Below are 71,256 nucleotides of genomic sequence, written 5' to 3'. Positions count from 1 at the left end.
TGATCAATTGACCTTTCACATGTTCTGATGTGCTTAGGCCCAAGCATAAATTCTTGTTGCCCCCCTTCCTGAGCTCCCAGGTGGCAGTAGCGCAGCTTTGTCAGTAAAATGCTTTGGGTCTGATACAGTGTTTTTACATGCAGAGGCTATTCTGTCCCCTGTCACTTGAATGAAGTGACTGTCTGCTGAAATACAGTAAGACAGAGTGAGGATGGCTTCCTGCCAGTTTGCTGGAGTTTGCACTCAGGTCTGTGGCAGGTGGCAGAGCAGCTGCCCAGACTCTGTCAGCAGTTCTTGCTACCAAGGGTTGTTCACTGCTGGAATCCAGAACAGTCTGAAAGGATCCTTGAGTCTCTGTCCCCAATGTTTTTCTGCAGTGCACCTTTTCCGTTTTCAATGACTACTGTGCTGGCGGAAGTCCAGTTTTCTAGTGGTAGTGCAGGGGCCCAGGTGTTGCAGCCCGTTGCTTTCTTTTTTTGGTAGAATTTGCCAGATTTAGCCAAATTGTAAGAGAAATATGTGTGGTGCTTGCTATTGGAACAAGAAAACTGCTCAGAAAGATAAATACGGTATTTCTCCTTTGCACTGTTGTTACTTTTATCTGAAAAGGAGCAGAAAGGTCAATGGAAACAAGCACAGGGGTCTCAAGATATTTTGGATCTTCGCATCATCCTGAGAAAGGTTTACGGACTGGCCTGTTATCTTCCTTTACCTTTTCAACTCCTCTTAAATTCTTAGTATATATATATTACTTACAATTTAGATATAAGTATATATTCTTAGTTCACAATGCAGCAAAATTGCAGGGCATACTCTCTTGGTTCACTTGTACCTGTTTTTTGGCTGGAAAGAAGACTATCAAAATGGAGCTAAGTTACGTGTCTATGAAACGGGTAAAAAGCTACACCTTTGGATTTCAAAAACTAATCCTTTACACTCTGTGTACTCAGTTGTTTGCTTACAATCAACTCATTTACATTAATTTCTAAATTTGAAAACTTCGGCATATTTCAGCATCTTTGGTCCATCTTGTCCACCACCCATTTTCTTTTTAAGACCCACCTGCCAACACGTGTAGCTGCGTATTGTTCTTAGTAGTTTTTGTCTTGCATAGCATGTATGGAGTTCTTTGAGTCATCACTGGGGTTTTTTGCAGTGTTACATGGCTGCAGCTTCACCATTTGAAGGGTTATCTCTACTTTGTAGTCAGAGTAGTCTTCTAGTTAAGTTCTGACAGTTGATGGAGTACTGAAATTACGTTTGTTTGTTTGCTTTCATGGAACCTTAGTTGCATTGGATTTTTTCATACTGCAAAATATATTCAAAGCTAATCTTATACTTAGTCCTGTATTAAAAAATATTAGTGTATTTGTTCTGTTAACGTACCAAAGAGCCAGAATGAGTGGTGCTCTCCTGTAACAAATGTTAATTCATCATCCAGCCCATTTAGAAAGTAACATTCTGGCATGTGTCATAGTTACCATGCACTGTGTTGGGTGTTATTACCTAAATATTCTGAGTGTGAATGAAAATAATACTGGAACTGCAAGCTCTTAAATTTTGAAGATGCTTATTGCCTGTGTCAGCAACAGTTTCTGGGCCAAGCAGCCACGCTGCACTGCTGAGGTTCGTCTCTATACAGTAACAACGCTGTCTGAATGAGTAAGATTGTGAAAAAAACAATCGTTTTGCATGAGTAGAGCCTGTTGCAATTTTTTTCCCTGCTGAATTTAAGGTGGAATTGCAGGCATTAATAGGAATTTTATATGCCTGTTCTGTCTCTTTGAAAACTTAGGCAGCCTTCAAGCACCTTGCTTATCTGGGCCTTTGGTAGGATATTACTGCCTTTCACAGCTGCTAGTCTGTGGTGCTGATAGATTTTTTTTTTTTAACAGGCTTCCTTTTTTCTGAAAATTGTCAAGATCTTCTCTGTTACACACAGGGGAGTGTATGCCTGACTGGTTAATAAACACTTTGCAGGCTTTAGACAGAAGTTATAGTCACTGCTGTGGTTATAGTAACTTGCTTGAAACATTTCCTTTATTTTCAAGGCGAACTGCTGCTTGGAGAATAACTAGTGAAGAAAAGAAAGCACTAGACCAAGCCAGCGAGGAAATCTGGAATGATTTTCGGGAGGCTGCAGAGGCACACAGACAAGTGAGGAAATACGTTATGAGCTGGATAAAACCTGGAATGACAATGATAGAAATCTGGTGAGGACACACATCTTCTGGAAAACCTCTGCTGTAGATTTTTCTTCATTTTCCAGAGTGGGAGAGATTTAGTCTCAGTTTCGTGTGCTTAATTCACTGTGTAATGAGTGTTGGGGAGATTTGTGTTTGAAGTACACAACCAGTGTTGCCAATTATTTCCTTTAAGTTTCCTCTTGTATTTTTAGCTTATGCAGCTTTACAGGGCCTAGGATTATACTGAATTTTAAACTAAGCATTCTATTATGTTCGCTTACTTTGATTTTATGCTTCATTTAGATTTCAGTGCCTTTGCTGCTCTGCAGTGGTGCTGGGAGAAGCAGCAATAGCAGTAGCACTGCTGCCGCTTGCCAGAATTGTCATGAAATGCCATGTGGACAGTGCAGGTGCAATCTGTGGCTGGGACTGGGCAAAGAGGCATAAAAGCAGCATGCCTGTGTATTCAGTCCAGGGCAGGAAGGTTTGGACTATGTTAAGTCTTCATGGACTGGCTGATGTTTCTGGTGGAAACACAGTGGGGTTTTTTATTATTCTCAGCTAGTAAGAAATAACTGAGCAAATGGATTAAGATGAATGTGAATTTGATGAAGTTTAAAGAAATAATTAGCCTGGACTGATTTTTGTGACTCTTCCAACTATTACTTTTTCTGTCCTTCAGTTTATCTAGAGTGAATGTCTACTGTCCAAGTACTGCACTGATCCAGAACAGTTTAGCTTCCAAAATCAGGTGCTTTCAGCCTGGTGTGACTGAGGACTGTGCTGACAAGAGTAGGATAGTAAGAAAGCTAATGAGAACTGATCCCCAAGGTAACTGTGCAAGGATAACAGACATAATATACCATGAGGGAAAATAAAAGAAAGGCAGCTCACTAGTCTGGGTGAAACAAATCTGTCATAGCAAATTATGCAGTTTGACTGTTCTAAGCAGTCATTTTCTCTAAACATGACTATTTTTCTTAAAGTACCTCAGGCTATGGGGTCTTGCTGATTAAAATACACTCTCTTTTTTCATGTTTCTCTGGCTTTCTTAAAATCACAGTATGGTGCACTGCAGAGAGCTGCAGTTTACCTCATTCACTGACGCTAAAGGAGAATGCACTGGTGGACACATCTATTTGTGGATTTGCAGTAGCTAACATCTTGAGATTAGACAAAACCCCAAAACAAATGCTAGTCTCACAAAGTTTTATTTTATCACAGTTATCACTCAAAGTTTTTAAGAAAGGTCCTTTTATAATCAAACTTTTTTTAATAAATAAGAGGCTTTATCTCCTTTTTCTCACCTCCTTTTAAATCACAGTTATTGTAAAGAATGCATTTAATTTGCCTAAACTTTGGTTGTATAACCTATGCTGCTCCGGAAGAATGGGTTAAATGTAGCTTGTAAAGGATAAATATTTTAAACTTAGATTAAAAACACTAGAGAAGTACTCATTTTTGCCCAAGAAAGGATAGAGGAAACAACAGAAAGAACTGAAGGTTGTGTTGTGCTTATGTTTTTCAGCCTAGGGTTGTCTGTCTACGTAGCATTCAAATAGTTTGATTTGCCATGAAAACATTTGCTTTAATATTTTTCTGAGTTTTTGTTCTTGCATTGATTTATTTGAAGTCATCATAAGAAATACTAATGACAACTGTTCTATTTTTTTTTTGTTTTCTTCTCCCTCCCCTCTGCCTTTAGTGAAAAACTAGAAGACTGCTCACGTAAGCTGATAAAGGAAGATGGTTTAAATGCAGGTCTTGCATTTCCTACGGGGTGTTCTCTGAATAATTGTGCTGCCCACTACACTCCCAATGCTGGCGATCCAACAGTCCTGCAATACAATGATATTTGCAAAATAGATTTTGGAACACATATTAGTGGTTAGTTTTCATTTATCAATTAAAACGTTGAGAACATTCTTCAGTGCAAAGAGTGTGAAGCTAACTAACTTCTGCTGATTTCAGGTCGTATTATTGACTGTGCTTTTACAGTCACATTCAATCCAAAATATGACAGATTATTACAAGCTGTAAAGGATGCCACAAATACTGGAATAAAGGTATGATCATTATATAAGTAATTCACAAAGTCTTTTTTAGTAAGTGTTGTGATTATTTTCCATTTATATTTGCACTTTATTTTCAGTGTGCTGGGATAGATGTTCGTCTCTGTGATGTGGGAGAGGCCATACAGGAAGTTATGGAGTCTTACGAAGTTGAAATTGATGGCAAAACATACCAAGGCAAGTTCTTTTCTTTATATATGGGTAGTTGTTTTAGAAGTGTGTAGATGTATATAGATTTGTTCAAATATTGATTTTGACGTATGATATTGAAAAGACTTTTCTGCTAGAAGTATGGTATAAGTCTTGCATAAATGCATGCTTATGGCTGGCTTGCCTTTCCTCTGGAGAAATGTTCTTGGCTTGTCCTTCCAAGTATTGTATGTTTAACAGATAAGATGAATGCTAAACAGCAGTTTTGAACTGTACAGATAGTTTTATACTTGCTGTTGGCTTTATTACTAAGTTTTTGTTACTGTTGGAGTTGCTGCTCTTTAATAATGAAGCTTTGCTAAAGCATACAAAACTGACTTGTGTCTTGGCTGGTGTTTGTACAAGATGCATGGATAGTTCTGTGTTTAGTTCCTCTGCAATATGATGAGTCTCTACTGTACTTTTAATATGGGCTAACAAACCAAATTGCCTTAAAGGATTTACCATTTGTTAGGAAACTGCCTGTAATATGAATGTTTTCTTCCAAAGTGAAGCCAATTCGCAATTTGAATGGACACTCCATTGGGCCATATAGGATACATGCTGGAAAGACAGTACCCATTGTGAAAGGAGGAGAAGCCACAAGAATGGAGGTAAGTTGAGTTCCTTAATCTTTCTCTTGAATTTCCCCAGGGTGACTGCAGGAATAGTATTTCCTGTGCACTTTCAATTTGTAGTTTTTGTGATCCTGGTGAATAATTGCAGCGGAATAACTGCTGTACTGTGTAGTGCTCCTGTAAAGGAGTAGTTTTATCTCAGTGGCTTCTTCATTTTACACCTGGAGTGTTCAGGTATCTAACACTTTCTGAAATTGAAGCCTTGGAACCCTGCTATTAAAACAACAAACGACCAAACAAAAATCCCGAAAGAAACACACAACTGTTGAAATCTGAATGGCTGTAATGATGCGTACTGAAACTCTTGCTTAATTATTTCTCAGTGTGCATACACTGTTTAAATGGAGCGTCGGAATGTTGTATTTAGGAGCATGGAAAAGGACAGAAATTCATATTTAGGGGTGAACTGGAATTCAGGAAATCAGTTTTTGTGAAAGGTGTTTGGAATTGTAGGTCATTCATACTCCTTGTTTGTTTATTCTGTAATGAAATCTTCTCTTGCTCAGGTAATTCTTGATAAATATATCTGTAGTGTAGTTTTGGCTAACTTTTTGTGAGTACTGTTAGATATAGTATCTTGAAAAGCTTCCAGTGCAGTTTTTCTCTGCAGATACAAAATAATTAAGTGTATTTGGAGTTAATATGAGAGGGCAGTTGAAAGATGTTTGGATAGCGTTCGGGAGCAGGGGAAGGGCAATGGCTGTACATGATGTGACGAACTACCAACTGGGGAGGCAGTATTCAAACATGGAACCTGAGATTTAGCCACCAATTTCACAGAAGCTTGTGTTCTAATGAGGTAAGAAGGCTTATTTAAAAGATGGGTGATGAGATAAGATGCTTTTAATTTCATTCTAAGCCTCATCACTAATGATCCACCTGTAAGTCTGAGGGGGTAAATAAGACTTGTAAAAGCTGAATAGGCACAGGTGTGGTTGGGACAGGATGGTTTGCTGAGGTAGGCTCACTTTCATCACCCAAAACTTGTATCATAGTTGTTGACCTATGATGCACACAAAAAGACAAAGTTTTAACTATCATCTTACCTATAGGACTGTGCAAAGAGATTAAGAGTATTGGAAAAGGAAGATAGAAAACTTGGCTGGATCTTAGTTTGACTTAGTTAATGGCTTGGTTTTGGGGAGAAGACATTTTTTAATTTCTTCAGTTTCTATAGGTTACTTAGGACACAACCCTACATCATTAAACACAGTGAGTTTTGCCAGTGAAAAATGTGAAGCATAGCCAAGGTCCTACTGTACTGTGCTAATTATAGTATCAAACTGCAATTTAGTGAGTTTTTTGTGACTAATAGAGCCTCTGATGATCCTTATTCAGAAAAAGTGTGTGTTAAGTGAATCTTGTGGCAGCATTGTGTGGGGGTTTTTGAAGGTTTGTGGGTTTTTTAATGAGTCAGTTGAATATTCAGGGACATCTTCAAGAGTTTATCTTGGATATGAAGCCTGTGTAACTGCTTTTCATATGGCTTCTTATTTTGGGCTTGTGACTTTTAAAGTAGCTTAATAAAATGAACAGTGCAACTCATGGTGTCCATCAGCGTTTGATGCCCTGGCTTGTTAAGTCCCTGTCACAGTCCTGCTGTTAAGGATATGTGAATGCACTCAGCAGAAATGAGTTTGTATAATGGCATTTCAGTATGTTCTTGGCTAGAATTTTGATAATGCCCTTGCAGATATGTATCACCTTCATTTCTTGAAGAAATTCATCTTGTGGAATGGAAATGAGCAGGTTAAGGGTATATACTAACACCTGTTGCCAGAAAATTCTTGCAGAAATTGGGCAGAAAGTTCATCAGTGCAGTAAGTGTCTGTAATCAACATCTATTTGCTGTGTCTAAACTATACATTTCCTAGGACTTTTGTCTGAATAGCACAGGAGAAGCACTTCCAGTTAGCAAATGTAGTTTCTTAGCTGTGTTAGATGTATGCCTTGACAATGTTTTAACAGCAATGACTTTGAGAAATTGTGACTACAAACACGCTGATACTTCTGGCTTGAAATAAAACGGTAGTAATGTAAATAGTTGATGATTTGGAGATATCTGTAACTCTAACATGTGAAATCTCCATGCTGAATTTTTTTCTACATTGATTTGGCAATTGAATCTTAATTACTTGTATTCAGAAGTTATTCAATACTGAGATGTTGTACCACAATGACACAGTGTCACATTTTCATATTGCAACATGTTCCTTTTTTCTCTCCTTAGGAAGGTGAAGTGTATGCTATCGAAACCTTTGGTAGCACAGGAAAAGGCGTTGTTCATGATGATATGGAGTGTTCTCATTATATGAAGAACTTTGATGTTGGGCATGTGCCAATAAGGTTGGATTTTGTTGGTGTATTTTGTAGAGCTACCACCCCCTTAGATTTGCTACAGTGTATGTTCTTCACTAATTAATAAGGCTGTCAGGATTCAAAGGGCAGTACTAGCAATATTCTTGTTAAAAAATACACTCTGATTGTAAATCTGTAACAATACAGAAGTATTTCAAAGAAACTGAAAATGGAGAAAATATGTTTTCAGAATTTTATATTGGTTTTTTAATAATCTCCCTACCATTATTTTTTTATGATTAGTAATATATAGATTATATTTGTGTCTTCATCTGTATAGTAAGTATATAGTGGGTTTTTTTAGTCAATGTCTGTACTTTGGTTGTGTGCCACAATCTTTGTCTTAACTGCTGTTCCCAGAATGTATTCAAGGTATTTGTGCCATCTGCTTTATTTTATGGATATTTTGAGAGTTTCGAGTCTTTGTTTTAGTGCATTGCTGTAAAATGAAGAAATCACTCATTTTTAGTTTCACTGGGTTTGCATTTTGGCATTGCAGCATATTTTCTGAAGCAAAGGCTACTCTGGTTGTAAACAGAGCAGGCAGGCATGCTTTTCCATAGCATATACTAGGAATGTGAGATAGGCTAATTCTTCCCATCCTAAGGATCGCAGAGGAACTTCTTGACTGCAAATAAGCTTAGTTCTTAGTAGATCTATGAATATATATTTTTTATGCCTATATATTGTAAGATGCATGAATAAAAAGCTTACCGAGCATTTGACTTCAGAAGTGAAAACTCAGCATTTTAAACCACCAAGCTTCTGCCAAAATTAGTTCAATTACTGATTGCTCTGGAGCAGGAAGAATTCTGTTTTTCTTTATAAAATGCAATGTCCTTTTATTTTTTAAGAGAATGATTCCTGTTCCTATGTTTAGTTTAGCTTGCAGATAGGTTCACAGCCTGTTTTGAAGGCTATCTGTTTGCAGGAGGAGAATGCACTTTATTTTCTGAGGAGAGATCTGATTGATATAGAAAGACATCCCAAGTCTAGGCGGTCTCAAAAGACCTTGCAATCTAACCTTACTCTTAACTGGTGTGTTTTATTTCTGTAGTGAATGCTTGCTGATGATACCTCTTTCTTCTCAAACACATTCTTGTTTGGTTTTTTTCTTCAAGGCTTCCAAGAGCGAAACACTTACTAAATGTTATCAATGAAAACTTTGGTACTCTTGCCTTCTGCCGCCGGTGGCTGGATCGCCTGGGGGAGAGCAAATACCTGATGGCGCTGAAGAACCTGTGCGACCTGGGCATCGTGGATCCGTACCCACCCCTGTGCGACATCAAGGGCTCGTACACGGCGCAGTTCGAGCACACCATCCTGCTGCGCCCCACCTGCAAGGAGGTCGTCAGCAGGGGAGACGACTACTAACTCAGAGCCACCTCAGCACCTTTATACTCTAGGCTTTCTTGGAACATACTATACCAGAATTAATTTGCAACACATTGTCTGTTTTAACAGTGGACTGATGTTAATACTTTCCATATTTGGAAAGGAAGGAATTTAATCTAAGGCAAGTCTTCTAATTGTAACTAACCATGGAAAAAGCTGTCAGGCCTTTAGAAATATTTCAAAAGTTACTTATTTTTTCTGTTCAGGGAAATATGTGCTATAAAGCTCAATTTTTAGTTTGGAATGAGTTATACATTTTGTTCTGAACATTTATGATAAAAGATGCTTTTCAAATATTTATATGACCATATTCCTACTTGAATGCTTTGAATGACTACACCTGATTTCTGCGCCCCAGTCCTCTATGATATTGCCTTTTAAACTTCCTGGAATCCATTTTGTAAAAAATAAAGACAAATTTTCAAATCTGAAAATATATATACTTTTTAGAAGTCTGGTTATGATTCTGGTCAGGAGTCCACTGGGAAACTGCTCTATTAAATATTTTACAAACTTGATTTGCCATTTCTTGTCTTGAAACTGGACCTTGTCTTACCCTTCATGTGAAACTTGGCCTTTCATTCTTGTTTAAGTAGTCTTGTCAGTGCTGGGATACAGGGCAAGAAGTCATCAACACTTTACAGGACAAAATGTGACAACTACAGTGAAGGTGTGTGGTAAAGGTTTTGAGAGTGCCAGTCTTCAGTTTAGACTTCAGCTGTATTAGAACATGTCAAATGCAGTTGGTAGTCTCTGCTACTGGTGGCATCACTGTGCAGCTTTGGGCTGAAGTCAACTCAGTTTTAGCATATGTCCGTACATAATCTTTACCATTGGCATGACCTCTTTGACACAGTCAAATTTCATGTGATTTCCTGTCTCTAACGTTCACATTTGATTGCACAAGATGTGGGGAACAAGGAAAACAATTTATTTTAGGGTGCTAAAAGTTACTTAGTGCAGGCACAATAATCTGGAGTATTTGATGTTTTCTTGACATAAAAAGTCATTATTTGTCCCCCTGCTGCAGTGAAATCTGACTGTTGAATCTCATTTGTAAAGGTAAACTAAATCATGTGGCTCTTCAGGCCTATATGCAATGTCTTCCAGTGCTGTACCTTTACCTTATTAGTTGCATATTAAAATTTTCAGTAGTTACTGGTGATAAAAGTGACATCTCTGTTAATAGGTTGATAACAGTGCCTTAAATGTAAGTGCTTAGGAAACAGAGACACTTCACCTACTCCTTTATAGTCACAGCCTGTCATTCTATAGAATTCTTATTAAAAGTATCAGTTCCTTTCTCCTCTGTCTTTGGGTAAAAGCTGTATTTTTGTCCTTTAAAACCTGAGCATGTGAGCTGCAATTTAGAGGGGAGCAGTGTCATGTACTGCCTGCAGTTTAAAAATAATAGGCATGGGTGGGGTTTTTTCCTCAATTACAAGTATTGTTTAAACTCAGTGCTGTTTAAACTTGCAGAAATGGATGGAATGGGATTGGAATACTGAAATGTGTATTTCTGCTGTTGCTGTTTGGGAATTTTGGCATCCCAGCAATGAATTTTAATTTATGCAGCTGTTATGTGTGGTTATGTGTGTCTCAGCTTCCCAAGAAACAGTAGCTAGTGTAGGTGCTTGTGCATTGCGAAGTAAAAGCTGGCACTTGAAAGAATCTCTGGTGAGTGGGGTTGCTGGGTACATTGCTGCTGCTATTTTTATTTATGCTAACAAGACCATACTCTTCTGCACTTCTTGACGTGATCCGAGCAGGTTCCTGGAGTCTGGCTGGCTTCCAGCTCACCTATTTTTGTACAAAGTCTGCTAGAAACAAGACAAATGTGTTTCAGTTCTTGCCTGCTTTATCTGCAATTTCCAGACTTTTCTCTCTAGAAAGCTCAGTAGGACTTGGGATTGTTTCTATAGCTTAAGGCTTTCTTAACTTCACTGATGGTTACTTTAAAAACATTTGGTTTTACAGATGAATTATGTGTTTTCTTCCCTGTGTCTTTTTTTCTTTACTGGAATATAACAGACCCAGACTAGCACAGCTAGTTGGAACTATGGCCTCTTAACTTTTTAACTTGCTGCCTGTTTGTTAGTTCACAGGTGGAGGCTGATAATCATGTGTAACAAGTTGTAGTGGAAATGACTGAAAAACACTTGCAGAGCGTGATGATTATTGCCTATAAATTTAACTGAGTGTATCTGGATACAAAGGTTCTGTGCTGCTGGCGCTCCTGCAGCCTCTCACCCTCCTACCCAGCAATATAAAAGGCAAGCCCTATTTCTATCTCCTTAAAATAAATTAATTTCTTACTGCTTTCATGCTCTTCAGGCTGCCTATTCCTGTTGTTGTGTTAAAAGTCTTGGGCATGCTGTCTGGTAAGTGAACCATGCTCTCTTGTCACTTGACAAAATTAAAAGTTTACCAAAGATTTTTGAGCCAGATGTTGAAATCTGTTTTCAAATACCCAGAAGCTGGGGTCATCTTGTTTCTTGTACGTGCACCAGAATGGTGATAATTTTTGTGGAGATTATTAGGTACCAGAGTTCAGAAGCTACATGGCAGGGTTTTTCTTTCACACAGACCTTGTGAGACACATCATTAGAGCGTCTACAGCTTGACGTTGAGTGACGTGTCCTTTTGATGAAGGTACGGACTAAGATTTTCCTAATTCTAGACAACTAACATGCTTCTCCTCTTAGATGTGGCTAAGACGGGGCTGGCGGGTGCAACAAACGTGGCCGGCCAAGAAGTACAAGTTTTGCACGGAGGGATGGGTTTGGTCATCTTATGTTTCTGAAAGCTGCTGTAGCTTGGGTACTTTCTGGAAAATAAAAACTTAAAATACAGGGGCTTTTCACCTAAAAGCCAGATTCTGCTGCTTTTGCTGAAGAGGCAATAGTGTTCAGAGTCACAGTTTCCTTTTTAAACTCTTTTCTGCTTTTGCATTGATGGTAGATTGTGTTGGGAGTTTATAGCACTTCACATTTTGGCTAAGACTTGCCACTGTACAAGAGAGACCAGGGTTTTCCTTTTTAGTGGCAGATTTCATTAAAAAATGGAAATAAACTTGGTGCTAAGTAGTGTTTCTAAGGACTATCCCCATGAATGTACTCTCCTACTCCAGACTCTAGCTTGTGAAATAACAAACCAGTTCTAGCACTATCTTTGTGGAAGCTGCTGTGTAGCCACCTGGCTTGCAAGGGAGATGGTATTTTAAGGGTGAGTGTAACCATAACATTTCAGAGAGGAGGCTGAAATACGGCATGTGGGGAAGCAAGTGAAGTTCCTGTTCTAGCAAGAAAACTGCTGCATCTTTCGACGTGATTGCATCATGTTCACTTCAGTGTATCAAAATACTACTTGTATTTCAGACCAGTACAAAACTGTAGTAGGATGGTATGGAAACTTAATGATGGCATGTGTAAACATAACTGGAATTGGTTAATTTGCTTTTTACAGCTGGTGTTTGTAGAGATGGAGGAATTTTACCAAATCCTACTTTCTTCAAAAAAAGTCTTTTCACTGCTATTAATTTTCCAGGATTATGCACTGTTGGTACTCAGCCTCCTGTGGAGCATCAGTCAACTGTCCAGAATGGGAGGTGGGCAGTATATTTTCCCCAGTCATTGACAGAATAATGCTTTTGCCAAACACTTTCACGAAGGTGTGTTTAGAGATAAAGACCATGTAACTTGAGAAAAGCATGGCATGCTTTGAAGCAGGTTATCATTTTTTAAGACATATGCTTAGTAATTTTTTTTTACCAGGATTCAAGAGACTTTTCTGGTTTTATAGGTTTGAACGTTTCAATATTTTTACAGTAAAAGAAAAAACAAACAGCTCTGCTGTGACTCTTTTATCATCTTTGATGTTTTTGCCGTGACAGGTGCCCAACTCTTTTAATTCAAAGTCATACTCATTTGAGCTTTGCTTTGCATTTCTACTGATACTTAACACCTCCCTTCTATAGGAAGGGCTTTAGGAAAAAACCCAAAAGCTGTGTAGGCTAGTCAGCAGTTCAGATGAACAGTAAATTTTTTGCCTAGCTGTTTTTGAAGTGTCTGTGTCCCTAGTTTTTGAAACTACATTTTTTTTTTCTTTCAGTAAGGCTAAATCTCTGAATCCCTTAAATGGCAGAGGGCTCTATGGAAGCCTTTATTACTACTAGAGAAAAGTGAAGGCATGGGGTCTTAAGATGCATTAATCAATTACCACCTGGGACTGGAAACAGTTACAATTTTTCAGTTTAAGGCGATGCTACTTTAGCCTGTATGCTGCATCCCTGTGATCTCTCAGCAAGTTTGCAGATGACACAAAGCAGGAGGAGTGGCTGGTAGGCCAGTTGGGGGCACTGCCACACAAGGGGAGCAGGACAGGCCCAGGAAATGAGACAAGAGGAACCTCATGCAGCTCTGCAAAGGGAATCACCACTCCTGCTCCTGGGCAGGAATCACCCCAGGCACCAGTACAGGCTGGGTGGGAAGCAGCTGCCCAGAGAAGGACCTGAGGGACAAGCTGTCCATGCGCCAGTAATGTGCCCTTATGGCAAAGGAGGCCAACAGCCTTATGCCTTAATCTGGTTAAAGGGTGCAGAGCTACTACATGAACTAGTTAAGTATTAAGAACTGAAGCAGAAGCTGTGGAGAAGAGCACCTGAATTAGCTCGTCTGTGTGGTGGACTGCACTAATCATCTCTACCCTCCCCCCTCTCTCAATTCGGAGGACTAGAACTCTCTCTTTGTCCTTCCCTTCTCTTGTTCTACCCAAGAGCAGCAATGGGAAGAAAACTGGATTTGCTTTTGCTGAGATAACGATGTCTTTCAGAGAAAGTCTTGAGACTCAGCAATCGTTGCTGCAATGCAGGGGAATAGCTGTAAGTACAGCCTAGGCAATCTTCTAGTAAAGATGGCAGGGTAAGATTCCTTCTAATGGACTTGAGTATGTGCTTAATAGCAGTGATTGAGACTAATGAACTCTTACACCCAAGTTGTTCTCTACACATCCAAAGACAGACCCTTCCATTAATGCTTGAGTCTCTGGAGACCCCTATGATCTCCTAAGAGATGTGCTTGGAAGTAAAAAAAGTATCAGAAGCCTGAAAGGCAAATTTTCTGAGCTATCTGTAAGCAGAGAAAAGGGTTTAAATTACATTCATTTCCTCACCAGCAAGAAGAGCAGAGGAAAGTATTTGAAAGACTCAATAGCCATAACAAGTACATTTGTCAGATCACTCACTTGAGCAGGTGGCTTTTGGCAAAAAAAAAAACCAAACCCACAAACACAAAAAAACCAAGCAACCAAAAATAAAAACCCCAAACCAACACCTGAACTGTTTTGCATACTTAATTAGGATGAGCACAAGACCAAGAAGTTTGAGATCTGAGGTTGCTATGTGCTTGCTATATGCAAGCTATGTGCTATATGCTATATGGCATCTTTCAGAAACAGAAATGATAACAAAAGTCATTTATAAAACCAGCTGTTAAATCACTGACAGATGGCCAAAGCAGTTGTATAGTTAATGTTAGAAAAAATCTAAAAATTTTTTTTAAAAATGTAATGATAATGTAGGAATTAATTCCAGTCCACACATGCTCTTCTGTCCACATCAAGGCATTTTATTGAGGTAAAACTTTGCAGAAGATGAGGTAACAATTTGCATAGGACTTACGCAAAATAACTTCACAATTAAAATTTAATTGGCATTAACTACTGTATGTGGAGGAGTGATGATTCCAGCTTGTTAAATTCTCCTCACTGCACAGTTCTGTTAACGCTAGTGGTAGGACCATGTAGTACAAGGTACAGCAGTTGCAGGTGATGAAACCAGACTGAGAATGCTTTCATGCAAACATTGCAGCTGCTTTTCATCAGCTGTTTGTTAATGGGATGACTGAGACAGACAATGCTTGCCACAGCTTAAAGTAAGCTGGTCCAATTCAAGAGAACGGATGCTAATGTTCTTGTAGCAATGATAGTGGGAGGAGTGAGTGTGGTTTTGTTGTTGGGGTGTTACTGAGTTTTTTGCTTCTTTAAGAAAGCTTTTAAATTTTTGGAATAAAAAAGCCCTTGGTTGTTAAATTACTTTGAATTTGGCACTTGAGTTTTAAGTTGTCAGGTTTGTTAAGGCTAAAACATGCAAGTCTTGGTAAAGATACATTCTTGTGTTATTAAACACTCCCCTTACCACACTTACATGAAAATAACTTCATGCTCTATTTCCTCAAGTCCAGATTTTAAGAAATTCTATCCATGTATCTTTAGTATAGCCATTCAAGCTTGCAAAATAATTTCACAGAAAGTTGCCTTGGAAAAATTCATTTTCTATCTGACATGTTTTAACATTCCTTGCTGGTGAATGTCAATATTCTAAGACCTAGTAGCAATTCCTGCAAGACAGTAAGAATCACGGTATCATTAGAACTATACTATAAAATGTACACAAGCATATACAGAAAATTAACCAGAAAAATATCAGTTGCCCTTTGAAGTAAGTTTTCTAGACCAATTCAAAAATATTATCAAAATACAAAACCAGCTTAAAAAAATAGCCTGAGGTAAAAGTTAAATGCACATAGCAATCTCTTCCTTAAAAAAATAGCTGTATTGAAATTCTAGGTACTTAGTTACTTATTGTCAATAAAAACTTTTACTAACCATTGTAAAGAGTACTTCAACTAATACAAAACTATATAAACATTGAAAAAGTACAATACTGTACTTCCTTTTAAAAATACATAGTTATGACAATTTAAATCTTTACCATACACACAGTTAACTGGCTTTGGATTAGCTGCTACTGTTGTCCATGGAACAGCCAGCTAATTCTGTATGCTGCTGACTTTGAGCTGTGCTGGGACAGGGGACTCTACCATGTCCATTTGCCTGAGTAAGTCGTTGGCTGTAAAACAAAATGTAGGCTTGAGCCTTGCATACTTCTTCCATAGTGCACATGTTGAGTTTCGAATCATTGCAGTGTACCCAAAATCCTACAAAAGGGAAATATACCAGAAAAGAAAGTCATCAGGACACTGATTTTAAGTAACTGCATCATATTTAATAATTAATTAGTGTTTGGTCCCATTTAATGAGTTGTGTACAAATAGTAAACTGTTCCAGTTGGGCTGGTTTATTTGCCTCAATGTTTTAAAAGCCCAGCTTAGCTTCCTCAGATTTACAAGAGAGTTTATAGCTTGAACACATTTAACAAGGCAATACAAAAACTGAACTATTGGTCTACAGAGCTGCACTTCTCGTTCCAGGCAGTTCAGCTACAAGTGATTCCCTCTTGCTTTTGAGAAAAGACAGTCATTGTATGAGTTTAGAATTACGACCCCCCCTTTTCTCCCTCACTGCTCATTTCCCAGCAGGTTCCTACCTCCTTCGGAATTGTAGCAGTAGGCAGTGTAGTGCCCTGAGCCAAATCCTTTCCCATGATGCATTACCACAGCAGACAGGTCGTAGATGAAGCAGTCAGGCAGGAGAGACTTGAGGGATTCCCTGCAGCAATAAGGCTCCATGTTTAGCATTTGATCAAAACTAACATGTACACCAATCTTCTCACGGTGATTGCGTCCTGACCACCTGGAAAGGTAAATCAAATGAAAACTTAAGGTTTTTTTTAAGGAAAGAGCACAGCATTCTGAATTATGTTTTAACACAACATGGTATTTTCACTATTATCCTATGCACAAAATAAATGCTAGGCATTTTTTTCTAGGCTTCCTCTTTCACTTCTTTATTTCAAGGCCTTTTAAATGTGTCTATGGTACCTACTGTTTTCATCTTCTGAAACATCCATCTTAGGATCTGTGTAATGGTGAGTGGGAAGTATTTCCCACCTATTACACCTCTTTGGTATTTCTCATTTATTCTATCTCACTTTCAGTTTCCTTTGTACAAGGGACAGACAGTACTGATAGGCGGGCTAAGAGTTCACAGAGATGCCATGTCCACTTCTGAGGCTAAATGCATTTATGTATTTGGAAGGTTATCTGAGACTTCCACCAAATACAGTCCAGGTTTGTGTATTAGTGATTATGAGCATCCTACTCTACCTCAGGATATCCCAAGATTAATTTTTATCAATAAAGTTCAGAGCAAGGTTAGTAAGTTTTGACCGAAAACAAGAATGAAGTAATTTTGGTACTAAAGTAGCAAGTATCTGAAATCCAAAAAGTTAATTCCCTACTTACAACGTATCTTACTGATGTTTCAATTGAACAAGAAAAATAAGTTTCCAGTAACTATTTCTCACCACACCAGTAAAGGGAAATGAAACTGATGCTGAAAAACATTGATCCTAAGCAGTGGTAGAGCAAGACTGAATCTGTCTGTTTGCAACACTTTTTTTTGTGGTACTACTTACCTAAACCGTTTAAGGTGTAATCTGAGAACCTGAGGTAGTCGACACACCATAAGCTGCTTCTGAGCTTCTGTGAGTATAACTGGTTTAGAAGAAAACTTCCTTCGTTTTGCTGAGGTCAAACACACAGTTACACAATACAAATCTTGGTAACAGCCTTGTATTTCAGCCTAAGATTTATCCACAGAATTTGTGTGGACCTAAATATCTATGGTATGTGCCTCCTTAAAAAGGATACACTCTGAGAGCCATTTTGCAAGGATTATTCTATGATGCAAGTAAAAAATACTTGTGGTCACTTACATTAGTCACCTTAATTTAAAAAGGTGATGGCTTCTTCAGCTGGGAGTATTAGAAACCCCATTAGTGTGTCATGAGGCTGTATCTAAAAGAAGCACCACACTTCAAAACATCTTTTGAACAATTTAATCTTCTAGGGGGCAAGTAACAGCTGTCAAGTGACCACACCAGGACATAACAAGAAGGTCTTTGTTTGCAACACACTTTTAAGACTTCTATTCTTGTACTGTCAGTTTATATTTTACACAGAGAACGTATGCATGAGTACATACTGCCTTTACTCACTGTTGCACTGATCACACGCATATATCTTTCCTTCCAAAGCTTCAGTTTCTGTAAACTTGGCCAGCATTTCTGTCAGCAGACATGGATACTGAGACGACATCTCCTTGCCATTGCAGTGATACCTCTCGGGAAACTCCAGGGACAGGTCCCAGAAAGGTTCTATGGTATTTGATTTATTGTCACAGGTAAGACATGTAACCTGTAAAAAAGATATTTAACCAGCTTCTTACACTCAAAAATTTACTTTGCTAAAAGTGTACCATAACATAGCTCTAAAAAAAGATTCTTTTTCCTAGAGATAACCAAGGGTAACCAAAGACAAGACAAAGTCATTTAACAACAGAAATGATACACCTAATTTCTTTTCTCTGAAGCAGCATGTCCAAAACTGTTATCACAAACAAGTAAGTGTTCTTATGTTTTACTGAGAAACAAAAACAGTGTCAAAATGTTCTGTCTGGGACTGTCCAAAAGAAAGCAGCTGGTGAAGTCTCAGGAGTCTTTTCTCCAAAAGGAAAATTTACATGAGAAATTATAATATAGGGTAATTTAAAAATAAATACAAATAAATCAAAAACATATACACACAAAAAAGAAAAACGAAAATTAAAAAAAAAAGGAACAGCTGGGGATTTTAAAGTCATATCCTTCTTACTTTGTAAGTCTTCCAGGGAAGCCTGGATTAGGAAGCACACTTCTTCAAAGAAAAATTAACAGGTAAAAATAATTTATTTCTTCTTTCAGTAAGTGGATCCATCGTCACACTAGGGAAAGGACAAGCAGTAAGACAACATAAATAAAATGTAAAGAAGTGAAGTGAGTCAACCTGGAAAATGCAGATACTACAGCAGGGGACAATTAATTTATTATAACATTCAATACTTAGGAAAATAAGTTAAAAGCAGTAGCTCTTCTAAGCTGGAAAGACAACACATTAGGTGTTGCACGCTTCCTATTTAGGAAAACAGCACAAGTTGTTTGGAACAACTAACATAAAGACACAGCAATAAAGGAATGAAAATTCATGTGACATCCAAAGATTGTTATTTCCTTTATGCTGCTGCTGTTCTACATAAATTCAGTGTAGTTCCCTTCAATTTGGTTAGTAAGCCTACACAAGTGTGAAAATACACTCAGTTTTGTTCAGAAGCTCCTTTGTTTTCCTCTGAGGGTTTGCTGTTAGGTCATTGTTCAGCCTGCTTTGGTATTTCATGATCATTTATATAAGGACCGATCCATCACCTCATGGTATCTTCCTCCTAGGTGTTCTTGTAAGTGCACTCATTAGCTGCAACAGCTTGTACTCGATCTCTGCATCAGCCACCTAGGGCAGATGTGGATTTGTGTCCCAGCACAAACTTTTAGCAGTGCAGTTAGAAAGCTGTTAACTGCTTTAAGTTCTAAGATGAAAATGCCACTGCCTTGTTCTTAGAAAACAAAACGTCAAACTTACATGGCAGAGAAGAGGAGATTCTTCTGTTTTAATTTACCCTGTCAGGAACATCTTTTGTAAGTGCTAACATCTGGCAACGTTTCTAAGCCACAAATTATTAGTAATTCAGAGCAGAAATCTAGACATGGAAGACAAAAAGGTATGTTTGGCTGTAGTTCAACCACACTCTAGCTTAAACCCAGAATGACTAATGAATTTCTGCTGTACAAATGGGTAATTTTGTTGGGCCAAAAGTTTATTTAATTGATGAATTACTTAAGAATTTGTTGCACAGGAATGCACACTTAAGATTAAGGAGCTCAGAATGAAGAACACACATGACCTCAACACAGATAATTTTAACATGTTCTGAAGTTTTAGTGTATTATATTAATAATCTAGGTTAAGATCTTCTTTCCCAACTAGCTAATAACTACTATCCCAGAGAAAAAGAAACTAATAGACCCAGCTTCCAATTTTTGCCAGTCAAAAAACTGAAGATAAGCAGATGCAAAAAAGCTGCTTCTCATCTCATCATGCAACTGTGAGCAAAGCCGATTTGTGGGGACAAAACCCTGTACTGATATACAGCTGCACTTATTTCCTCAAATCCAAGCCAGTCCTCACTGCAGCAGAGTTAAACTCTGGGATTTATGTAGTTGCCCACAGCCCATTAACCCGACACACCCGGGCAAGTGCGGCCAATCCCATCAGCCCCTGTGCCCTCACTGCTCCTGGACACAGAGGGAAAGGACAGCCAAGCACGGCTGCAACAAGGGTAGAAGTGTTTTTCTCAGCCAGGCCTGCGCTTACCAACTGAATTACCCAAAAAGCAGGAGGATTCCTAGCCTTCTGTGCAGTCCATCTGCACTGCCCTGTCCATTGGCACTGGCTTCACAACATTGCCATCACTCTTCTTTCTGGGACTCCTTTATCTCACACCCCATTATCATTCACACAGCACAACGCAATTTTCTTTTTTCACAAGAGGGACAGAAATTGTAAAAACTGTTCAAAAGTTGGTTGAATGAGATGAGATTTTATAAAATCCAAAACAAAAAGAACCCCAAACGTGAACTCAAAGGGCAAAAACTTTATGCACTTGTCCAGTGTAACTTTGTATAGCATAAGTATGTACCACAGTAATAGGGAATTGAGTCTACTCTAGCAATCTGGTTAGTGATGTCTATCTTTATGACTAAACTTCACAAACTCAGGGTTTGATTCCACCTTCCCATTATAATTCAGAATTGCTACTATAGGAAGCTTTAGTGCTGTCATTTATAGCAAAGCAAATGAGAAGTTTACATTAGAGCAAAGTAAATTACAGATTTTAGCTAGTCTGAAATCTCTACCTTATGTTCTGCCCTGATCACCCTCTCATGCCTTGAAACATGGGTATTAAATACAATTGTTTGGTTAAAGCTTAGTATTCAATCATGGGCCAAAGGCCAGACTGAAAAGAGCTGGATCAAATTGCTTGATTCAAGCTAAGCACGGAGACTACTCAGACAAGCATCATTGTGGCCACAATAACTTGATGGACAGCCACTGCCCTGGATGGCATTCAGTGTAAATGCAGCCAAAGAAAATAGTTAACATATTGCTGCAGAAAAAGCTAACTTCATCATCAACTGTTTTGCCTATATTCCCTGCACTTGCATGGAAGAAAGAAAACTCTTAACCACCTCTGCCCCAACTTTTTCTTTGTTGGTCTTAAGAAGAGTAAAGCAGCCAGTCCCATTTTTGTGCTTTCACTAGATGAGACATATATATAATGACTAGTAACTCAATTTTTGCACAGGAAAGTAACTGAATTTGAAGGGGTTCTCTGGAACCCTAAGCAGAATTCATATGACAGTCAGCATAAAAAACCCCAACTGAACTTGCAGTGATAAGCATACAGCATCATCAAAATGATCTTTATTTAGCAGAATAACATAAAGCATAACCATAGCTAACTGTGGTCTGTGATTCAATGGCCTCTTATAGATTAATTTAAAATGTTACTTTCACCTATTTGGAAAACAACTTGATAATCATTTTGTGACTCAGACTAAACATAAAAGCACAAAGACTAACACCAAAATATAGAAATCAGTATACATGACATCAACTGGTTTAAGTGCAAATCCTCCCATTACCTACCTGAAGTTCTCATCTTTTTAACAGTCTGTTCAGTGGGAGACTTAATACCCAGGACTACACGGATCACCCTCAGCATTCTCGCCCGAACTCTAACCCACAGAATACTACCCAAAACTGAAGGCTTTCAAACAACTCAAAAATTGCACACTTCCCCTTTTCTCAGACAATCTGTCCTGAAATACACTTCAAGAATAGTTTACATACTACACTGGTTAGAACCTACTTCACTCTCTGGGATTTGGCATAGTCATTTCTCTGACCACTGCATGCTCTTAATTCTGCCATGCTGAGCAGGAGCAGAGCAGATGCTCAGATTCCACCTTAAAAACGATCAGGAAGTAATCAAACTGCTTAGGATGTTTTAAGCATGCCTAGAGTATCAAAAGCTAGTTCTTACTAGGCACTGCTGTAAAAAAATATTGGAGCCAATTTTTCTGAACTCTGAGAAGCTTGCAGATGACACAAAGCAGGAGGAGTGGCTGGTAGGCCGGCTGGGGGCACTGCTACACAAGGGGGAGTGGGACAGGGCCGGGAAACGGGACAACGGGAACCTCATGCAGCTCTACAAAAGGAAACATCGTTCTGCTCCTGGGCAGGAATCACCCAGGCACCAGTACAGGCTGGGTGGGAAGAGAATGACCTGGGGGACAAGCTGTCCATGAGCCAGTAACATGCCCTTATGGCAAAAAAGGGCAAGAGCCTCTGCAGCTGCAGTTGGCAGAGCATCACCAGCAGGTCCAGGCAGGTGATCCCTCCCCTCTCCTCAGCCCCCACACAGCTGAAGTGCTGGGCCCAGTGCTCAGAAAAAAGGGAGACGTGGATATGCTGGCCTGAGTCCACCAAAGGGCCAGGAAGATGATGAAAGGCCTTGGACATACCTGACCTATGAGGAAAGGCTGAGAGAGCTGGGACTGTGCAGCCTGGAGAAGGGAGCTCAAGATGGTTCCTTGTACGAGAATTTCTGCTTGCATGATTTCTGAGTGCATGTGGCACAAAATAACATCTGCTATTTCAATTTCTGGATTTTTAGAAATACACCTGTCCCCTTCCTTGCTTAATATAGACAGAGTTTGAAATAAACATACTTTAAAAACTGGCACGTACTGTGCTATTTAGTTGGTACCATTTAAAAAAACACAAGCCAAAAAACTCTTGAGAGAGACAACAGCTAACATACTTGAGCTCTTGAAGTGTACTTTAAAGATCTGTGAGCCAGTGTCAGTCAGTTTACCACTGCCACATGAGTTCACAGCACAGTAGTTTCTCCTTTCCCATTGAAGAACTGAGGACAGAAGAGAGTAAGGACCTCCCACAAGAGTACAAGCACTGAGGGATTGAAAACAACTAGTATTTTAATAGACACATTGGCATCTGCTCAGAGTCCGAATGGGTTTGAGAGGTATGAGCCACTCTCTCCAGACAATGGCTGCAGGAAGACTAGCATGTGAGAAGACAACAGAGGGGGAAGGGTTTTGCAACTATAATGCAGATCTTTACTTCTCTTAGATGTACCAGGTATTGAAGTTTCACAGTCAGTACTGCAAAGTAAAAAGCTGAAATCCTATAAGAGGTATTAGAATAAACGTAAAATAAAAACCAGAGGCAATTTGCTCATGCTGTTTCTGGAGTTACCCACTACCTAGTCTAGTACTCCATAAAATAGTAAAATATTTCAAGCAGTAGATGAAGAAAACTTACTTTAAATTAGCTGAGAACATAGCAAAACAAAAACAACTACCTCATATAAAACGTGCAATTGTTTTGACATCACCCAAAACTTCTAGTTATCAAAAAGTAGCCTGCATAAGATTCTCAAACACTCAGTTCTCTGCTTTCTTTATTTTATATCCTAAATTCAGTTAGTGCTGAAGCAGGCAGCACTTCAATAGCAACAGACTGATGGCAAACTCAGGATTATTACTTCCCTTCAAGTTAAATTAGAACTAGAAGGGAGAAAATGTTTAGCTGCACATGTGAAAGTAATGCGATACCTAAATAAACACACAGCTTATCAGCACTGTAAGGGATCCTCTGCATACTTTATCAAGAGTAGTTCATAGTACTCCTGAAGTTTGAAGGTCAGGAAGACTGACTTCACGGTACGTGAGTATCTCACAGAATCACGTAACTTGAACTTATATTTTCTATACAAAAGGCCAGTAAACATACCAACATTTTAGGGGTTCTAAAATGGAAGGCAACTGCACACAGAAACATGCTTCTCAAGTCTCCTTCTTCAATGAAGTAGGATGTAAAAGTGCAGCTGGGAACGGCTCCAACTATCTTCTAGAGAGAAATTGTAATACTGTCACAGTATTACATAGTACTTTATTTTTATTACTATATTTATCACAGTATTACTTTATCTTATAGGTAGATAAAGTTAGGCCTAGAAGGACTAAACATGCACTCCTTGTTTTTAAGAGCTAACACTGTCAAAGATGTGATGACACAGCAAGAAGTTTGGGGGTTTTTTTCAGCCCTGAATAGGCGTTCTCTTGCTTTTTTTGTTAATTTCGTTAAAGCAGTTCTGACAAATGCCTAGTGAAATCATGATGTAGGAATCTTACTGAGGAAAGGAAAATAATTGCCTAACAGAGTTTATAAAGTTCATGTTTCCATGTGCAAACACCAGGGACTAAATCATTAAGATGACCTGAATATATTTTACAAAGAAGAAATGTAAATCTTCAGGGCTTACTTTTTCCTTATAATATTTATGATGTTCAAAACCACAAGAGAAGACTAAACTAAAACAAAGGAGTGGCAGAAGACAAAGGGAACACTGGGAGTGTAAAGTGTTGGACAGTCTGTGGGAACTGCCTAATGAGCCGGGGAGAAATTACTACAGATAACAGCCTCAATACTCTCTTCCTTGTTCCTCTCACTTCAGGCATTCTTGAGATCATCAAGGCTGTATTTTGCACATAGACATCGAGAAGCTGCAGTTAGAGCTGTATAGCCACAGAAGTCACAGGATACCTCAAAACTGTTTAATTCCCTTTCCATTTTACTCAATAGTGTGGAAGTGAGGGGTGTTTGTTTTGTTTTGTATTGCTTTGGGGTTTGTTTGTTTAGTTTACTCAATAGTGAATTCTCACTACTCCCCTCCTGGTCTCAGGAAGGTGGGAGGGTTTCTAGTCACAAACCTCTTCACGGAAAGCTAAAAATATGTGAAAGAAGTAGTTATTACTGAAATGATGCTGTGTCTTTATAGCCTTGAAAATCCTTACCAAAGCAATGAATCCTGTAAGGAGGTTTGGAACACAAGCAAACCTTGTCAGTATTCCTAAAAAATTACCTAATTTGCTAACAAAATTGTTATTTTTGGAGAGGAATGGGATTTTCAAACAAAAAAGCACTTTAATGACATAAAATACTAAACACTTCCAGTTGTGCAACACTGATACACGATATGTACTACTGAAGGAAAGGAAGCATGCCAACAGAAGTGCTCGTACACTGGGCCAGATGGAAGGTAGCTGGTGATCTGGTTTTATTGCTAGATCTAACAGTTTCCAGTAGTTTCACAAAACCTAGGATGACTGAAGGCTATATGCTGCTAACAACCCTGTTACCTTACTATGAAGTTTACAGGTATCGTAGCAGTAAACGATCCTTAGTCAAACACCACTTGGATTTCTAGCTTTACATATTAAAACATTAAACCATCAATCAAATAGTCAGAACAGGCATTTTTGTGTTAAACCTTTTCTTTACACACAGTATTCATCAAATGCTTCTGCACTCCCTCAGTAACATATTCATGTATACTACAGATCCATTCCAGGAACCAGGAATTTCCCAACTTCTGTTCCTCCTGCAATGTGGTTAGTTTTTAGATTAATTCAACAGAAACAAGCATTTGTTTGTTCAGTCACTACTCAGACATTTGTACACACATACTGTTGGGATATGCATAACAGTAAATGAGCACACTGAAATACTTAATGGGGAGCTGAGAAGTAGAAAATAAAAAAAAGAGAGTAGTCATGCAGAAAGAAGGAAAACCACCATTGCCTCCCCACACAAATTTGGTTCCTGTGTTGACAGAGCCTTCTGTATCTTTGTGTTGTAACAGAAAAGAAGTATTAGTATTTCTGTACATAGAATCATGACATGCAATTACTCACTGGTAATCAATCTCAAATTCAAGCTATTTAGTGAAATAATATCCTGTTTGACATCCATTACCTAATCAGTTTCCACTTACACGAGATTAACACATTCCTTAACACCTCTTGTCTAGTATCACTATAGTGATAAGCCACATACTTAAAATTGTAAATTCTTTATTCCTCCAAATGAGTTGGTGCTTAACAGCAAACACAAATATTTCTCAGTAGGTGGAAAGGTGCATTTTAAAATGACAAATTTAAGACTTTTATGAGTCTTTGGGTATTGGGTTTGCACGGCCTGTTTTTTCATAGCGGTAGGGGCTACAGGGTGGCTTCTGTTGAAAATGTGTAATGTTTCTTCTGAAACTGTGTAATATATCCTCACCATCCCCCTTCAATAGTTATAAATGTACAAACCTTTGAAGTATGTCCATTCCTGACTGACTAGTGTAAATGCAGAACTACAAATCATTAAACACCTTTTAAAAAGTAATCATAAAACATACCTGACTTAATAGCTGTCCATGAAAAATGTTGTTAACCACATTCAAAACCTGCTTTATAAGTTTTCTTTGAGAAGCAGGGATGAGAGCTGGGTATCTGGTCCCTGTAGTCTCCAGTTCCTGCTGTACTTTATCCAAAAGTTCACAGAGAAATTCCTGAGCATCTTGTTGGGCATACCCTCTGAAGGCTGGAATTAGTCTCCACACAGAATGAAGCATGGCAAAAGGAGACACCAGTGCCCATTTGCCAGACCACATAACCTGGAATAGAGTATGCAACTCATGACAGAGAGAAATATGCTTTGAACTGGGCTCCCTGGGCTGAATGAGTTCCATACTTTTTGATGCTCCTCCACTTAATCCAGAGGATAAACTAGGCCGCCTCACAGCATAAGATCCCTTTACTTTCTCTTGGGTCTCATTCACGTGTAATGTTGAGGCAGCTATTGACAGGTGTTTGGACGAAGATCTTGTTTTACCATTGGTTGCTGTTGCCAGCAGTTCCTGAGTTTGGTTGAGATCAAGCTTTAAAAAGCATTCTCGAAAAATAAGTAAGTGACTTAATACCTGCAGGACAGAATTCATATAGCATGTGTTTCCCAGGTTTCTCAGTCCTGTTACTCCAGGAGTCACTGTGGGCCTTCGTTTAATTGGAGAGTCACTTATTTTTCTCAGTCTCAGTTCATCGGAGGTATATGTTTCTTTCAACTCTGCCACAGATTCCATGTTCTGTGGTGTTTTCTGAGGGCAGAGTTCTGTTTTTAAGGACATTCTAATCTGATTTTGTAAACGACTGCTCTTTCTTGGAGGCATCTTTTCCATCTCTGCTTTCAACTCACGTTTTCGTTCTTGTCTTCTCTTCCTAGCTTTGTCCTTTTTCAGCTCTGCTTCCTCTCGATGTCTTTCTTCTTCCAAAATCCTTTTTCCAGTAGGTGTCAACTCAAGCCACGATCTGAATACTTTGCCAAGGACTGCACGCCGTCGGTGCCAGAGAGCTGTGAACATTCGATCTTCATTCCGAAGCATGGCTTGGGCACCACCATGGGAAAGGTAGGAATCATCACTTGTACCCATAGAACGCAAAGTCCTCCCACTTCGAGTAGTGCACTCATAGTTCTGACTCTTGATTGCACTTAATGTACTCCGCAAGAGTTTTAGATCACCGGTTGCGTTATCATTGAGAACGTAATCGTCGCAGAGATAACAGAAAACATACAGCTCGTTTACTTCCAATGCCACTGGGTGGCTGCTCTCCTGAAAGTGCTTTAGTGCATGTTCCTCGATGTATCTTCCACACGCCACATGCGAGCAGCTGAGGCACGCCCACACAGATTCCGTAGTATTACAATCCATGCAATGCCATTTCTGAGGATTGAGAATGGAGTGATCTTGGGCCAGTCGCAGACGTCCTACATGCTTACACTTATCCATTGTTAGAACTGAAATTGCAGAGATATGCTGGCAAAACACATCATCCAAACTATTTTCTGTCCATGATATTTCAATCTGCAACTAAAAAAAAGAAAGTTATAGTTCATAAATACCCAATTGTATCTCTTTTACAGGAGCCAGTGTACCAAATTCATGTTGAGGTTAAGATCACAATCATCATCCAACTGAGTCCCACCAAACACATGAAAGCAATCAGTCATGTGGAGCCACACTCACACACTCAACACCTTCAACAGCAGTACGACATTCACACTAAATTGCCTCCATACCACCGTTTATATTCCCAGCGCTTTGTGGCCCAGGACTGAAGCATACTAAATGCTACACTTTAGACCCAGTTTGTTCTTTTTTATTAAGGGGCACTGATTCTGTTAAAAGATACTGTTACAGAGTTCAGACACAAACACAACTTAAAGTGAGAAAGGTTGCTCAGAGCAGCTGAGGAAGCCCCCAAGCCTAGAAGTGTTCAGGGCCAGGTGGGATTGGACTTTAAGCAACTTGGTCTAATTGGAGGCGTCCCTGCACACAGCAGGGGATTGGGGGACAGGATCTTTATGGTCCCTTCCAACTCAAACTATTCTGTGATGCCAAAATTCTCCTATTAATTCTATCCCTAAGCATACAGGTGCAGAAGTGCAAAGTTCACTTAAATTTATTATGTTTACACAGTGCCAACAGTTCAGACAAACGAGGCTTTATACAACTCAAGCCCTTAATTAACCCATTCCTTTAATTAACTCACTGCCCCTCTGTGCTCAGTAAACCTCATTATACCATTTCTACAATAATGTATCTTAAGTCTCTACATTTTAACACATCATCCTAACACCTCTGAAAGAGTAACTTGGCAAAGCAGAACTTGATTTCTTGAGACAGAAACACCAGGAGTAACACCAGTTACTACAAACTTTATAAAAACTTTCTAATCCAGGTCTTCAGAAGATCATTTAAAAATCTGGCTGGCACTGGCTCATATCCTTTATTAAGTTTGTATGGTTGCATTTATTTATTCGAAGCTGCTGGTTTTGCTTCCTCTTATAAGGTGCATTTACCCAGAGAGTGTCTGATTTGCAAAAAAATTAAAGAGAACAGTGTTTTTCTCTTTCTTGTTTTTACCATTTTCTTTGACTATCTCGTTTAGCTATAACATCTAGAGAAAAATTATAATGGTGCTATAATGCATCAGGAAGTGATTACATGTGATCTGGGACATTTGTGCCTACCACATCACTGAACAGAAGGGCCAAAGAGCACACAGCACCAGTACCATTATGCACAGTGCTTGCCAGATGAAACAATTAATTCACCTGAGGAGTTCAAGGCTTTGTCAAATATTCAGCCTATGCCAAGTGAGATGAGTTTGCCATTACAAATGCATGCTCTGGACCTGGCCTAGGCTGTCCAATAGCAAGGTCTTGGATTCTTTCCAGGTAAATAAACTATACTACAAAAGTACTGAGTGCTTTACACAACTCTGGACAGAGCCAAAAAAAACCTATATTCCAGCTATTAGCCTTAAACATGCTAATATTTATCAATTTCTACAGTCCTGAAACACACAAGAACAGGTTACTCAATATAGAGCAGAGGTTTAGTGTAAGCTAAGCTTTAGATAGAGGGAATCCTAACGTACAATGACATGACACTGCTAAGGAAGGGAAACAGGTTGGTTCTAGCCAGCTAGAACAGAAACTCTAATCTTCATCTGAACTTTGAGAAAAGCTGTCCTTAAAAGACTCAACAAAAAATGGCTTTGTTTGGTTAACTGGCCCATGACTAGTGCCTTTTAAAATGTTACAATAGAGATATCAACATAAGAGCTGTAATAAGTCTCTAAGCACATAATCTGCATCCAGCATTGCATGCGTTGTATAGAATTTATTCTGTAATGAAGAAAAGCTTGAACCAGTTGTAGAGAAACTAAAGAAGTGTACACAGTTTTACATGCACACATTAATCTCTCATTCATTCTGGCTAAGAGTTGTCTCCAGTCCATACCCACTGCACTAAAAAATTTCAGGCAGCATGAACTCTGGGGAGCAATTCAGCAACTCCCAGATCAAGTACCAGCCACAGTGTATTAGGGGAGGTTGAGATCCCTTGTGTGCTGTGGTCACAAAAGTAATGGCTTGCTTAACTTTTCCATCTTGCTTGCACCCATAACGTTCATTCCTTCTAAAAGGCAATCTATCTGTAGGCTGCCAATTAGATTCTTTTACAAATAGCTGTGCAGAGTAAGTTTGCTTTTCATATTGTCTTCATAAATAAGACCATCAGCATTATCTCGTGTCTTCTAGTCTGATAACCTCTTTTCCCCAACGAAGTGGAACTTTTATAACACTGATAAAATTCAGGATAGTAGTATGTATGTAAAGTGTGCTGCAATAATTCAACACGGTATTTTAAGAGAATTCTAAGTGTCAAGACTCATCTTTGTGGTTTTGGGCTAACATAAATAGATTCTACTGCATAACATATTAGTAACGGTCCTTTCCAGCAGACCAGAAAAGAACACTAAACCCTGCCTTCCCACAGGGCTGTCACACACAGCAATGCTGTCAGTCAGAGGAATCTGACAGGTCAACTCTTTCTGGATTTGTTAAAGTCACCGTGTAAAACCTGTGGCGTATTTTTCCTTCCTTTTAATATTATATGGTCAGATTATTTTTTTTTGCACTTTTAAAAACATTCTCAAGACTAAAACTGCTTACATGCCTCAGTGTGAGCAGATACTGGACTGAGAACAAAAGTAATCCACTGATCTCAGGACGACGACTGTGTAAATCAGGACTGCACATTCAAGCTCTTCATGCAAAAGCAGCACAATTCTACGAAAGCGCAAGATCAGCACCTTGAAGGGAAAAGCCTAAAAGCCCCAGCTCCCCCACCAGCAACCAAGCCAGCATGACATTTTCCCACCTACGTCGATGTGTGGAGAAAAGAGACAGGGTGGAAGGGGGAGGGGGAGGAAACATCTTAGCACGGGAGAGAGAAGTCTTTCTTTGACAAAAAACGTGAAGAAATCAAAATGCAGTTTGGTCAAAAAGACAGAAATATCTGAAAAGACTGCAAAAAAGCTTAGAGTACAAAACTGAAACCAAGAAAACTTCAGATGAATGTCAAGCAGCACACTGACATCATGAATGTTTGAAGTACTGAGACTGCATCAACTCACATTTAAAAACTGTACCTTAGAACCAAAACTTGGCAAAAAATCTCAGGGTGAAAACAGGAGTGAAGTGACAGATAATGGTGAAAGAAACAGGAAAAATACTGCATACTCATTCCCACACTTACTAGAACACTGCAGCTAGAATAAAATAGTACAAGCTAATGCTCCAATGTTAAAATTCCCTAAAGGAAGTTATTCAGCACTAGTTTCTGCATTCTTCTCTCCTGAGGTTCAGTTCTGTGCACACACACAAAGAAACTTTGAATTAGTTGACCAGCACTTCAGAGATCAAGCCCCCCTGCCCCCGCCCCCCCCATGTTCTTACCACAGACCTGAGCTGAAGTACTAAGCAAAATAACAACTACTAGCATATAGAATAGTACTGTTGAAAGCATTAAGTTGTCTGGAAACAGAGAGATACACAGAAGTTTTTTCTTGCACCAAAGTTTCACAAGCTAAAAACAAAGATATATAGAAAAGGATTTTTTTGTTGTACCAGATCTCAGCCTTACTGACATGCTCGTTCCTTTTGTTCCACTCAAGAATGGCTGGCAAAATGTACATTTTTGGGTAATTCATGAGCTGAAAAAGTAGTTGATGCCAAAATCAACTTAGAAGTCACTAAAATTGATTATTTTCTTCCATTTCTGTTCCATGCAAACAAGAATTCAAGATTTTAAGACTTTAAGGTTCATTTTCACAGCTGATTAATTTATAAAATGTAACTATAAATATAAACAAAAGGATGTATTTTTCCCTTAGTCACTACCTGTGTAATTAATTGCCTGGCACATAAATGAGAAGTCTCAAGCATTAGACTAGAAATGCAGTACATAGTTTTACAATTAGATATACACGTGTGTATGCTCTTGTGCCCCATTTATATTCTGGTTTTTAAATCAGATGACCGTTTACCAACTGATTTTCATCAGGTTCAGAATACCTGTTGAATATCTGAAAACACAGGAATCATGGGTACTTAAACAACTCAAAGTTTTAGATAACAAGTACACTAACTAGAAGGCAGTACTAGAAAGTACTGCTTTAATGCTTTTTCAAACGAGTTTTCTTTAACAAAACAACTCAACGAAACACTGATGTGCGTAACTTCCAGCTGCAGTACAGTCCTGCAGGAGTAACAGTTTAGACTTGAAATCAAAGCAGCACTTCAAAAAGAAATTCTATGAATTATTTCCGATTTCTAACAGAAGAGCCTTTGACAAGAAATCCCCCAGTCTCCTTCCCCTGGAGCCGTGCAGATCGCCATTTAACTTTTTTTTCTCTATTTTTTTTTTTTTTTTTTTTTTTACCAGCTAAAGAATGTATATCCAATGTGCTGCCTAGAAGTGGTCGTTTACCCCAGGACACCACAGACAGCGGTACAGCTTTACATTCGATGCCTACTACTGCAAAGAACCGCGCGTTTCCTGCAGTGGAGACTTCACGATAAACAATACAGACCGAAGCACTTTCACACAAGCACGAAAAACACTGCATTTCTTACTGGTCTGAAGTTACACTTGACAGTTCTCTCCGTTTAGAAAAACGAGCACCTCTGACTGCCCTGACAGCTCCTGTTCTGACAGCCCCTGCAAGCAGACACCCCGGCTACGCTGGCCCGGGGCTCGGTGCCTTTCCCGCAGAAGGTCCGGCGCTTGCCGGCGCACCGCGACATGGCGCGACTTCGTCTCTGGCCACCACAGCCAGGAGCCGAGAGCGGCGGGCCCCGCTCACCGCCACCCTCCGCTCCTCCCCAAGCTCTCCCTCACCTCGACGTCCTCCCGGCCCCTCAGGGACGTGGAAGGGAGCGGGCCCCAAGCAGGGGTTGCCCGCCACACACCGAGCGCGGCAGGAAGGCGGCAGAACCCCTGCCGGTCCCAGGGTCTCGCTCCCCCGACCTCATGCCTTGCCCGGCTCGCCCCCGCGACAACGAGCGCCTCCTCCTCAGGTGCCCCTCCGCAGGCACCGCGCCGCCGCTACCGTCCCTCCCCGGGGAAAAGGCGCCGCTGTCTCCCGCCCCGCGCTCCCCTCCGCAGGGCACCTGCTCCCCGCAGGCCGGCCCCGGGCGGGCTGGCAGCGCCGCCGCGCCACTGCCGCGCCCGCCCCCGCCCGCCGGTCCCACACGCACCCTTCACCCGCCGCCATCTTGGGCGCCCCGAGCCGCCGCCGCCGCCTCAGAGCGGCCCCTCCACGACGTCAGTGCCGCGCGGGGCCGCCCCCACCCGCCCCACACCCCCGCCCGGGCGGGGAGCGCAGCGGGCGGCGGGGGGGGCGCGGGGAAACGCGCGGCGGGGAAGCGCCGCGAACATCCCCGCACTCGCCCACCACCCGCACCCCCGCGGCCGCTCCGCGCCCTGCCGCCGCCCCGCGCCCACCTGCCCATCGCCATGTGCCGGCGGCGGCTCTGTCACCAGATTTGTAGTGGCAACCGAAGTCCTTCCCACGTCTCCTCCCACCTCCCCCGGCCTCCCCCGCCCGCCGGGCCGAGCGGGCCGGTCCCGCGGGGCCGGACGCGGAAAGCCTGGCGGGGAGCGGCGGGCGGGTGTCGGGAGCCGGTTCCCGAGGAGCTGAGGAGCTGCCACTGCCCCGGCCCGTGCCCGCGGGGCACCTGCTTGCCCTGGGGTGGGTCTGTACCCAGCCGGGAAGAAGCGAGGTCTTGGACCCCCCCAGGAGTGGGTGTCCAGATTTCCTTCCTACATTTTCACCCGTGATTTGTCATCGGTGGCGTCGTCCTCATCCCAGCACAGCGGGAGCTCTGTGGGCTGTGTGAGCTGAGCGCTGCCCTGCGAGACCCGCCCGGTGGCTCCCCGGGCTCGCCGGTGCCGCCAGGAGCCATCTCTGGCCTGGCCGCTGCCCGGATGTGACAGTCACACACCGTACCGGGGATCTCAGCCCATGAAACTCCTTCATATCATATCTCCGTGCATGTTGTTTGTGGAAACTTCTGCAAGGCAGCTCACGTGATAAAAAACCCCAATCTCTTATCAGGTCCCTGTTACCCATCTATTGAGTACTTTTTCACTCTCAGGTTTCATTACAGAAACTTAAATAGGCAAAAGACTTGCAAACTAACATCCTGCAGATGTCCTGTTTGGTAAATTTGATGCGTCTTTACACTGATACTTTTAGAACTAAAGTTTCTGAAGTGCAGCCAGCTGTTTCTAGCTGCTTTCCAGTTCTGCCAGCGCTGAATTAATTTACACTTGTGTGTGGCTTCTGCTCTGCCCTGTGTAGGGCAGGCTGTGTTTGGGACAAGAAGAATCTTGTGAAAACCCCCTCCTGACTGGGCAGCATCACTTTTTGCTGGAGAAGGTTGGCTTGTGGTTTATGTGAACCTGCTCATAAAGTCAGTGTGGGGTGCTGCTGGCCATTGCAGAATGTGGTTGTGATGTGTGTGATGCTGCTTAGCCACCATAAACGAGTAGTGGTTTGATGCAGAGTGTGAGCATTTCAGATCCCCCGCTCTTGTTTTGGATCCATTATGCCCTAGGATATTTTCATGACAGCATCAAAATCTCTCACATCTGTTTCTGTGTTTCTAGTTGTGTCATCATAGAAAATGTGTTTCCGTTTAAAAGTTGAAATCTATAGGCCCTGGCTGCCTCAATTCTGCTCCAGTAGTGCATTCCCATTCTTTCTGTTTCTAATGAGACTGCTGAGACGGTGTTAGCAGGATGTGGCCAAGAGGCACAATTCCATTTGTCTGCAGGGTCGCTTTATCACGGTGCTTTCAGAAGGTCATAAAAAATGTATACAGATGAAGTCACAAGGCTTCAGATGTATTTCAGATTTCTAACTTTAAAGTGAAATACTGTTGCTTAATCAAAATATTTATGGAAATTGTTCATGCTTAGTGATTCCACATGTTTGCATTTCCCCATTAGATGTTTTAAAACAACTTTAACAATTTTCACATAACTATTTTGTCAAGTTCCTATCTCCGTCTTTAACAGTAGCAGTTTCTTCTTGATTCATAGTTGGCAAACTAATCCTTCCATGCTTTTTCTTGCTAGAATCCTATTACACTGTTCTCATACTCATGATCTCAGTCCAGTTCTGTGTGTGTCTGTGCGTTGGCTAAGTGGATGTTGGATCTGCTCTCAAGACCAGACTGACTCACCATCCCTTCTGAGACCTCTTCACCTGCCTTTGCAGGCTGCTCTCACCAGGGCTCTGCAGCCCCGGGAGCCTCTAGAGGGGGAGTCCAAGCTCCGGATGCCTCCGCACACATTGGAGGTCTTGTCCACGTTGTCTGGGTAAATGAAGTACAGGTGAGACTCATGCTATTACCATCCAGGGCACTGAGAAATAATCCCAAACCCTGTTTTTCCTAAGCATCCAGAGGAGACTTTGATCTTGGGCTGCTCACAGGAAGGCTAAGGCCAGCAATGCAAATGGGAAATGGTGGCTCTCAGCCATGCACATAACTTAACTCTAGTCGAAGCTGTTGGCTCACTCAGACACAGCCTGAGGCCTTGTCACCAGCTCCCTTTATATCGTAAATGGCGACTTTAATTAGCTATTCACAAAGTGATTACGATCCTGAAAAATTCGTTTTTATTTATGCCAATTTTAAATGTTGGTAGTCTATCATCTCTCTAACACCCCTCTCTCTTTCATCAAATAGCACCTATATTTTGAAACCCTGTTCAAGTGATAACAGAGATTTGCCATGTCTCTGCTATCTCTGCAGTATCTGATTTAAAGCAGAATAAAGTTAGTATTTTTTTTATTTTCTTGTTTGTGTGTGATTTCCCTGTGTTAATGGACAACATTTCAGCTGATACTGACTAAGCACATTTCATACCCTTATTGGGTTAAGGCAGACTTCAGTCTCTGTTCCTGCCACAGTGGGTAATCCATTGCAAAATATTGATTTGGAGCTGGGATTTGGCTTCAGCATAACAAGTAAGTCACTGAATTGCTGTGCGCTGCTCTTACCATATGCACCCTGCTTCATGTGTGCCTTTAGTGGCAGCCTGCTTAAAATTTTTCACCTTCCTTTAACCTTTCTCTGAGTCAGGTATTTATTCTTCTAAATAGCATCCACCTTAAAAACATTCAAGGCTGATAAGAGAATTCCTGAGCCTTAGGGGACACATAATGAGACCCAACTCCTTTCCACCATCCAGACATCATAGCTAGAATGTTGTGATTTATTGAGACAGACAGAAATTGATTTCCCAAATGTAGTTTAATTCAAAATTCATTCAGCGTTTATGAAAATGGATGACAGATACAGAATATATTGTCAAGAAGCAAGCAAATGTAATAAATCCCTATAAGCAATGTAACCTCCTATTATGTGTGAAAACATTCTCTGGAGGGGAAAACCACCTCTAACTGAAACACCACCTCTGACTTAATGTTAAAGTGTTCCAATATGGCAAATAGTTTCGATGTATTTTTAAATGGTTGCCAGAATTATATACAACTACTGCATTAATACAACTGAAAAAAAAATTATTTAGTGCATTTGGCAGAAGGAAACATCATAAGCTATTATTCCAAGTGAGGCATCTAAACTTTTGCAAATGTACGAAATTTCAAATTTCTGTCAAATATAAACATAATTATAAAATAGTAATAGTTTTTGATATTCCAGAACAACAGAGTGGTAGGCTAACCAAGCCTTCTGAGTCTATCTGAAAAGAGAGGTGATGTGATACCAGGTGTCTTTGTCTCCACGAGGTTTGGGTCTGGTATTATGGTTTGAATGCTCAAAACTGATGAAAAGGGAAAGAGAGAAAGTCTTACATAAGATAAATAAAGGAAAGCAAGCTTTAAACAAACATGGAGTCATCTTTTGCTCTTGCTGATGTGAACGCTTTTACTTGTTTGCAGCTCCCCAGTTAGGAGTGGTGCTCCTGTGTGTCCCTGGTGCTTGCAGGGTATGATGTCATCCTGGCAGCCGCACTGCTCCGATGTGAGGTCACTGCTCTGGTTTCACTCTGCCTGCACCTGCACTCCTTGCACCAGGAACTCTCTTGAGTTCAAGCAGCTCCTGGATGAAATTTCTCCTCCTCTAGAGCCAGCCAGCTTCCCTGAAGTGCAAGACAATACTGGTGATCAGGAAATTTGTTCTTTTGCTTTTACAACAGTACAGTCATGTCTTGTGTAGACGTTGGCAGATGGGCCTGACCACATGAAGTTAATTGCACATCTGAGGCACAGAAAATAGATTACATGAGGGGAGCGATAATAAATCACAAATTTGCATATGTTAATATGAGCAGCTTGATGCTTTCTAGTTCAGCCCTAGATGATAAATAGATTTTTTTTTTTTCCAAAACAGTGGGAGCATTTTAAAATCACGCAGAAGAAGGTGAATCTCAGAAAGCATATCTAAAAGCTCAATACACATATACACTAGTATTACCTGTTTGGGGAAGGTTTGCATGCTTACCTTCATGCAAGATGTGCAGTGGGAGTTTGTTGTGTTGCCATGTTTGTTGATACAAACAAAAGACTACAAACAAAATTTATCTATAAACAGATTCAGGGCTCAAAGGGAAATTCTGTGTGTAACCCTGAAAATAGCAGGATTTTCTCCAACACCTGTGAAGTTTTTGGGTTGCAGTTCAGTTCAAGATGAAGACTTGTACATATTGGTGTCTACCTATGAACTAAGTGTTTTAATTCCCAGCAGAGCCGGGGGTGAGGGAGGAACTTTTGTAAGATATACCTGAGGTACTTCTGTGGTGTGAGATGTTCAAACAGGGTTGGCCAACCTGGCGTATAACCTGCAGGACTGTAATGCTCTTCTGGAGCAGCAGCTGGAGACAAGACGGGCTAACCTGTGACTTCTCAAATGGTACTGGGTGCTTAAATGAGCACTGCAGCTCTCCCTAGGCTGACTCTAAGCAGAGAGCCGATGGCTGGTTCAGTGAATCTCTAGAATTCAATCTCCTTTGAACCCACTCACCAAGAGCCCATTTAATTCTGTGAACATCAAGTGCCACTTGAGAGGCTGTGGGATGTCCTTCCTGGCCTCCAGGTTTCCTTCTGGAAATGCATCAGTTCCCATATGTCCTGTGCCATATCTGCTGGCTCTGGGCAGGTGTCTCAGAACCTTAAGGGTTCTCACGCTGCTTTAGATTCTGACACGTAGGCAACTGAATAAAGCCTTGGATCTCCACTGCCTGTAACAGGAATGCAGACACATTTAGTTGCTTAAATATAAGCTCTAGAGACATCTCTGGGCACCAAAGGCATCCTTGGAGGCTGACTGGCATGAGGGAGGGTCTGAGAAGAACCAAATCTTCCTGGAGCTACCTGTGGGCCTGGGCACCTCTCCCCAGCCCAGATGCCTCAGGGGTGACAGATGCCTTACTTATCCTTAGGCAATGGAATCCTGCACTTGTAGCCTGTGTAGGGATACTTGTGTTTGGGTGTCTGCTGGTCTACTGAATCCCACCCCTACTTATTTCATCAAACTTCAACTGGGTCCAAACACAGAAGATGTATTTTGCAAATACACATTTTTCAAAAATGGGGTGAAAGTTTGTGATGATTCCTGAGTTTTCAAATGATCTGCAGATTTAATAGCAAAACAAAAATTGTAAAGTGTACATATAACTTTAGGAATCACCAGAATTTTTTCCAAGACTTTCCCTACTTTCTTTCATAAGAATAAAGGAAACAGAAAATGCTGACTTTAATACTGATTTGAGTGAAAACTGTCATTGTCAAGGTTAATGCCATGCTTATTCCATCCTTCTTCCTCCCATTTGATTTCCCTTTACTTCTTCGCATTGTCTTGGCCAGACAAATGCAGTCAAACCTATTTCCATGGGTAAAATGGTTAAACAGTATAGAGGTATTTGGACCTAGGGCTCTGAAGGCCTATTGACCATGTTAAATACTTAATGACATTTTAGGGTAGGATTTTTGCTTATTACTTCTCATTTTTAAATAGCTTGAAATAGAAGTGAAAATTTAACAAACAGTTGTTTAGGCATGTGCTGTTGATTTTAATTGAAAGATCTGAGACTCTGAGGTTCCTTTTCATTAGTAACCATTTGGCTTGTTCTCCTTGTGCTGCTGGTGAGCTTCTGAGTTCCAACGCTGGCACAAATATTGTTACTAGAAGTAATCAAGACAGCTCCTGTTTCTGCTAATCTTTCATAGAAAACAGCCAAACATGCATTGGAAGTGTGAAGAGGTAAAATTTAATGCAACAAAAATATATAAATAAAATCACTGCTTCTTGTAAAAACAAGTGTACAGAGAAAAATATTTTTAATTTTCAGACTCCAGAGTTATCCCTTATGACTATGAATCCAAAATATCCTGGTGAAAGCACCTTCATCAATATTTTCTTTACCTGCTCCACTGGGTCCTGCTCCAGGAGCATACCACATGATGGATATCTGATTTGGTTATACCTAGATTCAAACTGACTTTGAGTCTAGACAGCAGAAGGAGATTTCTTAGTGATGTTGGGGTTTAACAAACAAAGGATTAACAAACAAAATTAATTCTTAATTCAAGGACAATGTTACACTCCTATCAACCAGAAGGAAAGATAAGTGCTTTCCTCTGCAGAAACCTTCATATCCTGGATTTGGCTGCCAGATGAGAGAGTGCTCAGAATCTCTTGCATTTTCGCTTTCCCTAAATCCTATATTCCTTTGCCTTTGCTCCACATGAGCCTGGAGAGTCATCCTCCCACATCCTTCCCAGAATACAAAGCACCCTCAGTGCATGACCCCACTCCTTGGCCAAATGCTGAGTCCTTTTCTTCTACTCTAAGAGCTTGTTCTGCATGACAGTGCTTCTGTCTTTAACACGTCTTTTGTGTAGCAGGTTCTGCCCTAAGATTTGCTATGGATCTCCCATCGAGGTCAATGGATGTGGGAAGTATGTCTGCATAGCTCAACCCTGCTTTACTGTAATTTCAAAGAAAAGCGAAGTGCTCAGATGTGATAAATGTGACATTCTTCACTCTGGATGCTGGCTATCACAGCTACTGTAGCTCACTGGCTCCTCAGACAGACTGAGAGCACAGCTTTTCCTCCCAGTCCTTCTACTCTCATCCTCCCATTGGAGCACCCGTACAGTCACACAGAGAATGACTCTAGCACAGATGCCTTTATTCCGCCCTCCTCATCACAGGGGAACAGGTCAAAACAGATGCACTGATGGGTTTGGATTTAAATGGTTTTGGGCCAGAGAGTTTGCTTCAACCAACCTGGAGATTCAGCTTCAGCTTATTTCAGCGGCAAATGTGTATGTCCAAGGACTTCGGTGGGAGCTGTGTCTGCAAATAGATCTGAACCTGCAAATATTCAAACCGGCAAAAGAAACTGGGCTTGATACGGCCTCTAGCATAGCCTGTAATTCCATTAAAGAAGCAGAAGAAGGACATGCCTGTCTATTTGTTTTGCTGCTGCATACTTCTTTTTGGTTAGTTTTGTAGCTGCACAGTTGATGGTGTGTCATTCCCCTTGATTTTATCTCGTGTCCGTCTCCATTGCACTGACTGTACCCTTTAATAAATTTTTTAAATTTTAATGAGCTTATTAAATAAGCTTCTTGATACTGAATATCTCAGACTTTGCTTAGTATCTCAGTTGAGAATCACCTCTTCGCAATACCTCTGCAACTCGAAAAAAAAAATACCTGTAAAAAAATTGGATTTGGGGGAATTCTTGCTGCCACTGCACCACATGGTACAATGCCACTATTTCTGCCTTCAGATGTAAATGCCTGTGCAAATGCTGCTTTTCAATTAAACTGTAGTACAATTCGTTGAAGTTTAGCCAAAGAAAGCCTGTGAATGGAAACACTTAAACGATACATTAGGATTTAGTTACAGACTTTGCATTTGTTTTCTCAACCAAATGTAAAACAATTGTTTAGGTGCCCATAGGAGAGAAGATTTTACTTGGGTTTTGTTTGAGCGTTAGTGTTAACGATCAGTGCTCAAGCGTTTTAGATTTCAATCTTAAATTAGCAATTTAAAGACAACAAAGAATGATTTTCATGCTTGTCAGTTCTGATTAATGTAACATTAACCCCTAGAGAACAGTATATTGGTCCAGTACTTTATTTCAACTTGCGAGAGACCAGTCCTGCGAAACAATGAAAGATTGTTTTGGGCTTTCTCTCTCTCTCTCTCTTTTTTTTTTTTTTTTTTTTTTAATTTGAAATGTAAAGATAACACTAACTATTGCTGCTATCACGTTTAATTATTGTGGGTCTTACGGTTGTTATCTTCTAAGGTATGTGACAAAGTGAGATTTCCTAAATCACACCTCTACCAAGTTAATACGATTTCATTGCTTCCTACAGATCTCGGCGCTGATTTTGCCTCTCTCATGTGGATCCCGAGTAGCCCCAGCTTGCTACCTGCTGGTCTGAGCTTTCAAGGGCAAAAACTGCTGGCAGCATGCACAGGAAATTTATATGCCTCTCCCCTGCTGACTAAATTACAGAGAGCAAACAAAAACAGAATGTGAAAGTGGCACATAAAATAAGGGCAGTTTTGCTGTAAAAGCAGTTGCTTTTTGATAACTACTTGTAAACCCAAAATTTGTTGTCATTTTCCTGCCTGTAGAACAGCAATTTAAAGGGTTGCTGTTACTTATCCACAATTCAGAGATGGCGAGATAAGCATATGAAGAGGATGATGGAGATAAGGAGAGGCCAGGAAATAACGAATTTGCCATCAGGGTGGATTAGGGTGTAAATGGGGGCCCACTGGTTCCCCATGTCTCTTCTCACAGTAGGGTCAGACAAAAACCCTGCCCATATGAGACAGCAAGAGATCTGCCATTGACACAGCTACAGTCCCCCCAAATAACCCCGTGGAAACTCGGTGACACGTCTGCAGTGCAATCAGTCTATTCTCTGCCAGACATTGCTCTTCATGCATGTTTAAACGAGGGCTTTGGGGCAGGTAAAAGCAGCGCAGTAGAAGAAAAAAAAAAAAAAAAAAGAAAGAAAAAAGAAAAAAAGAAAGCCCTGGGAAGTTTCAGCTTCCTAGTTACAACAATTAAATGGTTTTGTATAGAAACATCACCAGACTTCCAAATAATTCAAATATGTCATGGCTGAGATAACTCTTACCTAGAAACCCCTCTGTGGGAGAAACAAAGACCATAAAACCTTACAGGGGCACAGGAAAAAAAATTGTTTATTCCACCCCAGCTCTTTAGATGTACTTGTGTATTTCCAGGGGCTTAGGCCACATTTTTTGTTTCCCTTCTGTTGCTGCCTAAACACTGGGGGCAGAGAGCCAAGAGCTGCCTCACACAAGCCCATCATGCAGCAAAGAAGGCAGCATGCACTTTGTGCATACAATATTTCCCTTGACTCCAGTGGGAGCTTGAGGATCTGCAAGAACTACAAACCTGGTCTTGAAGGATGATTTATGCTTCGTATATTTATTTTCCCGTGGTATTTGTGTATTGGGAAACATTCACAGGTTTGAATGGAAGATCAGTGCATGCCCATGTACATGTACATGTTTGTCTCCCCCACGATGACAGACTGACGGCAGCATCCTGCTCCTTTCGGCATGGTACAAATGCATAGCAAGAGGAAGTTCCTACAGTGAAGAGACTGCATTTAAATGGATGATAAAGACACAGGGGATAGGAGAGGAAGTGTGCGATATTAATTTATTGTAATTGTCACGCTTCTTGGGCTGCTTCATCTGCACGGGGTTAAGTACCAGTAAGTTCTTTTGGGTGACAGCTGGCTTGCCAAAACTTGAGGTGTTTATCAGAAAGCCCTTACACAAAGAAGAAAGAAAAATAATGAACATCTGGAAACATGGTGGAAAATTAATGATGTTTTCTCCAGAGGGTGGAAGTTCCCTCCCCAGATGACAGGGAGGGGCCAGAAAGGCTGAGGCTGGACTTCCCCATGGAAGGAGCTCCGAAGTCAGTGTCTTTGCTCACCCAAGCCTTGGCTGTGAAAAAGAGGGGGGAAGGGGAAGGGTGGCCAGATCCAGGAGCAGGGGTGCTCCCTCAGCCCCTAAGGTAGCCCCTGGCTCTAAAGCTTGCTCCCACTGTTCTGTACTTGAAGGCACACTTCTTCCTTTCTGTAACAACTTTTTTTTTTTTTTTTAAAGCATGCCTGATGCTATTTTAATAATAATGACAGTAGAATAATTTACATTTGTGTTTCACTTTTTGTAAACTTTTTGGAGGCTTCTCTTTCCTCCACTGTTTGCTGCTTACAGGGGAAAATGTAAAAAGAAAGCATTGACTTTTGAGCCTAACCTAGGATTGTGGCAACTTCTAGTTATCCAATGCTGACATTTAGCACAGTTTGCTGCACAGTCACCCAGTGCTCTTGTGGCAAAGTTTCATAAAAGCTTCAATTACAAAACAGATGTGACACTAGTTTACGTAGAGGAGGAGATGATGTAATTTTTGTGGTTCTAGTGCCAAGATAATCAGGAACCAGGACTTGGTGCAGGCTAACTTGAGCTCTTTGTGGGCAGTGAGAAGTTCAAGATGTCTCTTTAAGAAACAACAGTAGAAAACCCAGTTCCGAAAAAAATTTCACCTGATATAGGCAAAACTACCTCCTTAGTGTACTAGAACCTGAAGCAATTAAAGGAAATGTCTTTCCTGTTTGTTTACTTCAAACCCTCAACAACCTTGTGGACTTACTGTCTGTATCCTTTCTCTGACTTCTTGGGGATTTTTTGTGCCCCACCACGCAAGTGAGTCTTTTATGAAATAGAGGTGAAAAAATAATGCAATAAAATGTGAGGACAAGATTGTGAAATCACTGCTGGTTGCAAAGAGCATTTGGCAGGCATGACCTTAGAAACTTTGATTTTTAAAACTAACTAGATTTCAAAGCCGTCTTTCTGACTTCCCAGGCTTTTCACCACAATTAATCTTTTTGGAAGGCCTCTCCTTGGAGCATAGTCTCTGACCTGAGAATACAGCACTAAACTAGGTCCTCCTATACACTTCATGAACCCTATTTCAAACATCTTTTTGTGTTGGATGGAGGGTGCTTGTGCTCTAGACTCACGGGGAGAATGCTCATCACTAACACAGAACTCTTACCTTGCCACTATGTCCAACAGGGACTGGGGTCTCCTGCAACAGCAGGATGAAAAGATGGTCCCTCCACTAAGGCGCTTAGGTCAAATCAGAAGCAAGGGAAGTAAACATCAGTACAGACAGGGAAGTAGGAAGAAAGATGGAGAAAATAACACTGCTCTTGCAACTCAGCTAGGCTCGTAATTCCTTGGGTATGTCAGCAACAAGCTCTTGCAAGTAGCAGCAGAAAGGAAGTTGTTGATAATGTTCACCACAATGCCACAGGCATGTCCTGCTCTAATTATAGATGTTGTGGTGTCTTGGGCATGACACGAGGGACATCACACGGACTTGCCAGACTGCTGCTGTGCAGCAAATTGCAGTGTCCAGGCCCTAAATAGTGTGGTCACTGGTGATAGGCCCTGGGGCTTTCCAGTGGTGACTACTGTAGGTAGTTTGTGGTCAGAAGGATGGCAACCACAGTGAAGAGCTTTCATATTGTTATTTAAAACAAAAGGTAAAACCAGCAGGAGTCTGTGGGCATTTGCAAAGACATCCAGACTGTTGTAGGGAAGACAAGGCAGTCACTGAGGCTGCAGAAATTGCCCATTCTTTACCAATGTCCTCAGTTGACAGAGCTATTTTTAAAACTAAAAAACCCTTGTGATTTTTTTTCCTTGCAGTTTTGTTAAACACTGACCAACATTTTTCATGAAATCCAGACTTTGCTTTCATTTGGTCATAAACTAACCTCTAAGGGTCTGCAGCTAATTCTGCTACTCCCTGGTATATAAGCCCCAGGGCCAGATCTGTATAGGCTCCTCTGGGACAGCTTAAGCTGAGGTTTTACTCTCACCTCTTAGGGAAAGGATGCTCTCTTTCTGGTGTGTTTTCATTTGGAGCTCTCACAATATCTCTTGATTCGGATGTCTCGAATGTCAGCATGTGTGAGAAAGTTGAATAAACCCAAGCATTGCTGGGTGAGGCTGGGCAAAGACAGGTTTGGACCTAGCTGGTCCAGACAAGAGGTTAATCTGGAGCGAGGGCAGCTCCTCAGCCTCACTAGGAGTGGCAATTGCACTGCACAGAATTGGCCTGTCCTCAATTAAAGGATTTTGCATGGGGTTTTCTTGCTTGTCCCATACCCACTTCATTATTGGGAGTTAATGGAGATAAAGGAATTACATAGGCAAAGGAATAATGTACATATTTAATAGTTTTGATGATTTAAAGACCCTTTTAAGATCTTTCTTTACCCAGGACACCTCATGCACAGCTTCCTCTCCCTCTCTGAAGAAGCAGGAGGTGTGGGATGTTGCATGCCCTCCACAGAGGGCTGTCAGAGGCTCCAAGCTGCTCTGTCAAGGATGAGGGAAGATACTCAACATGCTGCCTGTCTGCAGCCACATGTGGGGGAAAACAGCTGGGAAAAACTAAAACACACAATCCATGCCTCAGCCTGCAAGATCCCAAGGGCAGTAGGGAGCTTTTTAAAGGTTCACTGAGGCAGTCATGGCCTGCAAAGAGTGCCTGGCTCACGGACTGGGGCAAAACTGTGTTTGGGTCCTGTGTGCACACATCAGGGTTTGCTGGATATCAGGGTACCTAAGGACAAGAACCAGGAAACAAACTCCACTCACAGTGGCTCTGGAGGAAACAGCTGGAAAGGGAACCACACCGAACTATGCAGAGTGTCCTTTGCACCAACACAGCTGTCCTTTACTGTGTCGTGTCCAAACCTACTGTTGTTTGGGGGACTGGAGTCTGGGCTTCATGGACCGAGCTGGCAGCCTGGAAGGTAGACCCTCAAATGTTACATTCCTTATATAGGAATGTACATTCCCTGTAGTGGAATGGAGCCTGTAAAAGTCCTCAGCCTCATGCAATCCATCATCCAAGATGGATAAGGCAGTAAAAGTAATGGTGATCATCTCCACTTAATACACAGGAAAGCAGAGGGCTGAGGGAGAGAAATGACTTATTCTAAGTCACTGTAGGGAGTGCAGCCCCATTTCCCAAGCTGAATTAGCAGGTAAGTGAGTGTCTCCTGGAAGAAAAGAGTTTTCACAGCAGGGGCACCTGCTCATTAGAAAGGATCCAGACCTTTATTTATTTTGCTTCCTCACTGGTTTCATGCAGTGAATTTTGGTTTTCTGGCAATGCAGTGCTTTCTTGTATACTCTTCTAATTTTGAGGGAGGGTGTTTTGCTGACATTCATACAATATAACTGTTTCTCATGTCAAATCCATAGAAAAGTTTTGAAGTTGCTGTTTTGTGCTTATAAATGGGCTCCCTTCTCAGTCCGTGCATGGCTGTAATGAATAAACCAGGTGTGACTCCTGGTTTTGCAATCAAAAGCACAGGGTATTGATTTTCCAGACTGAATATGTAAATAAAAGAGGTCACATCGAGCCTTCGTAACTCAGGCAAGGTAACATATACTGAGAGCTGGGAGCCAAATGGGACTGAAAAAATGTTGATGAGTCAAGTATCTGTACATGTACTCCACCTACCTCGCTATCTATAAATCATCTGTAAGAGGAAATAACTTTTTCCAGAGGACTGTATGGTCATGCAGGTGATGTATGTCCGTTCTCCAGCCTGTAAGCTGTTGCAGTCAGGAGAGGGCTGTACCTCAGACACACTGGTGCTGGAGGGAGAATGTAAATAGATCTGTGGATTAAATAATCTCTGGCTCTGCATGGCTGGAAATGAAAGACAGTTTTTCTCTAGGCCACTGTTAGAATAAGCAGTGCTGCCGCTATAGTTTCCTTTCTCTGCCTGGGAATTTATGCAGTTGGCAAGGATCTGTACACTGCAGATGACATCCTTGGCATTTTTCCTTGTCACACAGCTATGGAAGATCCAGAGTACTGTCCCAGAAGAAAGTAGTAGTGGCTTAAGCTGATGATACTTTGAAGCAGACTTGGTTTTTTTGGCTTCCTCCCTGGGCCAGACCTTGCTACCAAAATGTCACCTGAGCTCTCAGTTCCTTGCTGTCATGTGTACAGACTACTTTCAGCTGACTTGGGTGTGTTTATGCCCCGATGGGGGATGCATTCGCCGTGCCTGCAGGCTGTGACAAGCCGCTGGCTATGGACACGCTCCTGATGCCCTCTAGTGGGCGGCTGTGGAAGAGCTCGGGCACGGCGGCGCCCCAGCCCTGCTGGGAATTTCGGGCGGGAGTCACAGCTGGGCGGGAGTCACAGCTGGACGTGGTCAATGCCAGCACGGCAAGGCTCCAGGGGTCCCGGCAGCGACTGCAGTGAGGATCGTGGAGGCTTAGGGGGCACTGAAAGCGCCCTCTCCAGTCCTCTCTACACCACTTGTGTAAACTGCGGGTCTGAAGTAAGTGACTGCTGGTTTTTTTAAGGCGTTTGCACATTGAATAGATGACATGAATGCACGGATTAGGTCGATTCCTCCCCACCCTTGCTCTAAAATGGTGAGAAGCTCCTTTGTGTGTGTCTTCTTCACCCACAGAAGAGGTCACCTTGTGTGGGGCAAGATGATTTCCCGGCGGGGGAGCAGCCAGGACCAACCAATGGTCGGAGCAGCATCGAAGAGCTGGGCTGGAGGCTCCAGATTACCCTGCCTGCTTGCTCATTTCCACCCATGCAGACCTCTGCAACATCCACACGTTTGTCCACAGCCAGCTGAGGTGGCCTTTAGGATCACTTTGGTGGCCAGTAATCCTTCTGTCCAGGTTTTTTTGAGCTTTCTGCAGCACGGCAGAACTCACCTATGGCTTCAGCAAAACCTCATCGCAGTTGGCCCTGGGTCTGAGAAAATCCTCCAATTTGTAGGGATTTGGAGACCACTGAGAGCCTTCATCCTGCATGAAAGACACACTTCCAAGAAGTCAGGCCTTCTCTAATGTATGTGAAGAACAGTGTGTATGTGTGTGTAAAGCACACGTGTGTTAGAAAACTTCCTGAACGCGGGCACCAGCTGGATATAGCTGGGCAGCCAGAGGAGGAAGGATGGGCAAACACAAGGGTACCAGGTGTTGGCCAAGCTGCTGACCAGGGAATTGGCAGTGCTTGGGGCTGGCAGGATGACTCGGTGACAGGACCTGTATGGGACAGAAATGAATCAGGCAACCACGGCTTCTACCCTCTCATTGTTCAGTAATTTTTAAGGCTAGAATTTTCAGTAACTGAACTTGGAAAACCTTTGAAAAGCCTAAGAAAACTTACAGTTTAAAATTTTGCCATAAGAGGGCAGTCTGAGATAACCTTGTAAGCAAGTTATCTTGCTGGGCCCTGAGTTTTTTCTTCTTAAAAAAAAAAAGAAAGGAAGACTGACAGGTATTAATGACTTGTCTCAAGCTGAAGAATTATACTAAACTTTAGAAGGGATTTTTGCAACTGGTGACATAAAATGAGTGTAAAAGGAAGCATTTGCAGTAAACACAAATTTCTATTTTCCTGGAAGAGATGTAAAATATTGTCTGAGTCCTGAACTCAGGAGTCAGAGGGATGAGATTTCCTCTTTGCACAGCTGTATTCTCCTACTAGGAATGCAGATTTTGAATTTTTCTTTCCGTGGAAAAACTATGTGGTCTAATGTTGGGAGTGAATCATGGCAGCACATGCTCATGGTGAAAGAGCAGAGTAACTGCAAGACAGGGATGGGGCACTGTCGCTGTGGTACTGAGGATGGTGAGAAGAACGACACAGAATTCAAGTCCAGGATAAAATGGGATTATTTAATTAATTACAAACTCGTTTATATAACTTGGTTTGTAATAGAGGAATTATATGATTGGTCCATTGATCAACCACCTACCAGAGTGATTGGCTGAATGGTATAACACCCATTTCCAAAATATTTTTCCAGTGTACCAAAACCAATCTTCACAACACCCTGCACCTGTGAAATAGTTTACAAAATCTCAAACTGTTTCCCAGCTATTCTGCGTGAGAAATGAGACTTTCACAAGTGGCTGTAGAAAGCTAGAAAATTTCTCTGCTCGCTTTTTAGTATCCACAGGGCAGCATGGCATCTTTGGAGAAGTGTTTATAAGGGGCTCTGAAGTCTTGCTCAGGTCCTGCCAAAAGGGGACTGGCAGCCATGACCCTCCTAGTTCCTGCTGAGTTTCTCCCAGTGCACATAATCTCTAATGTTGAAAACACCAGCATGGTACTGGACTTTGAAAGGTTGCCTGCTGCTAGTCTGATTGCTGGGATCTGGAAGACAAAATCTCATCCTCTTTAATCCCCAACTTATCTTTCTGTGGTTCTGGGCAAGGCACTTGTGTCCCCTAAGCATCAGCCACTGATGAATGGATGCAGGATGCTTCCCACAGTGTTGTTCAATGACTGCCTCTTGCAGAGTGCCTTAAAATGATGCCAGTACTGCTCTTCAGTGTCAGATATAAAATGCACTGGCATTCCAGCCCTTGGTTGCTGTTGTTGGCCACTCCCTGGCACAAAAAGTAGAGGAAAAGACAATTAGAACTGCAGTGGCTACTGCCTCTCATGGTACTGCTGAGGGACTGGTGGGGCAGTGGCAGATAGGACAACTCCACAGCTGGCTGCAAGCACTTCAGGTCCAGAGCTGGGAGAACTGGTGGGATGCCACCTCTTCTTCCCTCTTCTGCCTGGGCATCATGGTGACTCAAAGTAAGCACAAAACATCTTTTGTTAAAACATCCTTTTACTGTGCTCTCTGTCCAATACATTTTACACTTTATTAACTCAGACAAATTCATTTGCTTCATGGTGCAGCTCAAGGGCAGCTGTTCAGTCAATAAAAAAAACTGAAAGAGAGCAAATGTTGTTTATGCCCTAATATCACCCTGGAAGGCAAAACCAATCTATCTTGGCCCTCCCTGTAAGAAGAACCACGAAGGGAGGCAAACACCAGAGAGGGCTGGTGACAGTGTGATGCTGGAGCACAGAAGCAGACTACATTCAAATCACAGCAGCGCTCAAAGGTGGGAGACTGAATCCCTGGCCTCCAGATACAGGGTGTGAATTGCACTCCAGTGTCTTTGCAGAGCCCTTCTGTTCCTCTCCTGCAGTGATGAGGTGATATAACCTGTCTTCTGGTAATATAACCTTAGCTTCTCATCTTGAGCTCAATCTCTCCAGTATATATCAACCTAGAACTAATTTTGTCTAAAATGAAGTGCTGGTTTGTATGGGAATGGGCAAGGTTATAGCAAACTACAATTGAACTCAGCCATAGCTTTTGGATGCAAAATTAACTTTGATTTTATTTCAGTAGTTCCAGTTAAAGGTTGTTTGCTGTGCTTTTTTCAATGTTGAGATGAGTGGAATGTTTCAAGAGTGAAAACCAAAAGTACATAAAATATTTTCTAGTCCCTCCTCAGGTCTGCTTTTACTATAGTGTATAATGCATGGCATAAATTGTTAAAAGTAAACCACCAGATACTCAGAAATAACAGCCTGTGGGAGGAAGGACTTGGAAATTACCCAACATATTCCAATCCCAATAATCTGAAAAAACCCCCCACATGGATTTCATGGGTGTGCTATTGGCATGGGGCTTTTTTTTGTCTGCCATGGCAAAAAGAAAATGAAAAAGAAGAAGGAAAAAAGAGAAAAAGAAGAAGCAGCCTGTTTTTTTAACTCAAGTTCACAACATGTAATACTTAATAAAACTGCCCCTGGGAAATTCTAAGGTAAATCAATACACACCCCATCTCACTGTAATTACTGTGTTAAATACAATTAAGTGAGTAACTAGTAGTTAGAAATAGAGATGATCTTGCTTTTTATGAGTAGAAGACATCTTTAATGAAAGTGCTCCTTTGCCATTTCTGTCTACATTTAAACTTTAAAATTGAGGGAACAGGCAAATAGCTTCACACTCCAAAGGGAGTTTGCAGTTTGCTATAAATGCACACGTAGGCTTCATAGGAGCAAAGTGAGGTCCTCAGCTGTATATAGGCAGATTCCTGAAATCAGTGCAGTCATGCTCACAGATGTAAAAAATGGACCTGTCATCTCTGAGAAGCAGTTAGTCCACTGCTGTGCTCCCATGGGAAAGGGAAAGGCAATTTTCCCAACAGAAGGAATTGCTCCATAATGTGAGAGGTCATTGAAATGCAAGTAACAAACCAAAACAGATGAAATATGTGCAAAGTAAATAGATCAAAGACATTGAGATAATTAATTACCGGCGGTCTAGTTCTCAGAGAAAGACCATTCATTCACAAAGAAGCCACTGTACCCGACACTTCCCAATATTGGTGTCTACAGCACGCATTTACTGATGTTTGTTAATGAGTAAAGACAGAATTATTATGCCAGATAACTGTCTGCCCTAAAAGTTTATGTTCTGTTACCATAATGCCTTGGCCTACAAATAAATTCCACTACATTCATAACATTTTAGTTTAAGAAAAGGTGCCAAGTCCATTTTTGTGTTTACTTATGTGGAAGTTTTGATGTCTACATGCTAGTCATTTGTGAGTTTACACAGCCATTTCAAAAGAAAACTCAACCATGTTATGAACTCAAATTCTCTTAATTCTTAGTGCCTGGGTACCCATCTTTTTAACCCCATTAGCACAGCAGGAATATTTCTGCTGCAGGGACAGCAAGTGTGGAAGGGATGAAGTCCTTTCAGCCAGTCCTAGTGCTGGCTCTTCGACTGCCCACACACTGAGATGGCTCTCTTTCCCTGAAGAATTACTGGAATGATAAAAAATGGACTGAATTTTCTTTTGTGCTGCACACCCTGGTCTGATGGGGTGAGCACCTTGAAGACACAGCAAAGCTTGTGGCTACAGGGCTATTTCCGCAAGGAGGAGTGTGATATGAGCCAGGTGTGAGCAGTAAATGGTAGTTGCTCTGAGTCTGCAAACCCAAAGGTTTGCCACGTGGGAGGATATTCTGGGAGCAGGCAGTAAGCTGGAAGGCACCAATAGTATGGAGAGGAGGATGCTGATTGCCACCCAGAGGTGGCACCTACCTTCTGCAGAAAACACCAAGAGCTTGTTTTAGTCATTAGGTTTCTCTCTTTGAAAAGTAACATTTGAAGCAACCCAGGGAAGCTGCATTTTTCTCAGGTTTTCTGAGAGATGCTGAAGATGTTCATCCACTCATTCCCAGCACCATTTTTGCCATGACCTTCAGCCCCTAATTTTTACTCCTAAACATTTCACAGGTGACTGGAGGCACAGGGCCAGAGGTACAGACCCTGCAATTTCTCCCACTCCTTAAAGGAAAGCGACATGCTTTCCTGAGGAGAGGACTGTCATAGCACAGAGGAGTCCAGGCTGTGGTGGGGAGGTCAGGGTAAGTGATAGGAAAGGTCTCTCATGTCCGTAGATGTTAGCAATTTGGGACTTTCATACGTTAGCAGTTTGGGACTTTTAGCATCCCAGCTCTGGTTCTGCATCCCCTAAAAACTTCAACTCCACTTAGGTGGGACCCGTGGTCTTGTGGAGCTGCCTGGAAGATGCGTGGTGCCATACCTTGCGATTTCACCTGCTTGTACAGGATCTGTGAACCCACCAAGGCATGGGCCAGGTGACTCCACCAGCCGTGGCAGGCATGTTAGGGAACAACAAGGGAGTGAGGGGACAACAGCCCTGTTCCCCAAACACCTAGAGAGCAGGACTGGGAGAGAGGTCAGGAGAACTAAAGAGGCTTGGAGGAGAAGGGTGAGTGATGGCCAGGACCAGAGGGAAGAGAACTGGGGATATCTGGAGAGAAGGAAAGTTCTGATGTGGCTGCAGGAGCTGGGAGGGTTCTGGGAAAAGTGCGATGCGCGATACAGTGGTCCAGTTGGCTCTGGACAAGACTGGGATGATACCTCGAGGGGAACGGAGGCACATGTGAGGGGCAAAATTGTGCTTTGCAGCATGTGGGATGCGGTGTTGGGGTAGTCTTTCCTCACCCTCTCCTTTCTTTTTTTGTTTCCAAAAAAAGGTCAGCTGTCACCTGGATGTGTGCATGCTTGTATGAATGGATGGATGCATAATTGACAAGGGGTGATTGGTTCATCCTCTTCCAGATTACCCCCCAGACAATTATATCCCAACTGACCATGTTCAAACCAGATGGGCTTTCAAGTCTGAAAATTTGTCACGGATTCTCTCTCCCTTTTAACAACATCTCAGTAACTATAAAAAGAATGTGGATAAAGCACTCTCTATTTATATGAACATGGGGGATGCAGCATATCAGTTGTTTGCCTTTGTGCTTCATATCTGGCAAAGACCCCACCATTGTCAGTACACAACTGTATCTCCAGCTCTAACACTCTCCCAGAACAGTGTTCTCCCACCAAGTTAATAGAACCTAAGCAAAGGGATTTAAGGAGCAGCAAGCAAGTGATAGGGGACAAGTGTGAAGGCTTTGTTTACTTTGTTTAGCATAGACCTTTAATTTTAGCCACCACAAATATAATAAGGACTTTTTTTTATTTATCTATGCAGCTGTGGGGTAGAAAGGGCAGAGGAGCTTAAAAGACTTATTCATGCAAGCAGGGCTGCTGTGCTAAGTCCTCTATTTACATACTGCGAATGTGTTTCATTCACATTAATGCAAAGTGAAGGAAAATGGATGCAAATTCTGTGTCTCCATCTCTATGGAGGTACAGAGGCTGACAGTGCAAACAGAGGCTAGTAATACTGCTATTTTCCCTTCCACCAAATGGAAAACTCACCTACATAAAAGGGCCAGAAGTGTTTTCTAAGCTATCCCAAACAAAACAAAATTTGCTCATATTCTGTGGTTCAGGGACTGCTATAAAAATTCTCTGTCATCTTCCTGCCCGTTCTATTTCAAGCAGAATGATTTCCCAGCTAAGGGAAAAATAGTTTGAGACATTATTAGCATTTTTCAAGAATTCCTGCTCCCAGTCTCTTGCTTGTGCCAGGCAAATTTGTTTTCCTGAACTTTGGCACAGTTTATGAAGAAAATTTCCAGGTGTTACAGGAAGACTTTCGGGCTGTAGGTTGGTGAAACCTTGGTACAAGCACTGAAAAAAGGCAAAAATATAAATCATCTTTGCAAGGTGCATGTCTGAAGTTGTTTTCCTGTATCCATGCACCTTTCCCCTATTGATACCTGTAAGCCAGAAACAAACTGGGTTTTTAAGAAAAGAGGAATTGAAAAATCATGGCCATAATAGCTGCTCTGCCTCCAGAAGCCTGTGGCAGAGCTGGAGGAGGAGTGTTGCATGTCAGGGTGCCACCTATTCTTGGGGGTGCTCCAGCAGCTGGAAGTGCTGTGGAAACCCTGCCTGGGGTCATGGCCAGCTCTCACCAGCCCCTCCCAGCACCTGGGGACATTCAGTGAATGCTGATGAAGCTGTGATAACCTCTCAGCTGCTCTTGCAGGTGCATTTGGTGCCATGCAGAAGCCCAGAGCAATGTGCCCCAGTCATGGTTGGCCACTGTCTCTATGAGTTCTTGAGCCAGGCTTCCATGCAGCACCTTGGGTGCCATTGATGGAGGATAAATCAGTAAAGACCTCCTTGCTTCTGCATCCTGTCTAACACCAGCACCCCTTTCTCTCCAGCTCCATCACAGACTAAAATATCCTATTAACAGCCTGTAAATCCTACTGGGTGATGATTCCTGGAATAACACTTTTTCCCATCCCTCCTTGCCTGGAGCAGGATTATTTGCCCGCTCTACTCAACACAAGGGCTAACCTGCACCATGGGAGCACCTATTTAAAGAGATACTTTTTTGGCTGTTTCTTTTCATAGCTGAAGTGTGTGGAGAAAGGCCAAAGTGATTCTCAGGCATCTCTGAGCTGCTGTAGGAGAATCATGGGTAGGGGAATCAGGGTGGCAGCAGATCAGTTTTATCTGGCTCACAGATTTACAGTCACTCTTTCCAGGAACACATTCTTAACTACCCTGGTTCAAAAAGTGCATTTATTTGCTCAGCCATCATTGCTTTCCAGCTCATTTTCTGATTTCTCTCTTGGCTTGAATATTTCAAAGAAGGATGCATGCCGGGAAGTCACTGCTGGAAAGCTGCAGCCTTCCTTCTTGTCTCTCAGGGACTACCAAGGCTCCAGAGACCAGAACACATGTTTTTTCTACTGCACTAAACATTTTGAATGTATGCTAAAAATGTGAATACATTATTGAAGGGCCTGGAATTTTTCCTTCAGGTGTGATGCCTTTAGGCCATTTGTGCTTCACACACGATTGCAAGTAAGGGCTTGTTACACTGCCAGAAACATGCACTTAATGAAAAGTTATTCACTGTCCTATTATGGTCAATAAGAGAGCTCAGCAGTCACTCAGCTTTAACATACCCTACTTTTTTCTCAAAAGCCTTGCTCTGGAATCAGAGCTGCTGTGAGGGCTCAGGCAAGAGGTTCATGTTTCCTTTGAGGAAGGCCCTACATGGGTGCAAACACTCCAGGCCCAGACTGGCCGCTGTGGGCTCCTGGTAAAGCAGCCAGGAGATGTGCAATGAGCAGGAGGTGATGGCAGCAACAGAAAGGACCCCAAGAAGGAGGAGGAGAGGGCACTGCAGAGCACCAGGAATAAAACCTCTGGAAATAGTGGGGGATGGTGTGGGAGGATTTTGCCCTCTCTCTGACTGGGTACCAATCTGATTTCGCTGTTAGGTCATAGTGCCAGAGTTCAAAGCAGCAAGGAGGTTCCCCAGGAGGCCAGGGATGTTCCTGGGCAAAGGAAGGGCAGATGTCCTGTGGGTGCCAAGTGTGGCACCTCTCACCCAGGGGTCTGGCAGGGAGTCATACATCCCAGACACAGCCTGTGGGGATCCAGTCAGTCCCTGTGGCCCAGTGGGACCGTGGGCTGCTTTACACCAGGAAAGGTTAGTGGCACAAGCCCTTGTGCTTGGAGAAGCTTCTTGCTGCTCTCAACAGCTTTGCAGAGGTTGGCTGCAAGTTGGCTGTTCAGGTACTACCCCAGTGGAGTGTCCATCTCAGGGTTCCCTGGGTGACTTTGGATTTCCTTTCTGGCTAGCTTTGTCATCTGTTGTGGTGTGGCTATTTCATTCTGATTGCATATAATTAGTTAAAATAGTCCCATACTGGCTCATTTTTATCCTGAAGCCTCAAAGAGCCAGCAGGTTCTGTTCTCAGGAAGGTGCTGATCAATACCTATGGATAAGGGCTGGAGTTCTGCAGTATACTTGAATCAACATCAGGTTTCTTTTGGGTTTAACAACTTAGATTTAACTTCAGGCAATTTGGAGATGTTAAGGTAGCAAAGGGCACATTTTCTGCACTCAACACACAGGCACAGGCTTCCTTGCTGGATGTTGGCAGGGTTTTATTGTGTATCCATAAGGCAGCGTCTTGAGGGACAATGCACAATCAGGGCCTCGGAGTTCATGAAAAAATTCCATTTGCAAGGAGATGGATCCATATGGCTTTGCAGAAGGGAAGGATTTTGGGGGGGATCACTGGGCTGAGCTGTATGCCTGAACCATGCTGTATGCCTCAGACCTCACTGAGCTGGCTGGGATGTGTGTTCTCCTCTCCCACCGCTGTCCTCACCACCTTGCAGGACCGTGCCCGTGTTTTGACTCCTGAACGCGTGGCCCCAGCGTGGCCGGGCGCTGATCCCAGCCTCTCCAGCAAGCAGAGCGTGTTGTTCCGCCTGTCTGCTCGCAGCTTTCGCCTTTCTTCTGTCCTCCTGCTATTCTACCGCTACCATAAAATGCAGTTCTGACCTTTTTGTCCTCAGCAAGCTATTCATTTAAAATACAAATGCTGTCCTCAAACAGCAGTCATTAATATGAGGCAGCAAATTCTTTTCTTTGTTCTTTATTGTTGATTTCCCCCCATTGGGAAAATGGGTGGCAGGAGAACTGCATAGCTGCAGGAGCAGCTTGCTAATTGCATACTTTCAAATACTAATTTGTATGGGTTGGTTTGGTTAAAAAGGGGAAAAGAAACAAGCCAGGGGGTGATAAAAAAATGTCAAGGTTATAAACTTCACAGAAGCTCTCTGGCCTGGAATTTTTATTAATTCTTTAAATGTAAATTGTAGACCTATGGCTGCACATCCATGCCTCCTGCAGAGTGCCAGGTAGTGTGGTGCAATTTGCCCTGCAGACCTTCGGTGCAGCAATCAACCCAAGAAACTGAGCTCTGCCCTCAGCTGCCTGGGAGCAAGGCCGGCGAGGTGCCAGCCAGGAGCCGTTCCCAATGCGGATGTTGCTCCCAGCTGGCGCCTGGCTGGCTGTGGGCAGGAGCCAGCCCCTGGCCCAAGTGGGGTCAGGCGTTGGTGAGGGCAAAAACATCTCTGCCTTTAGGGAGCTGAGGTTTGGAGTGCCATCAAGTCAGCCTTGTGTCCGTGATGGTCTAAGGGAAGAGGTGTAAGAAGGTACTCATCAAGGAATGCCACTTTTTACTAAACCAAGAGGTATAACTGAAAAAAAGGCAACTCTTTGAGCACCTATGCTGAGAGTGCTGCTCAGAGATTCCCCTACACGTGTCCCCATACTTGCCAGTGAAAGTGCTTACTAAACATGAACTGCAAGCTTTCAGTGTTTTGTAATGTGCCTGGATGATTTGCATTGGAAAATAAAACAGGACTTAACTATATTTAGCTCTTTCAAGCCTTTGAGTACCAGCCTGCTAGGTTATTAGAGGTGGTTATTATTATTTTGAGTGGTTGTCTTCTTTTGCCCGCTTCCATGTTTTTTGCCATACTTGATGTCTTCCTACAGATTCTTCCTTACCACCAACTTGCCACCATTTCTCTTTTTAAAAGGATATTTTTAGATGCTCTCTTCTGAGAAACTCACAATGCCCATGCATGGTACTCATGCATAGTGGGGACACTGCTGGCTGCAGCAACCAGCTCTGTCCCATTTGGACATTATTGTCACTTCACCCCCTTTCCTGTCTCTGTTTCGTGCAGCCACTTCTTTGGAGAAGCTCCCTGTGCTCACCCTCAGCACCAGCACTGCCCTTGCACCCGAGAACCATGGCAGCCAGCAGCCCCTGCTGCCTGCAGGGATGTTCCGCCAGCACAGTGCAAGGGTGCCCTGAAATGTGTGCTGAACCTCTGTGAATGTGGGAGAAAACCAGCCCTAAGGGCCCCCTGTGCTGCTCCTGCATGAAGGGTGTGACAGAAGCCAGTGCCAGGAAGGACCTTCCCAGAAGAGCGAGGGTGGCACGGCATAGGGATCTGCAACTCACTGTCACACCCAGTACAGTGGCCAACATAGCAGCAGCTAAAGATACTGGAGGGCTCCAAGGCTGTGAATGTGAGGGAGGCAAAGTCAAGGAAAAATTTTATTAACTGTGTTATTTTGTGTCTGTTCGCTCAGAACAGTAGCTATCTCTGTTTGTTCACTCTCTTGTCACATAATGTGATACAGAGTCAAAATGGATTTTATTGTTTACCATTTGCATTTAAAAAACAATCCTTCCCAGTATGTGCTACAATAGGTCACTGCTATTGTTTCCCTCTCTGCTTAATAAAGTTATCATGGATGCATGACAGCATCAAGGGAAAAAAAGCATGTGGAGGCACCAGCTCTCTCAAAAATAACTTGTATTTCATTGATGAGAAAAGGTCAGAACCATTGGCCAAGTCCCACAGCTCAAGTGGGTTTGCAGTGGAAAGCACTGTAACTGCAAGCTTGAGCAGCAACTAAACTAATATCTAATTATAACACAGCCAAATGTTGTGTTGGCTGGGAACTGATATCTGAAGGTTGTTTCTCAGTTTATAAAGGGCAAAACAGTGGATCCCTTAACAGGAATCTCATTTTTTTTGAGTTTTGTGATGCTTAATACAATTGACCAATTGACCATTTCCTTAACTGTAAGAGCAAGGATGAGTCAGTAATCTTTATGGCTTATTATTATTAAAAGAGTGTTTAATCAGTGAGTGGCAGGGAGACAATTGCAGTGGAAGTCAGTGCTTAGCAGCTTGTGAGTTATTAGGATAAACCCACTTGGTTGCAGTGAGTGAGGTCTGTAGCACCTCTGGTTTGCAATAGGTGAACTTTACTGGCTCTAAGATGTCTGCACGCTCAGTGAGGGATCCCCCCCGCCCCAAACCTACAAGAGGAGGCCTTTGGTGGGCTCCAAAGCCACACTTTATGTTTTGTGACAGCTTTCATGTGTGCTGAAAACAGAATCACACAATGGTTCGGGATTAAAAGGGACCTTAAAGACCATCTGTTTCTAACCCCGCTGCCATGGGCAGGGACACCTCCCACTAGACCAGGTTGCTCAAAGTGCCATCCAACTTGCCCTTGAGCACTTCCAGGGATGGGAAGGTGGGTGGATTCAAAACCACATTACTGGTTCTCAGCAGGCTTGTTCCACAGCAGCTAAGCTGTCACCAGCAGGCTGTGAGCCAGCATGTGTTCCCTGGGACTGGGGTTCCTGCAGGCAGACAGGGTTCTGCCTCCACCCTTGTGGCATCTGCTGCTTGATGGTGGCCTGCTGGTGGAGGGGATGGGCTACAAAGCATCTGTCTGGACTGTGGCAAGTGGGAGGTGTGGTGGTCTTACCATGCAAGCACTGCCAGTTGTGAAAGCCCAGCCCCATGCCGCTCCCAAGTAATGCCAGGGAAGGAAAACAAAATCCTCCAAAGAAGACAAAGGGGACAACACTTCTCCCCCAAACTTTGGTTTCCCCAGAGCCCTCAGACACTGCAGTGTTTTGGGAGAAAACGTCTTTGGACAGCACTTAGTATAACCCAGCACCAGCATCCACCAAGAGTGCAATTCTGCACCAGCTTGAGAGGGGGAATTGGGAAGACATAGATCTCCAGGGGTTACAGACAATTAAAATTAAAATGTTTTTTCAGTTTAATGAAAAAACATTCATAACATTACAGAAATTATACTAAAATTATGGTAATGCTCATACTCCTTTGCCAGCAAAGCAATAGGCTTTCTTTACTACAATTAACTCATAAAAAAAGCCTTCCTTAACATAACAAGAAAGCAAATCCTTGCTTCCCCAGGTGAGGGAAAATGTGGAGATGACCCATGTAGGTCTATTTTTCAGGATGCCTTCAGATAAGCTGTTCCTCAGAATAAGCTGTGCTGCTAACTCATGCTGCAGGAAAAATAACAGTGCAGGAATTGTAACATGAAGCAAGAAGTTATCACAGTTGTGGATTTGAGTTTGGAGCTGGCATCCAGCTGGCAGAGACTGGGTGACTATTAAATATGTCAACAGCCCCAGATGAATGCCAGGATAGCCTTGTGAACAGGAACTCCTGATGGTGTTATTTCTTGTAGTGTTGCTATTTTAGTTCTTTTTGATTTCTCTCTATTTTTGATGTTACATAGAGGATAAAAAAAGGCTCTGCCAGAGTCCTGGAAGGAAAAGAATGAGAATGCCAGCTGGTCACTCCTCCTTTGCCCCTGGCTAATGTAACTGCAGTGTATTTGACTTTTTTCAAGTCACAGAGGGTTTAAATGACAGGTATGGTATGGCCTCAGTGTATGTCATCATCTGCTGGGTATTCAAGGATTTCTAAGGATTTAAGCTTGCCTGTTGTTTGAATACAGGATGAACAGTGATTTCTGTTCTCTGGCATGTGTTGTGTTTCCCTGAGGGTGGAAAGGGAGACTGGAATTTAAAGTGAATCTCATTTATTTAGTATTTCCCCGTACAAAAGCAAGGAGTTTTCCAAAGTTGACTGGAGTGCAGTCATTTGTGGAGAACAACCCGTGCCTGCTACCTGGGTTATGTTGGCGTGTAACAATACCTGTCTGCCCCATGAATGTCAGACAAAGCTGTCATAAATCCCGAAGGTCAGGCAGTAAAATTAATGGGAGTTGCAGAGAGCAGGACCTTGTCAGCTTCATAATAGTGCTGTGGGTGGAAAAAAAATTCTCGTGGTTTCCTTCAGGCTTCAGGCAACCCACCTACTGATGCTCAGTGGTCATTATCCAATTACAAGTGCTTTTTGCCCAGAAGAACGCAGTCGTTATTGCTTTTAATGTGTTGAAGAGTCAGCAGCATGGAGCACAGGCAAGGGAGCAGACCCCACTGCAGTCTGCGGCAGGAGTCCCACGGATCGTCTCCTCCTCTTGCCCGTGGGTGTGGGAGCTCTTTGCAATGTGAGCTGTATTTTGTCATTTGCAATAATGCTTTGTCATTTCAGAGGCGACCGGGGAGCAGCGGGGGCCCGGCCTCTTCCCTCTTCTGCCTCGTCCAGCTGATCGGTATCAGCCAGAGGTGGGGCGTCCTGTTTATGTCCCCGAGCAGGACTGGGAGTGCTGGCCCGTCCCACCGGCACCGCCACTGTCCCTGGTCCCTGGAGCGCTGCCGCCGGGGCTGCTCCTCGGAGCGCCGAGGCCGGGCTCTTTGTCCGAGCTGCGGTACATGGTATTTACAGTGCCTTTCGGGGTTTCTGCCGGTCACCCGCCGCGACAAGGGAAATATTTTTATTCCCCCTCTGCTGCATAACTTGGCTTCTGTTTTCTTGTTGTTGTTTTTTTCCTCCTGCCTTTGTAGATGTTGGCTGCGGCCAGGGCCAAGTCACGGGGCAGGATGTGCTGCTTCTGCGGAGGTACAGACATGCGAATAAATGACATAGCTTTCAGGAACTTCTCCGGGCACTGGTAGGTGAGAATCTGTACTGCAGAGTTGTCAGCTTGGCTGGTGGCACAGCCCTGCACCACTTCATCCCCTCCTGACCCCCTGGCCTGGGGGCTGCCCAAGGGCAGCATCCCTCCCAAAATGCCTTTGTCAGAGGTGTTTGATGGCACAGATGGGGGTTGCTTGCACTGCAGAGTGGCTCTGGGCACGTTTACTTTGCACACACAGCTCCGCGCGAGCATTTTCAACCCCCTTAGGGGACTGCAGGCTGCGTGTGCTGCCATGACCAGGTTCAGGCTCCCTTGAATCGGCCTCCCTGTTCCGGTCACACCAGCAGCTCTGGGGGCCTTTTCAAGGACCTGCTGTGCAGGTCAAGAAATGGCCTCTTGTTGTAGCTCTCTAGAGAAAGAGAGGCTGATCAGGTCCAGGCAGCCATGCCCAGGAAAAGGTGAATGCTGAGGCTTCCTCGTCTCCCGTGGCTGGGGTCCCTTGTCCCTGTATGTGCCCACAGCTGCAGAGGTGACAGTGTCCCTGCTTGGACTTCTGTTTAACTTCCCTGCCCCTATGCAGCATTAGTTTAATCCCCTGCTTCTGTGCCAAGAGCATCTTGCTGATGCTCCTCAAGCTACACAAGTACCTGTGCATCTTCCTGCCCCCTCACCTGCCCCTGTGGGGCAGTTGGGCAGTAATGACCCCTCAGGGTGCTCTTGGGTTTCTTCTGCAACCCTGGGGGGATTGGAGGATCCTGTCCCAACCACCATCTGCCACCAGCAACTCACATTAGGTGAGGTGAATCTCTAATCCTTGTCTGTGTACCTGCAATAATGTTTTCTTATCTCCTTCAGGTGTTACTCAGATAAAGCCCAAGCAGAGATTATGCAGCAGATTTGACCACATGGAGGCTTCACAAATGCTTGAGGTACAGATGCGAGTTGCATCTGATGTAAATCAAGGAAAGCTCTGATGAAGGGCAGAGACAGAGAGCGAACATATTTTTTACACATATACATCTTGAAGTTATAATACGAGAAATATCTCCTACTGATCCAGGTAGAGATCATGTGTGTGAATCTGCCACAGGAACTGCAGTGAGGAATGTCCTTTCCTCCAGGTTAATGCCAGCCTAATGGATGGTTGTTTGGTTTTAATCTTTTTGCCTTGTTTGTGTACCTCAGCATGTGTCCTGAACCTGGAGCTGGGCTGCGTTTTGCATCTGCTAGAAGGGGTGCATATCCATGTCCACAGCAAGTCAGTTCAGGGAAATTTCACTAATGTTTGCTTTAGGAAGCAACTTTACTCTTCTCAGCAATTTTCATACAGATCTGACGGCCTTTTGCCAGCCCTAATTTCCAGATGACTTAAAAGCCATGTCTTGTATTTAATTTCTATGTATAAGTCTGAGACAAGATATCAAAGAAAGAAATGCTGTCAGTGTGAGCAACCTGCCTGGTCAGGGGGAGCTCAGAGACATGAGCAGAGAAAGCACCATCTGGGAAATGTAAAAGTGAGCATGGAGATGCACATACACACACCTTCATCCATGCCTGCAACCCCCCTAGACCTTCCAGCAGCCTGGCAAACTTCTCGTATCTGTCTTCTACAGCTGTGAAAGTGTCCAGATACCTCGAACTGCATATTGCAGTGCAACAAAGCTTGGGCATGATGGTATTTTTCTGGGCTACAGGACTCAGGCTTAAGTGTACCCATGAGTGCATCACACCAGTGATACATCACATGTTCAAGCAACCCAGCATTATATTTGCTGCCAAGGACCCCTAAGAGTGATGGAGAAGTGAGGAGATGGGCTAGACACAGAGAGTGGCCTCCCAAGGCCTGCTGCAGCGCACTAGTGTCTTGGCCATGCTAACATTTTCAATATGCCAGCAAGTTCCCATATATAGTGCATTTCCCAGCTTTTGAGCCTTGCTGAGGCATCATTGCATTCCCTTGAAGCAATACAAGGCATTCATGAAGTTTCTGTGCTGAACTGTGGGAAAAGTGCGGCAAGAAGCTGTGACCCCTGGGTAAGAGCATGCTTTGGAAACACCGTCATCAAAAAATCAACACATCAGCCCAGAAGGCCCACAGACAGCTGATCCCTTCCAGCCTTATCAGAGAGAGTGCTCCTGTGGATGCTGAGGCAGCAGCCACTGGACATTTTTGAGATGTTTATTCTATCGTGTGTTGATATTGAAGTCAATACGATAACTAAAAATAAAGATTAAAAAAAATACACTGCAGCTATTTGTTCCTGAATTGTTATGTTTACCCATACCAGCCCAGATTTCCATTTAGGCAGGCCTGTGGTCCCAGATGTTCAGTCATTTTCAGCAACATGGTCATATCCCAGAAGATTTAGCCTGCTGGAGCAACTATATTAAACATGCCTGTAATTTTCCACTGTAACGGGAAGATTCCATTCCTTGGGGGTGAGCAATCACTGACTGGACAGGCCCTGTGCACATGCCCTGAGTTCTCTCTAGCCTCTCACCATGGCAGGAGGGCACAGCACTTCTGCAACCCAACAGGGCTTGGTCTGGGATGAGGAGGCTCCCATCAGTAGCACTCCTTAGGAGAGAGGGGCCATGCTGCTGGGGATCCATGGTCAGCTGCTGCTGCAGGGGTGGATGTGGCTGGGCCTGCAGGTGGCTTCTCCGCTGGCCCTCGTTGTACTCAGAACCTGTAGGCATGGTTGGTGTCTGCTGAGGTGATCCAAAGAGAAAAATGGTCTTTAACAGAATAAAAGCAGATGTTTCACCTAATCACCTCCTGCTTCTTGATGAATGGGCTGGGCAGAGGTATCCATTGCAAAGATCCTGCACAGCTGGGGAGACTCACCCTGCTTGCAGGTACTGGTGAGCAGGGTGTGTAAGGCCACCTCTGAGGGAGGATGTGGGATGACTCTGAGTATAGCCTCCTCCAAGACCCCAGCTTCAGGTTATTGAAAACTAATGGGCAGATCTGCATGGCTTATTTTGCTTTCTTCCACAGGTGGCAGCGGTGGCAAAGGACAGTGGTGAAAGCTTCACTCACTCAGCAGTGTGTGTTTGGCTTAGTGCCTGGTCCTGACAGTACTTATGGCACAGGATTTGCCTTGGAGGGTGCAAGGAGGCATTAAAAACCAGTTGGAGCCAGGTGTTCCCTTCTCTGTGCCAAAGCATTCACTGAGAGCTCATGTGCCAGAGAGCGGAGTGCTCATGTCCACCAGCAAGAGTGAAAGAGGTGTCCTGTGAGTGCCTTGGAGGAATACAGCTTTGGATCATATGTTGCTGTGCTGGAGGGGCTGTATTGACGTGTGTAGCCAGGGTCAGTGTTGTGGTGGCAGCTGCTTCCAACACACCTGGCTCCACCTCCTCCAGCCAAGCACATGTGTCCAACATCACTCCCTCCTGCAGTGCTGACAGACAACCAGGAGCACGGGGGCTCTGGCAGGCAGCCCCAGCCCCTATCTCTGACCCCCGCCACTGCTTACATCTGGCCTCCAGCCTTGGAAACAGGATGGCTGAAGACTCCACCATGCTTCCTTCAGCAGCAGGGAGGTACTTGCTCTTTAGGTGCAGGTGAGGCATAAGGACAGCATGAGGATGCTCTAGGGAGAACTGTGACAGTTCCCATCTTTGGTTCCTGAAAATCCAGCACTCACCTCTGCTCCCCTCTTGGCAGCACAATCCAGAAAGGGCAGCCTGGCCTCAGCTGCCAGCTTTGCCTGCATCAGCGGGGCAATTCTGGAAGAAAACACCCTTCTGTGAGTGCTGTTGCCAACTCTGATCATGACTGGGATGGTTTTCCTGCCACTGATACTTGTCACACAGAAGGACTGGACAAGGTATTGGTACTCCTGGAATCATCAAGCAATACATCTACTCTTCAGGTGGGCAGAGACAGGTATCCTCTTCTCATACACATAACAGAGGGGAGTAAACAGATAAACCAGGCAGGCTGCTTCCATTAACTCACTGAGTTGCAAAGACTTACTGCCCAAAGAAGCTTTTCCTGCTAAGGAGGGCCTGGCTGGCCATCTTGTGATCTCATATGAATAGAGGGATATAAAAGGTCTAGAGGGTAAGTCCTGTGACGAGTGGCTGAGGGAGCTGGGGTTCTTCGGCCTGGAGAAAAGGAGGCTCAGGGGAGACCTTATCTCTCTCTACAATCACTTGAAAGGAGACAAGACAAGACAACAGGACAAGCTGTGCCAGGAGAGGTTCAGGTTGGACTTCAGGAAAAATTCTTTCACAGAAAGGATGTTAAACATTGTAATGAGCTGCCCAGGGAGCTGGTGGAGTCACCATCCCTGGAGGAGTTTACGAAACATCTGGGCATGGCACTTAGTGCCAATTTATATCTGATTAGATGGCGATTGGTCAAAGCTTGGATTCAATGATATCAGAGGTCTTTTTCAATCCAACTGGTTCTGTGATTCTTTGATAGCCAGCTCACCCACTCCGGGTAACGGGACACTTCTTCCAGCCAAAATCCCCTGACAGAAATTTCTTATGGGCAGATTTGCCCCACAGAAGTTAACCCCTTTCCTCCATAAAACCATCAGTGCCCAGCTCCAAGGCTAGAACAGGAGTCAGACAAGATGCCATCAGCAGCACTGCCAACAAAGCCATCCTGGTTTCCTACAGATGTTGAGCTGGCTGGGATGGTGGGCTCACACCCTCCAGCTTTCACAAGGTCACATTAATCAGCTAGCCATTGCAAATGTATTTTTAGTGGCATTAAAATAAAACAAAGCTAAAAATATGTCAAGCAGGTAAACCCACAGTTTTAAATCAGAGCTATTGGAGGCTCTTAGTGTCTGAGAGCCTCCATAGGAGAGCCTGTCCCTGTGCTCTGCTCCGCCAGGGAGATGGGTGCTGCCACAGTCACTGATTAACCGCCTGCCTGGGGAGCTGCTGCCCACACTGCAGATTAAGTCTTGACCCCCTAGACACTAATTTCTGATGCTTGACTTCACTCTGCAGTGTTTTTATAGAGCTTTTGCCACAGCACTTGTTTCCCATAGCCTTTTCTTTCCCCTTAGTAGTTTCAAATGTAGGGAACAAATCTTACTTTTGCCATCCCTGACTTGCTTCTTATAAGTACCTGCTCAGCAGCTCAGCCTTCGAGCCTGTGTGGAGGCAAGGATTTGGCCACCTTTGAAAATATATAGGTACAATTCCCCTTCTTATGTGAAGAGCTTATAAACCTCCCAAAACAAGGAATGAAATGGGATTTTTGTGAGCCATCCATGCTACTTCGCTTCTTTCCACGTGTTGAATTTTACCCCCCAACCAGAAAGGAAAATATCCCCCGTGGCAGCTTCTTCTCACCCAGTGCAATCTTTGCTTGTGCTCTCTAGGGCATGCATGAAGACCCTGCTGCCATTGGCATAAGCAGTAACAGGAGAAGAAGATGTTGAAATATTATATTTATTACATACATGAGATACAAAAAAAATTTACCAAAATAGTATCTTTTTTTTGAGAGTCCACAGGACCTTGAAAGAAAAATACATACGTAAAGTGGATTGGTAGACTCCTAACTTTTCTGGTGTTGTATGTCTTCTTTCCCCTCACACTCATGAACGAAATTACACTCTATACAATGTGGTTTAAAGATGCTTTATAGAAAAGATATATTTTAGTGCTGAAAACTGCAGTAAACTGTGCTATATTTCATATTGGTGTTAATGAGGAAGTATAATGGCTGCATATATTGCAAACAATAACACAGAAGAAAACAAATAAAATGTTCAGTTTTAAATACTTACATAAAAATAAAATAAACTCCAGGCCCACCATGAATCGCTGGGTTGTGATATGTGAATGCAAGTCCTTTCCATTCTCTGCATCCACTCCTTTTCCTGCAGTCGGAGTTTTTCTCCTCCGGCAATTGCATTTTTATCTCAAAGTCTCTTCTCCTCACTCTGTTTGCAAAGTCTTGCTGGAGTCCTGCCCACGGGGTCCAAGTGCTGGTCTGAAGCTGGGACTTCAGTGCAAATACTTTATCTTTCAGATTGCATCCTCAGATATTCTGAGTGGCCAGTGCCAGGCTGGCCATTCCCTTTATACTGTTAATGCTGTCCAACTGCGGGGGGTCTTCAGGAGTGCTTCTGTTTCAGGGAGTTTTTCACGTGCCACCTTCAAATTCTTCTTTCCCCAACACAATCAGACTTCCTGCACTGTGAAGTGGCAGGCAGTAAAGTGCTTTATACAATGAAATATTTACACTAGGGCTAGGTTCATTTTTTAACACTTCAGGGACAAAAGCTCAGAGGTGCTGCACCCTCTGCAGCTGGCTCTTCTCTGCAGCCGTGCAGTGGGTGGAGAGCTGGCCTCTGCCCTGCATCACGCCTGTGCCAAGGCAGAGGCATTCAATTCACTCCAGCAGCTCCCTCCTCAACAGCAGAGAATCTAGCCCCTGAAACAGCAGAGAATCTAGCCCCTGAAACCTTCAGCAGGGCAAACAGGTTAAAAGCAAGTGGCACCCAATTCTCTTTGATGGGTGCCATGTCCTAACCTGTAAGAGGGTGTTTCTAAAGAGTGGTTGTCATTGCCACACTGGTGCCAGCACCTACTCACTGCTATGGCCACTGCCTTCCCCACAGCATCCTCTGGGAGCCTCTGGAAGCCACTCAGGATCCACGCTAGTGGTACTGGCAGTGTTTTGCTTCTCAGCAGTAGCTCTTCCAGGGTGGCAATTTAGTCTTGGGTGATCAGTGGCTTCATGGGAGCTGCTCCAACATTGTACAGGAGCGAGACAAGCATCCACCACCCTTCCTTTTGTTTCCCTCAAGATAACGATGCGCAGGGCTCAGGTGAGGCCCTCACAAGGAAGCTATAGGCAAGTGAAAGAACATTGGCCAGAAAGGGTTAAACTAGACAGCGCCTACAACTCTGAATGCCTCACTACATGTTTTGGCACTATTTTCTTACATTCCAGTTTTCATGCTAGAGGTCTTCTCTCTGTGGAGGCTGTTGCATTTTGTGCATAAAGAAATGCCCTAGGCAGCTGTACACCTCTAGTTGCAGTCTCTTTTCAAAATCTCCAAGACCTTTCTTCCGAGAGCCGACTTCCACTGGTGGACAAAACTTTTCATGTTGACAATGAGCCTGCCCGTTCGGACGTCCTCGTGTCCTGCCACAAGGTACTCCAAGCCTGCAAACCAGCAAAGTGGTCAGGGACTGCACAGTACCATGCTCAAGAGGCCCATTGAGCTTCAAAGTCAGCCTGGATATCGAGTCCCATGTAAAAAAGCACTTACACAAAGAAATGTTTATACATATTGACTCACATATATCTGTATATCTATAGCTCTAGCAGTACCTATGGAAAAATGACCCCTGTGGCTACCTGTCAGTGAGATGCAGTACACAAAACATGATTTTGTTAGCTTCTAAATATAAATGAAAGCTGAACTCTGGGGGCAGCACTGCAAGTTTTTATACCTCTTTTGGAAACTGCTATTACCTTCATTTGGCAGTCATCTGCCTCACTTCTCTCTGAATAAATCTGGGAATCAGTTCAGCAAATTCCAGGAATGGAACAGTGCAGGATGGTCCAGTGCTTGGTGTCATGCTCGGAGCGGCCAGTGGCCGCTTGGAGGCACAGGCGTGCCAGACCCCAATGAGAGGCAACACTAAATGTGCTGGCACAAGTACCCTAGAGGAGCCTGAAAGAGCAGCTGCCACACTGAAAAGAACTGCTAATTTCTGCTGCTGCCAGATGTTTTAGAGATATGACAGCAGCATCTGACAAAGCCTCATCTGGTTGTCCAGAAACAGCCAGAAAGGGCTGGATTGTGTCCCTGTGGTGCCCTGCTGCAGGGCTTGCCTCAGGCATCCAGGTCTGCTCTTGACTTTGAGGATACAACTCAAAAGAGTGCTTGGAACCAGGTAACAACTGCTAAACAGGGGGATAGAGCAAAGCCTTTGGCTTGAATTAGCTAAAGAAACACTGCCACAGATCCAAACAGCCTGAATGGGCCACAAATTGCCATAAATGGGGATAACAAGGAGGATAATCCCTTCCGTGGCAGGAGGAGCTTCCTGCCAGCACATTTAGGGTATAGCCAGCATTAGATCCCTCCTGTACCCCCTTCCCACTTGCACCAGTCTGAGGAGCACGATGTGCTGCTGCAAACCAGGCACGGGAGATGGGCATCCCCCGGTGCTCTCAGTCATCCCGCTCCATCCTGGCTGCAGCAGGGAGTCCGCTTGTGTTGTCTTGGGTTTTCATTTTGCAGTCCAGAATAAAGGAAGGGTGCTTCCCAAGTTAAAGGTCAAGTATGCTTTTCTTTATTTCAATACAATTTGCTTCCTACTTTATCTGAGTTTTTGGGCACACACATCCTCTCTTCTGCCAAGTAAACACAGGATATGTGTGTGGCACCATTGCCCTTCACAAGACATTGATTTTGGCCAAGTCAATCTTGCTGTTACAAACATCACTTTTCAAGGGTTCCTGAATTTATTTCCCTTGAGACAGAAATGTGGTACACACACTCAGAGAGCAAACAAATATTGCTGTGATTGCTGATCGTGTAGGGCTTTCTAGATTTTCAACCTGATGCTACAGAACTGTAAAATTAAAATGAGTCAAATGACTGAGATGCCACAAGCCAGGACTTGAGGCTGGGCAGTTTGCCCTGGCAGGCTGCTCTCTGCCTCTCTGTGTCTGTGCTTGGCAGAGCCATGGAAGGGATGGGCTCCTGTTCCCTTGCAAATAGGCAAGACCTTTAAATCTTTCAGCTCAGTGTCCCCCAAAAGAAGAATCTGCCTCTCTGGGTGTGCGGGGAGCAGGGGGTATGCAAGGGTGGTGAAAGGGTTCCCCTTGTAAGAACTTAAGCATGTTTTTCGTATGAAAATAGCCCATGGAGATTTAATAAATGCTTAGAGTTTTCTTTTCTTGTCAGAGCCTTTAAGAGCCTACTCTCCTTTTGGTATCCCTTTACTTCCGTAAAACAGAATAAAACCACATTTGTCTTACTTTTATATTTATCTTTGATCTCCTCTGTATTTTTGGAAGATGTGATTTCCATTATAGCTGTATGTCAGAAAATTGTTTTATGTCAGCTTGACTTTTCATCCAGCTGTTTTTGGTTTATTCACCTGTAGGTCATAAGCTCTTACTGTGATAGAGAGTTGAATCTGCTAATATTGCCAACGACTCAGAAATGAATGTGGTAGCTAAAGAAAATAATGAATTAAAAAAACATCTGGGATCCTTTTTTCCCTCTTTGACATTATTGAATCTTAAAGATTCACTCAATGGATGTTTTCAGGTTTCCTATTAGCACCAAACGTCATGACTTTTCAACATGAAGGCTAAGACTAATTTATACTCATGGGACCAGCAGCTGCATTTCAAAACAATATCAAGCTTTGCAGTGTAAATCATGAGAGCTGGCAAGGAAGCAACAAGGGAGTAACACCTTGTTGTGTCAGAAACCTGGACTATCACTAAAGACAGTTGCATCTCCACCTTTCTGCTGTTGTCTAAAAGACCTTCATTGATTCTGTGATTAATGCTGTCTTTTCATCTGTTGGGGAAAATCAGTGAAGCTCCTCTGAAGTTAGTGGAGTGGCAAAGCTGGGTGTCAGGTGTGGGCTGCCCTGCAGGCTCAGTTTTGAACAGCTTCCATTGCATTCCTTCAGGTTCATATTAAGGCAGCTGCATCTGTTCTTTCTTGCTTGTGTTTCCATTGCATATGGAAAAAAAAAAAAATAGCTGTATCTACTTGATTATAGATTTATGGTGTTCCAGCAATATCCAAAGTCTTACTGCACTTAAACAGTAGAGCCCTACCTAATGCTGCTGATTCATCTGACCTTTGCACCTGACAAGACTTTCTAGCTACAGCTGTGCTATCAGAGCAGCTTGCCTTCAAAACCAGACACAGTCACTCCTGCAGGCATGAAAGAAGACTGCAAACACCTCATCAGTGAATAACCTTACTGTATGACCCAGCCTCACAGACAGCCCTGTCCCCCCTAGTTCCTAGTGCTGCACATGAAAGGGATGTCTCAGCACCTAAGTCAATGCTTCCATTGCCAATTTCCCAGTGGTGTATGTGCCTTATGGAAAGAAAGTCTTTTATCTGAATTAGTTGGTAACTGCTCATTTATCTTGGAG

The 71,256-nt window shown here is 42.9% G+C and overlaps 3 protein-coding genes across 5 annotated transcripts in view; 1 reads left to right on the top strand and 2 right to left on the bottom strand.

Moving 5' to 3' along the window:
* The window catches only part of METAP2 (methionyl aminopeptidase 2), a 17,728-nt gene extending 8,372 nt beyond the window's left edge, over positions 1–9,356 (top strand). Inside the window, exons 5-11 of the mRNA XM_082280605.1 lie at positions 2,052–2,213; positions 3,892–4,073; positions 4,158–4,252; positions 4,339–4,435; positions 4,958–5,061; positions 7,316–7,431; positions 8,565–9,356. Coding sequence (XP_082136731.1) covers positions 2,052–2,213; positions 3,892–4,073; positions 4,158–4,252; positions 4,339–4,435; positions 4,958–5,061; positions 7,316–7,431; positions 8,565–8,817 — 1,009 coding nt within the window. The 3' untranslated portion in view covers positions 8,818–9,356. The remainder of the gene's footprint in view (positions 1–2,051; positions 2,214–3,891; positions 4,074–4,157; positions 4,253–4,338; positions 4,436–4,957; positions 5,062–7,315; positions 7,432–8,564) is intronic.
* Positions 9,357–14,441: 5,085 nt separating this feature from the next.
* On the bottom strand, positions 14,442–32,809 carry USP44 (ubiquitin specific peptidase 44). Of its 3 annotated transcripts, none has more exons than XM_082280674.1 (6): positions 32,748–32,809; positions 25,999–27,507; positions 17,795–17,993; positions 17,213–17,321; positions 16,223–16,428; positions 14,442–15,833 (listed from the first exon to the last, which is right to left on the bottom strand). In XM_082280674.1, exons 2-6 carry the CDS (start codon positions 27,424–27,426, stop codon positions 15,634–15,636), a joined length of 2,142 nt encoding a protein of 713 aa, XP_082136800.1. In that variant the 5' UTR covers positions 27,427–27,507; positions 32,748–32,809; the 3' UTR covers positions 14,442–15,633. The 3 variants fall into 3 exon arrangements, with proteins under 3 accessions (XP_082136800.1, XP_082136801.1, XP_082136802.1); XM_082280675.1 differs by having other exon boundaries at positions 17,213–17,291; XM_082280676.1 differs by having other exon boundaries at positions 17,213–17,279.
* A 33,728-nt stretch (positions 32,810–66,537) lies between these two features.
* Positions 66,538–71,256, bottom strand: part of NTN4 (netrin 4) — a 48,211-nt gene continuing 43,492 nt past the window's right edge. Inside the window, exon 10 of the mRNA XM_082281117.1 lies at positions 66,538–68,280. Within this exon, the coding sequence (XP_082137243.1) occupies positions 68,144–68,280 (137 nt within the window). The 3' untranslated portion in view covers positions 66,538–68,143. The remainder of the gene's footprint in view (positions 68,281–71,256) is intronic.

This window comes from Coloeus monedula, assembly GCF_965178545.1.
Source record: "Coloeus monedula genome assembly, chromosome: 4".
NCBI lineage: Eukaryota > Metazoa > Chordata > Aves > Passeriformes > Corvidae > Coloeus > Coloeus monedula.
The sequence above is the reverse complement of the archived record's forward strand: the minus strand, read 5'-3'. Positions and strand labels throughout refer to the sequence as shown.

Coding starts and splice junctions, on each gene's coding strand:
- USP44 (XM_082280674.1), bottom strand. CDS start 27,426: ATGGATAAGTGTAAGCATGTAGGACGTCTGCGACTGGCCCAAGATCAC. Junction 16,429..17,212: donor TTACACCTTAAACGGTTTAG/GTAAGTAGTACC, acceptor TTACCTTTCCAG/GTGGTCAGGACGCAATCACC. Junction 15,834..16,222: donor CTGCTACAATTCCGAAGGAG/GTAGGAACCTGC, acceptor TCCCTTTTGTAG/GATTTTGGGTACACTGCAAT.